The sequence below is a fragment of the Monodon monoceros genome, unplaced genomic scaffold, assembly GCF_005190385.1.
Source record: "Monodon monoceros isolate NGI ecotype Baffin Bay Population unplaced genomic scaffold, NGI_Narwhal_1 Super_Scaffold_16, whole genome shotgun sequence".
NCBI lineage: Eukaryota > Metazoa > Chordata > Mammalia > Artiodactyla > Monodontidae > Monodon > Monodon monoceros.
The window spans coordinates 85,289,385-85,361,473 of record NW_021703772.1 but is presented as its reverse complement, the minus strand read 5'-3'; the positions used below and the strand labels follow the sequence as shown (position 1 = coordinate 85,361,473).

The window sequence follows — 72,089 nt, the reverse complement described above, 5'->3', positions numbered from 1 at the left end:
GGGGAGTTTCTTGCCTTTTGGGAGGTCTGAGGTCTTCTGCCAGCGTTCAGTAGGTGTTCTGTAGGAGGTGTTCCACATGTAGATGTATTTCTGATGTATCTGTGGGGAGGAAGGTGATCTCCGCCGTCTTACTCTTACACCATCTTGAAGCTCCTCCACATGTGTTATTTTCAGTTGTTGCTGTTTGGTTGTAGCCTTTCTAGTGTGTGTTACGTGGCCTAATTTTTATTGTCGTTTTAAGACTTTTCAAGAAAGCTTTAGGCTTTTCTCGTTTGTGCTCTCAAGCAACGGTTTACACCTCCCTTAAATTATTTGCCACTACATCCTATAATCTCTTTCTTTGCCCCTTTACCCTCTTCTTGAAACCAGGATTGGCAGTCTTACTCCTTTTGTATTTGCAGGGCTCGGTAATGCTTGTGAATGAATGAATAAAGGAATGAGGGAATTGTGGGGACGAGAAATGTTGGGAAGTGATATTTCTTTATGATTACTGCTGTTGTGCCAGGTACTACTGCATAGTGCTAACATACTATCTCATTTAATTTTTATAAGATTAGTAAGAATAAGGTGTTATGGCCTTCATTTTACAGAAGGAGTAATTAAACAAGAGGAAATATCTTGTCACCCAGTCACAAAGCATAGAGCCTGGCTTTAAACCCAATGCTCTCTGAATCCAAAACCTGTGTTGATTTCACAACAACGTGCCACAATAGAAAAAACAAAACAAAACAATAGGGACCATTATTACTCTCATTACTACAACTATGACTACCTCCACTCATTGGATGCTTCCTGTGTGCCATATACCATGACGGCTATTTTTGAGCTACTATCTAATTTAATCATTTTAAGAATCTAGTGACTCAAACGTTATTATTGTTACAGACAAGTGAAATAGTCACTGAAAAGTTAAGTAATTTGTCCAAGATCAAACACCAGCTAATAAGCGATGAGCTCAAAACCAGGTCTAAGTGTAAAGTGTTTGTACTTCTATCAATGTAGGGAAAAATGCCTCAAAGATCTGAAAGTTTACCTGGTTATCTGACGGGATGGGAAGTCAGTCAGGTAACCAGGCAACCAGAATTCCCAACAAATTTTTCCAAGTATTCTTGGTTTTCTTAATTGCCTCCAATCATGATTTTAGTGGTGTCAATATTTGGCTAAATCTATGTATAATGAAAAAAGTACTCTGTAACCCTAAAAGAATCTTCTGTTCGCTGACTTACTGTGTTTTAAATCATCTTACCTATAATATATGTAAAGTATAGTACATCTGATTGACAATTTTTTTTAGATAGTAACTAATTGGCTACTCCTGCTTTTAACAATTTGGTCATCCATCCATCCATTCAATATTTATGCTACATAGTCATTTTTTCTTTTATTGCATAAATTCTACCTTAGAGCTATGTGAAATACTGGTAAGAATTCATGGTAAAGATAAATAAGAAACATTATAACAAGTATAACAATTAAAGGAATGTACTCTGATTTTATACTGATTTATATACTCTGATTTCAGAGTATCTTTCCAGGATTTATAGTAGGTTATTAAATATTGGAAATCCTCTACATGGTCATGTTTTGGAGGCAGGTATAAGTGGAAAAGAAGATGCATCATATGACTTTAAGCTTCAAATAATTTTAATCAATGTATTGATTAAAATTCTCAATATCCTATTTTGATGTTTCACCCATTCTTTTTGTGTCATGCTCATTTCTCTTCATGCCTTTTTCAAGGTTTTTTTGTTTGTTTGTTTGTTTGTTTTGTTTTAGTTCAATAGAGACCTGTGTTACCATTTGGCATATGTCTCCCTTGTCAGTGACATCTTGAAAATTAAAAAAAATAATACCTCCCTCGCCTGCATCCACTCAGGTTGGCTGCCTGTAACTGCCCCGTGCTTCAAAATATGTTACCTTATTAAATTCTGCAAATTGTTCTGAACATTGTCTCTATAAATGTTTTGGAAGGGCTTTACTGTCAGGTCAGCTTTCTAAGGGCTAGAAATATGTCAGACCTGGCAGCCTTACCTTTATTTAAGAGCCAAAATACAAATAAGTAGATTACAAAGCAATCAATCAATACAGCATTGCAGGATGTTGCGGTGCGGTTGGCATTGACCTCGAAGTTCGGCACCCTCATTTTACAGATGAGTAAGCTCATCCGTAAACCCTGCAGGAGCTGGGGTTTGCCTTGATTCCATTACAGCTGGCTGGGTAACCTTGGACATGCTGCTGTGCCTCAGTTTCCCCATGTACAAGAGAAGCGCTTTCCCCTTCTTAGATAATCCCCAGGCATTTCCCCACTTCAAGTATTTATGGTGCCATGACAAAGGTGATACATTGTATTTGATACATTTCTAGTTTTCAAAAAGCTTCTGACCTCACACAGAACATTCCTCTTATATTTTATGGGCTCTCCTTATATATTCTTTAAAAATTGGGCACACTATCAATCCATAGTTATTGGCAAAATCATAACTTTTATTCACTGTTGAAAGAGTAAACAGACAAAGATCTTTTCCCCATTCAGAGCATTTCTTCACTTTTTTCCCTTCCTGGTTTGTTGTTGTAGAGTTGCTTGGGGATATTAGGTTACTGACCTTTGTTTTTCTTTCTACAAGAAGCTTTCACTAAAGTATTTGGGGGAGGGGGTGGTCATATAAGAAACAATGACTCTCACATGCAAGTAATTAAATGGATGTAAGGCGAGAAAAAAGTGGCACAAATTTGAATTAATTTTCTTTCTGAAAACTTGTGGAGCCTAATCTGAAAGTTGTGTGCCAGAGTGCACAGGTTTTCTGAGAATATTACCTCTCTTTCGTTACATGGTTATATGGGTAAGTTTAGTAGCCTTGCGAGGCCTGGGCAGACAAGTTTGGCAATCTTGGCAAACAATCTAATCTGATGTTATGCACACTTTTCTACTCAAGTGTAAAAATCTATTTCATTCAGATACCACCTGCTATTCTTACGGCAAGTCTTTAGAATAGAGATCCTAAATGTGTCTAAAATATGTAATATGTCTGTGATCGAAATAAATAGAGACTGGGGTGACTTAACAAACTTGCTTTTACATGTGCTGACCAGCACGTGCAGAATTCTCAAGTAGGTTATGTTAGCCTTCCCACTTTCAATGCCTTTATGGATGTGGTGTTTATATATCCTAGATTTTCCAGGGCAACCCTGGGTTGTAAATATTCTGTCCTGTTGTTCCCATAAGTAAAATCATACTTGTCAAGCTATGTGTCATGAGTTTTGGTTTGGAAAATATGGATGCCGTATGTCCATCAGAGCCTGTTTTTTTCTGGCCTGATACCTTACGCTATTGCTCTACCATGCTCTACCGCTAGCCCACTTCCCATTCTCATCTGAGGCTTGTTTCTGCTTCAGTCCACTTGCTCTCTCTGCCTAGTGTCTAGGGGGCAATGTGAAGAGTAAACTAATCTGCGCTAACGGACAAGCAGGAGAAAACGGGGTCAGGAGAATCTACACATCTAGAGTGTTCTCCCTCCTCCCAGGTAACATAAGTGACACTCTGGAAATAGTGCCTTGGCTTCGCTTATCTGTAAGACAAAGTTGTTCTTTGGCTGGTTTGTGGGTGGAGCTTTCTTGGAGGAGACAGGACCCTCCTCATTTCACTGCAAGGTTGGCTTCCTACCCTGTCAATATCTACCCTGTCCGCCAACTTTGCATATGTGTCCCAGATATGATTAGATCCCTATAACGGAAGGAGAGGGCTAAAAGACCAGTGTGCCAACTTTACTTCTCTGCCCACAATTATTTCTTCTGGTATGTGTACACCGCTCACATGCTCTCTTTTATAAAGTTGGAAAGCAAAATTGTTTTATGACAATATTTGCTGAGACAGCAAGACAAATCTATGCCTCTCCATTGTTAAATCCCTTTCCCCACCCAACCCTGACTTCAAAGAAATTTTTTTTTCTTAAATGAGGAGGCTAAGTTTAACATTTATAGAAAGATGTTTAGGATTATTTGAAATATTTGTAGATTTCATGTTCATTGTCTGCCATTTTCCTTTTAGCATAACCTTGTTATTTCTGTTTATTTTATGTGATTTTATTATGTAAACATAAAGATTTCCACTAACTGTCCAAACAGCTTGCTTTTAAAATCTCTGCGCAACCACTTTTGTTTGTATCACCTTTTTTTTTCTTGTCTTGGTTTGGTACTTAACTGTGATAAATTTCATCTGCATTTCCTTTAACTCTTTAAAAACTAACTCCTCATTCCTCTCTGTTAAGCAGTTTACCTTTCAGAAATTCAATCAGCATTTTGGGGGCACTTTATATTATCTTAAAAAGCAACATCAGTACCTTGACTTTTCAATGCTGAGAGCATTTGCTGAACTAGATGCTTTCAATATGATCTATTATTTTTAATCATACATGGTTAAGTCTCAAGATCAGTTTCCTCAGTTTGCGGACTATTTAGGAAACTAGAAGAGCGAGCAAGCACACGATGCCTTTAGAAACAGGATACACATTTAGTGTCATTATTATCCTAATCAATATCTGAGTGATTAATCTGCTTTATTATCAAATCCAGGCTTTCCTTGCAGTGTGTTATCAGTTTGTTGTTCCTGTTCTTTTATATCCACATTCAGCTAATTTAGTGCTGATACTGTAGAGTCACCTGGTCTCTTTTGTTAACTGAAATCTTCTAATAATTGTATTTAACCGAGGCCTTGGTATGTATCAGATGTGTTAACTTCTAAAATCTTAACAACAAATCTGAAAGATTGGTATAATTATCCCCATTTTACAGATAGGAACATAAGTTTAGAGTGAGTAAATCATAATTTTTCAGTCTCACAGCTAGTGAGAATGAGGCTTAAATTCAAACCAAAGTGTGTCTGACTTAAAAACCCCCATTTCTAACCACTGTGCTGTAGTACTTCCTGTTAACGATGGATAAAGGTGTCTGTTATGTAAATCAACATAGTCACTGACGATGGACTTCCTTCTTTTATACTGAAATGTCCATATATGAAAGCATTTAATATTAGCCTTGTCCGGCTTTCTTTTTTTATTTGAAAAATGCCAAAAGCACATCATATATTCATAAAATTAAATAAAATAAGAGCTGAAAAGACTTCCTTATCCTTCCAAGTTCTTACACTCCTTGGTGTGTATACTTTCAAAGTTCTCCTAGGCATATCTAGAGGTGACTCCATAGATACTTCCTTTTTAATTTTTCACAGTCTTATCTTGAGGTTTATTACCAAAATTACTGTATCTTATTGCTTTCTGCTTGCATAGGGAACATATAAAAATTTATTCCTCAGGAAAATACTGTAAAATATCTTCATTTTTTTTCTTTTTTTATAAGGATTTTGAGAGTCAGAGTCTGTAAGCTGTGAATCAGTCAGGCAAATAGTTTTAAAATATTGACTTTTTTCTCCTTATATTTGCCCATTGTGAGACCATGGGGTGAGATATTTAGTCAAATACTTAATACTTCATACCATCTTTTTCTCTAAGTGGAGGGTTGGAGATTCTTACAGACCCTTCCCTCTTTTAGATCAGAAACTTCTTTTAAAAACATATTTAATATTGGCTCTTTGATGCTCCCATCCTCTACTGAAAATGGGGGTATTTTCATAATGACCAAGTCTGGGAGGCAAGGATGAAAGGGTAAAGGAAGGGCGGTCATCACTGCAGACATTCCAGGAGCACTTCTTTGGCTCCTTTGAATCCTTCAGAGTTGGTCTTGGGTAAAACTGCATAGAAGGTAGAGCTTGCCTTTGTCCTTTTCTTAACTAGGGCATTCTCCTTTCTGCCTTTGGGCTCCAACTGAAGGCTGTAAACCTATTACATTTCCGGTTACATGCCAGGGCCTTTGTTTTCATGTCTTGTTTCTCTCTGCTGGACTATGTAAACCATGCGAGGCAGGGACCTTGTCTTTGTAACCCAGCATCTAGTTAGTTCTGAATCAATGGGTGTTAAATGAAGACAAACCCACATATGAGTGATTGGATGATGACGAATGCTGTTTGGACTCCCTAGAATAAACCACAGGGATTTTCAGTGGGGTATTAACATTAGCCTGAGAAGCAGAATGTGCTCCTGGACAGAGCACAGGTTTGAAGTCATCACTCTCCCAAGCCCTCCACTTACCAGGAGTATGATCTTTGCTGAATTCTGAGGTTTTTGGTTTTAGCTGCTCTGTCCGTGACATGGGCATAACATCACCCATGGCCTGTGTTGCTGTCAAGATTCAATGATAAAATGATACAACCTGCCTGGTCCTGATTCAGACTACATTGACTTATTTATTTATTTACTTATTTCAATTTTTAAAAATACTTACTGATGGTAAAGTACCCATAACATAAAATCAACTATCTTAACAGTTTTTTTTGTTTGTTTGTTTGGTTTTTTTTGCGGTACGCGGGCCTCTCACTCTTCTGGCCTCTCCCGTTGCGGAGCACAGGCTCCGGACGCGCAGGCTCAGTGGCCATGGCTCACGGGCCCAGCCGCTCCGCGGCATGTGGGATCCTCCCGGACCGGGGCACGAACCCGTGTCCCCTGCATTGGCAGGTGGACTCTCAACCCCTGCGCCACCAGGGAAGCCCTTAACCGTTTTTAAGTACACAGTTCAAGAGTGTTAAATACATTCACATTGTTGTGCAACCAATCTACTGAACTCTTTTCTTCTTGCAAACCTGAAACTAGATACCCATTAAACTACAACTTCCCATTCTCCCCTACCCCTGGCCCTGGGAACTACCATTCTACTTTCTGTCTTTGTGAATTTGACTAGTCAAGGCACCTCATATAAGTGGGATCTTACAGTGTTTGTCTTTTTGTGACTGGCCTATTGCACTTGGAATAATGTCTTCAAGGTTCATCCATGTCATAGTATGTGTCAGAATCTCCTTCGTTTTTAAGGCTGACTAATATTCCATTGTAAGTACATATAGACCACATTTTGTTCATCATTCATTCATCCCTGAACACTTGGTTTGCCTCCACCATTTGGCTATTATAACTAATGCTGCTATGAACTTGGGTGTATAAATATCTCTTCAAGACCCTGCTTTCAATTCTTTTGGGCATACACACCCAGAAGTGAAATTGCTGGATCACATGGAAATTCTATTTTTAATGTTTTGAGGAACTGACATGCTGTTTTCCATAGTGACTGCACCATTTTACATTCCCACTAGTGGTGCACAAGTGTTCCAATCTCTCCACAACCTCTTCAACGCTTGTTATTTTCTCTTTTTTTGACAGTATCTAGCCTAAAGGGGTTGAAGTGGAATCTCATTGTGGTTTCACTTTGTATTCTCCTAATATTTAGTTATGTTGAGTATGTTTTTACGTGCTTTTTGGCCATTTGTATTTCTCCTGTGGCGAAATGTCTATTCAAATCTTTTGCAGACAATATAGAATTTAAATTGATAGCAATAACAATATGACTACTACTGCTATGGATGATCATTCATTAATCTGATAATTTTTATGTGGCCTCATCTGTGCCAGAGCCCACTCTAGGAATTAGAGATACAACAGAGGGAAAAATAGACAAAAATTCCTCCTCTCAAGGAGCTTACGTACAAAATAAATGAGTAAAATATAGAATATATTAGGAAATGATAAGAGTAATGGAAAAACCAAAGTGCAGAAGGAAGATAGGAATTGGGAAGGGATTGGGTTTTAGATAGGGTGGCTAGGAAAAGCTTCCCTAAGAAGGTGCAGACAGTTTTGAAGAAAGTGAGGTAGTGAGTGGTAGCAGTATCCAAGGAAAGAAATTTCTAGACAGGAAACAACCAGCACAAAACCCCAAGGCAGAAGTATGCCTGGTGTCAGTGTCAGTGCCATTGGGCTGGCGTCTAGGGAAAGGAAGGATAACAGGAGAGGAGGGCTGAGGTAGGGGTGTGTGTGTGTGTGCATGCGCACACATATGCCCAGTCAGGTAAATCCTTGTAAGATTTGCCAGATAAAATATAGATGCTCCATTAAATTTTAATTTAATTTAATTTCAGTTAAACAACAAATACTTTTTAAAAGTACAAGTATGTCCCAAATATTGTATGAAACATGCTTGTACTAAACATTATTCATTTAACTGGGCCCTTATATTTTTATTTGCTAAATCTGACAATGCTCCTCGTAGGCTATTGTAATGACTAGCTTTTACTCAGGGTCAGATGGGGAGTAACACCATCTGATTTAGCTTTAACAAGGTCACTTGCTGCTGTGTTGAGAATATACCCCAGGGAAGCAATAATAGAAACAGAGAGACCAGAGAGGAGGATGTTGCATTAATCTACACAAGAGATGATAGTAGCTTGGACCAGAGTAGTAGCAGTAGAGGTGGTGATAAGGGGTCAGATTTTGAAGGTCATTATCAATTTTATACATGTGCTTCTCCTTCTAGTAATTTTAAAAGAGAATATCCAAAGCAGGCAATGTTTTGTCTAAAGGAATGACTCTTCATTCATCCAAAAAACCATTTATTTAGCATTTGTACTGTACTAGCACTGACACCATACTAGCTGCACACAGTTAAATAAAAACCCAATCTCAGGACTCAAGGAATTTGTAGTGTAGCTGGCGGAATTCCGACTATGTGCTGTCTGGTTTAGGGGAAATACTCGAGGCAAACATGCTTGGTACCCAGAAGTCCTATCAAGTAGATGGCATCCATTATCTTATAAGAAGGGTGGCCATATAGTTTATCATCCAAACTGGGATACTTCTGAGACTGAAAAGTTGTGTTACTAATAATTACGCCAGGTAAAGAGCTGCAAATCAGCACTGCCCCAGGCGAACTCAGATCTAAGGTCTTTGTACTCTTGAGGTCCACTCCAATAGTGGTTTTGAGTACAGGTGGTGAGAAAGGGGCATAACATGTCGCCGACTTGTAAACTTTTAAATGAATTCCCATGGTTTACCTATCAACCACAAGAAATAAAATATTTATTATCTAAAAAATTAGGAATAACATGCAGGCAAAATAAAGGAATATTGGTCACAGGGCAAGATGTTTGTATGTTTATCAGTTGGTTTGCCATAGATTATCTGGATGTGAATCTGTAGTTATCCTTATAACAAATGTTCCGTTCACTGTGTAGGGAAAAAGCATGGTTAAGTGAAATTTGATCTGACTTATAAAGAGTATAGAGAAAGCTCCTTATGCCTTCCTTTCTTTGGATGGTATTATTTTGGCTCGTCATGTATTGCTTGTTGAAAAGTGCTTGTTATTCTTACTAAGTGACTTAAGGGTTTTTAGACATCACTATTATCCTTAGACCAATGAGGAAAAAGCATGTGAAGTATTTACAGCTTTATTGCAAGTTTTATGTGCTGGAAGTAAGGTATATATATCCTACCTTATGGAAGGAGTCTATTTTCTGCTACTGAATCAGGCCTGGGGGCTTTTTGGTCACTGCAGTGAGAGTGCTCGTGAGTAAATGCAGATGCATTTTAGTGCATGGTAATGTGATTTTTAAAATTGTTCAAACAATCAATTTACTGTTGTCATCACATCTCTTCAGATTTTCCAGTGCAAATTTGACACCATTGTTCTTATTAACAATTAAAAAAAAAGTTTTGGCCCTCAAGTTTCCATTATAAGGGATGCATTCTTGAAGTTATCGTTACATTAAAATTCTTACTACAAATGAAGCCAGCTAAAAATGTTTACCAACTTGAATTGAGCTCATCATGTTTTGTTTGCTGAATAGTGTTTTGTGATTTCACCAACATAAGAATGAGTCTCCAAACTATTTTTAAAAGTAGAGCTTTTACTCTAAAGAAGTGCTTGCCTCATTTTCTTCGTGCTACTCCAAACAAGATGTTGTTTATTACTTTGAAACACTATATGTAAACCCCAGGAATATGTTAAATATGATTGAAGTCTTGGCTGTCTTTAACAAATTGAAGTTTCCAGAAATTTAGCTGTGTTTAAAAACCAAAGCCATGTTTTCAGGAAAGATTTCTATTTCCAAATATGTGGTTGCCCAAACCTTTTATATTTTCATGTCAAATTCAGCTGCCAAATAACACACACTGTACCTTAGCTATAATAGCAAAACACACATAGACTTCAGATTTTAAGAAGCACTGCAAGAACAACTATGATCATATTTCTTGAACTTGTGCTATGCATATGCATAGAAGTGTGTTTTAGAGTAAGCTGTGTAAGGCACCGGTCACTTACACTGGTACAAATTGACATGCACAGCACAAGATTTGTACTGTGTGACAACTGATCTGGGAAAGTACAGGAATTCCTAGCCAGACCAAAATGAGGTCAAGGAAGTCGCTTTTATAATAATAGTGGTTATCTGTTGAATGTGTGATCTGGCAGTGATATGATATTGACCATAGGCGATTATGCATATTTCTAAACTGGTTGTGATCAAGCCCGGAGTAAGAGAAATCCCCTAGTTTGTGATAAAAGGCTATTTATTGCCCTTTTATTTCCTTCATATGCTTTGCTTAATCATTTATAAAAGACAAATTAAAAGTGAATACTAATTTCATTTTGTGTTTTATTCTGTATTCTTTCCTACACGTTAGGGATATCTATTAATACATGCTCTTAATAGTTTTGGCACAAGTTCAATGTCAACGAATGAATGAGGTACTCATTTTATAGTCTTCTTAAGGGACAATAATGTGGTTCAGTGACAATGTGTCTTTATTTCTTTGGGGGCAGGGTTCTCTGATATGAGTCATAAGGGATAGAGACCTATTAGTTATTTTTTTCTCAGCTAGTGCAATGATGCAAAATTTTTGTTCCACTATAATGCATTTTCTTAGAATGGCATTATCAGGAATAGTGTATAGATTAATGCCTGAGAAACTGGTTGATCACACGGGATTTTACTTTCCTTTATCCCTTCAATGTGACTGAAAACTCATATTCTATATTTTCATATCAATGACAATGTGATGACACAGCAAAGGAGTTATATTGGCTTGTTGCACACATCAACTGTAGTCTTCTTTTCTTTGTGGAAAAAATATGTTTATTTTGAACAAGAAAAAAGAAACTTGAGCGTTTTAAGTATCAGGAAGGCGACGTTAGAGAGGATGTTGGCTGTTGTTGGCTGTTGTTTACCTACTCCGTGGGCAAAACAAGGAGAAATGGGATTGAATTTTAGTAAGACAGGTTTCAATTAGTCATGCAGAAGCACTTACATAACACACCACAATGGGTTGCAATGGCTACCTTCTTTATTCCCAGGGACTCCTTCTGCTCTATTCACCAGGGCTCAGCACAGTGCCTGGCACAGAGGAGGTGCTCAACTAATATCAAATGAATAAAGAGAAAGAAGGAATTAGGGAGATGCTTATAAAAAACATAATAAGGTATTAATTTTAAGGTTTAACAGTGCCATTGTTTTAGAACATCTGCAAGGAAATCAAAATTGTAAATATTGAAGAATCTCCCTGGAATTTTAAAATGATAACAATATGCCATATTTACCTACACAGTTTCCATTTTTTCCTCAGACATTTTTCCTTTAAAGCAGTACAGTATAAAGGATATGGAGCTGTCATATTGACAGTAGTGGGCTGGGAGACTTCTGGCTCCAGCACAATTCACTACTTGTGGAGAGCCAGGGCTATTAGCTGCAGTGGTTGCCTTCAAGAAGCCTCTGAAGATGGAATATTCTGGAGATGTTAAGAGGTACGCATTTTGTCTATTTCTGAAGGGTTTTTCCACTGAGTGCTTTTATGTTTTTTGTGGGTGAGAGGGAATGTGGTCAGTTATATATTATTCTTTCTAACGTTCAGCTGGACCTCAAGAGAGGATCTTATTTGAAAGATGTAAAAAAAAGCTTCAAGCAAGGAGCCAAGTGTAGCCACCAGACATTGAGGAGTTCTGAGTGCTCAGAGAAGGTACCCCTTCCACCACATGTGGACTGCTTGTCAGAGGACCGGCCAGTGCCAGATGCCAACCAGAGAAGGCCAGTCAGCATTGCACAGTGCCCAACCCTTGGGTTGGGGTTTGGTGGCTCAGGCTCCAGGGACTTCTGTGCTAGGTTTCTGGTGCAGATGGTATCTGGGGCTGATATGGGTGGGGCCATCTCATTCATTAGGAACTGAAGGCACTCCAGAGCTTACAAGTTTCATGGGCCTAGGAAAATATTTAAGGCTTGATCACAATTATATTGGTTGCAAATTACAAGAAATACGAAATCCAGACTAATAAATACAAGCAAAATGCAGCGTTATGTCAGCTTTGAAAAGAGTATCGTAAAAATATCATTACACTTTTTTTTAAAAAATTAATTAATTAATTAATTTTTGGCTTCATTGGGTCTTCATTGCTGCGTGTGGGCTTTCTCTAGTTGCGTCGAGCAAGGGCTACTCTTTGTTGCAGTGTGTGGGCCTCTCACTGCGGTGGCCTCTCTCGCTGCAGAGCATGGGCTCTAGGCCCATGGGCTTCAGCAGTTGTGGCTCGTGGACTCCAGAGCGCAGGCTCAGCAGTTGTGGCGCATGGGCCCAGCTGCTCCATGGCATGTGGGATCTTCCTGGACCAGGGCTGGAACCCGGGTCCCCTGCATTGGCAGGCGGATTCTTAACCACTGCGCCACCAGGGAAGCCCAATATCATTACATTTGAAAACAGTTTTTAGGTTAAACATTTTCACTCTGCAAGCCTTCTTATGTGCTTGATGATGGGTTGAAAATAGTTGATTATAAATTTGGCGTATCACTTGAGAAACAAAATTATAAAGATTCCTTGAAATAAAATGATAAACATTGCTTCAAAATTTTTACAGCAAAATGATTTTACTTAATGTGGAACGTGAGTATATTTTAATCTGTTTGATATAATTGCTCTCTAGAAGTAATGGTACATGGGGTCTGCAGAGCGTTTAAGCTGCCTCAAATCTGGGAGACTGAATGGGAAAAAGTATGAGGTTAGGTATATTTTAAAGGGTGCTAAGAGAACATTACATAGATGCCTAGCAATATTTCCTTATAAAGTGAAGTATCCAATGAGCCCCTTGCTTTCAATGAAATATTTTATGGCATGCAGACAGATAACTTTGAAAGCGATGGATCTAATCCTTAAGTATATTCTACTTGATAGCCAACCTGGATGAGGAGAAGGTGATAATTTGACCTCATGTAAATAATGCTGTGCAGTGCATCTTGTGATGTGTGCTTTTATGTTAAAATGCTTAAAATTGGTTTAATCTGTACAGCCAGGACAAATGCTCATTGTTTTCTAGTTGACTATACTCCTTTGGCATAGCTTGTGTGTTGGGGAAGGGAGATGACACCTCCAGTTTCAGTAAGAGGAGTTGTCAGTGAATGTACAGCTCTCTCTGAAGTAGAGTTATTTCTTAGCATGCTCTGAGCTTTGCCTGATAATGTGAAATGACTATTTTAAAGTATGTTTTATTCCTTACATAACCACACTATTTGCACATCAACAGATAAGAGTGCCCGGGTGCTTCCATTCCAGACTGCTCTTAATTATGTTTTTAACATCCTAGAAGGGCTATATTTGTAATTCAGTGAGTCCTTCAGTGCAGGCCATTAAATTTTGTTAATTAATATAGTTGTCTAGTATTTAGATAGAATAAATTACTCATTTTTTATTTCAGTATCTTGTATTCTTAACACATGCTTCTAGCTGTGACAGACACTCAGGTGTACTTATGTAATAACAGCTTTAAGTTTCATTTTATCAATGTGCACACGTTTTGGATGTCATATTTCTACAGTGTTTTTAGCTTTCGCACCTTACTCTTTTTTCCTTTCACAGAACGCTATGAAGTATTTGTTGCAAGTATTAGTTTCATTCTTGATAGATGAGGCAACTGAAGGCATGGACTGTTGAAACTAGTTGCAAAGCCACAGTCTTTACTTAATCCCCAGGGAAGGGCTCTCTCCAGATTTCCAAAGGAATTCTCCCACAGCCTTTGATGAAAAAAGGCAGGATGTAGAGTTTTAGTGATTAATTCTCCAGCTCCATGCTCTTCCCTGGGTTAGCCCAATTCAAAGCATCTTTAGGTAGAAGCTAACCCACAAGCCCCATTAGGAAGGGGCCCCGAATGTCTTGTCCACCTGTGTTTCCTGGGCACAAGATCATAATAATGACTAATAAGCATTTGTTGACTCAGTGAATGAGTGAATAAATGAATGGGAGTAAAGGCTCCTAACAGAGGTTTGCCAATGGCACCTGGCGCCCTCTGCAAAGCTCAGGAACAGTGGGCCTCTATCTGACCAATGACATGGCACAACCTGTGAGGACACCACCGTCAAAATGGCTCTCTTGGCCTGGCTTTGTCCTCTCTGCCCGCTTCACTCGTTCCCCTCAGGGCATCTTGAGACCTGGGTCTGGTGCAGAGGCCACCAAGTTTTGATCTGTTCCTCTGCATCAGAAGAGGTTAGGAAGCATGAATCCTATTCAGATTGGATGAGGTAAGTGGAAGGGGGCTAAATGCCTCCCAGGTGGTGATGGGCTGGGCCTTACAGCAAAGGCATAGAGGGCGTTAGCCCTAGAACTGTGTCTGTGCAGCACTTCTGACCTGCATCTGCATGGTTCAGCATGCCTCTGCTTCGGCACCAACCTCTCCTTCCTTCTGACCTTTCCCGGAGACAGCTAGCATGCTGTCCCCGCAAAATGGCCTTGGCTGAATTCTGCTGGGTGCAATGCTGCTGCCCTAAGGAAGGTGCAATAAACAGCCCTATGCGGTGCCTCGCACTGCGTGCTGGGAGCACGTTGCTGAGGTAACTGTTCCTTGGTCTCTACCGAGCCTTCTAGAGGAGGGGCACAGGGACAAATTTCTCCATGGTCTCATAAACAGGAATAATTGCATCTCTCCTGAGCAAATGGCTTCTTCTTTGTTTTAGGGAGACTGCAATTCATGTAATGGGTCATGTTTCCCTCTTTATGTAGCCTGCCTAAAGGCTCAGGTTCAAATTCACAGCCTACCCCCGGCAAGTATGTAAGACTTCCTTGCAAGAATTTTGTCTCTCTTATTTTCACTGTGTTTTTCCTTAGACTCATTTTATTCACCTATTTTAAATTTAGTTTATCTTATTGTACTGAATGCATTTTTGTCTCTTTGTATTTTGTTTGTTTGCTTTTTTAATAAACCAACTTAAATTCTTTTAAGAAAAAAAAAACAGGGTATAAAGAAATAAAAATAAAGACCAGTGAGTTCATGTAACACCTTTCAGTTTTTTAAAAAATTCCCCAGGCCTTAATTTCATACCTTTTCCTCCTCTGATCTCAACATCAGTCCATCACTGTCTAGTGTCATAATCCCTTCTGGAATTTTTTTTTTAAGGAATTTGACCATTATATTAAAAGTAAGGTGTTAATAGCTGATCCCTACAGCTGCTACTTTCTAGAAATGTGAATTTAGCTAAATTATTTAATCTTTTTCATTTGTAAGAAGAGTCATAATATTTATTTTGTCTGAAGGTTGTGAAGATTATGTGAAATACTGTTTGTAAAGTATCTAGTACCTTATTTGACACATGGTAAGCCTTTTGTTTAAAACAGTCTCATAAGTGGAAAGTGCACTGGACTCGGAATATAACGTCTCTGCTTTTTCACTCATTAGCTTATGACTTTGGGCAAATAAATTTTACTTGGAACCACATTTTAATCATATGTAATTTTATGGCATGGCTTAGAGAATCCTTACGGTTCTGGCTTTACTGTTATTCTTGGAACCTAAGGCTGGCCCTAAGTAACCTGTGAGAGTGTGCCCCCATTCTGTCCTCCCTAGAAATGGCATGGATATATTCACCTGGGCAAAGAAATGTCTGGGGAAAAGGGATCCAGATCTGAAGCAGGGAAACAAAACGGTCCATTGGGCTGGTCTTTATATTCTTCACTGGTGCCGATTATGATATTTGCAAGTGTAGTAGGGTCTTCTGGTATACCATGAATTGCTAGTGATTATAGTCCTGAACTCAAGTGGATTTCAAAATACATGCCATTATGGTTGCTGCTCTCTGTAGTGAAATGGTGTGTAACCCAGTCGTTTGGTGAATACATGGAGAGGTAGCAGTGGAACAAAGGGAGCTACTGTTGCTGGTCAATGACCCTGTTGGCCAATGACCACATTTGGTTCAGTCATGGAGGCAATCAAAACAAGTGTCTGTGTCCAAGATATGGTTTCTATTCAGGAACTAATGGGCAATAGGAGATCTCCAAAGCAAGAGGGAACTCATTTATCAAGAAGATAAATAAGAGTTTGTAATAGATAATGTAGAAGAATAATCTACACTGAAATGAAGCTACACTCTTAACAATTCAAGGTGCAGGGGAGCTTTGTGGTTAAGAGCACAGAATTCTTTAGTGTGTGGTTTTGACCAAGTTACTTAATCTCTCAAAGCCTCAGTTTCCTCATATCTCAGAAGAATATTGATACCTCATATGGTTGTTCTAAAGAGATAATATAAGTGCCAAGATATGTTACTCATGGGTAACTATTATTATTAAAACTATAAGTACTATTACAAAACTCAAATTCACACTGGACTTCAAGGTTTTGCTACCCCTAATCTAATAAACTATACACACTACAAGAATAAATGTTAAAAACAAACCATTAGGTGATCCAGTGGTTTGTTGGAGTAGAGTGCATATGCAGAGAAAAAAATTCTAATAAATGTTTGAATCAGTGTACCATGTCCATTAGTTTTTGTCTCTGGGATCTCACTTTAAAAAGGTCGCCATCTACTTTTGCTTTTGGTTGATTTCATTCTGTGTGTATAAGTTGGGATTATAAAGTAAAGACACTAGTTTCCATGAACTTCCCCCACTACTCTATAATTCCGTTTTTTCTACTTCTTTTGAAGCTTTCATCTCCTACCTTTGTGTGGGGTAAATGTAAATTAGCTCAGCTTGTTTTAAGAAAGCATTATGACCCTGAATCCTGAAAACTCTTTATTTTGTAACATAACTTTAAAAATGGTAAAAAAACTAACCCAGAAGAAAGTGAGTGGTAAGAGACTGTGGTACTACTGTTACAAAAACAGAGAAACCACTGAAAACTAGTCTGGTTTGGGTTCAAGTATTTTTGTTTCCATGAGCTTTAACTTTTGCTTGGTCCACTGAAAATTCAGAGAAATTTTGAGATTCTAAGTGGTAACAATGTGTGGTAGTTACAGCCTCAGAACAGAGCACCTGGGAGTGGTGGTTTTCTTGTGTATCACTGTTTGAATCTTTCAGAAGAGAAGTGAAATTCTATAATCCAAGTTTCATTGATTTATTTAATTTTGACCTTCATTTTTATGTGCAATCTCTCCTATGTCAAGTCACATGCTGGTCCATTTGGATTTGAAAGTTTATAGATAATTTTGCAGGCAGTATTTTCATAGAAAAGAAATTAGAACTGAAAACTAGGATTCTGGCTGCCTGGCACTTAAAAATCATGCTACCCTTAATTCAGTTTTTAAAAGATGTTCCATATTTATTTATTGATTATTGAATTAATGCACTAGTTTTTACAAGTAATTTCTCTGCATTATTTTTTTATTTAAAAACTTTTTTGAGTTGTGGTTACAAAACAGAAGGTAAAATTTCCCATCTTAACCATTTTGAGTGTACAGTTCTGTAGTGTTAAGCACATTCACACTGTTGTCCAACAGAGTTCCAGAACTTTTTCATCTTGCAAAACCAAAACTCTAGACCCGTTAAATAACTACTCCCCATCTCCTCCTCCCCAACCCCGATCAGTTCAGTTTTGAAGTGGGGTATGTATATGTTTTGTGATTAGGTCATTTAGGTGAATTGCAAACTGTAGGGTACTGTGTGCTTACTTGAAAGTATGGACAAGAGGCAAGCATGAGTGTTCTTAGTGGGTACTGCTATCTCAGAGCCTTCATTTACTTAACTGAAAGTGTTTAAATAATGCTCAGGGTCCTGGCTGGGAAATGAACATCATGGAAGAGGTTTAAGTGAAAGAAAGAACGAGTGAGGTTCTGACACCCTGGTACAGATCTCCTCCACTTACTTAAAAAGTCAAGATGATGAGATCAAGTCATCTCATTGGCTATCTACCATCACTACCTTCATAGCTACCATGTACTAACATGATGGGTGAAATATGGCAAGATAATAATGACGATGATGGTGTTGATGTGACGGTGATCATGAGAATAGTGATCACTCAGACTCATGGATGTTCCATCTTCTATCAGATCTCTTGCCTGATAATGTTCCAAAGTTTGGAAACTGTGTTTGATGATACTCCTTTAGCCTCCACAAGGTTAAATTCATAGACCTCATGACCTAGAGTCACTTAAGACTTGGTTCTAGAGTGTTTCAGGTACGTTTTACATTAAACAAGTTTTTATGAGTCAATCTGGGAATTTAATTATCATTTATAAACTTGTTCCCTTGCTAAAAATGTATTTTGAGTCCAAAACAAATAAATTAAAAATTTTAAGGAAACGATCCTTTAAAGTAGGAAATTATCTCAACTTGTTCTTGTAATTCTATATCAGCATTTAATAAAATATTTTAATTTGGTTTTGGAATAAAAGCGATAGCTTAATTTTAATAATGGAGGAGAACAGTAGGATACCTAAAAAATGAACAGTATTGCATATAAGTTCTTTGAATTAATTAAATACAAAGTCATTTATATATAGTTATTTGACTTTGAAATATAGGGTAAGTTTTTAAACTTTGAATGTTTTAATGATGTTTTTCTTATTTTGATGTTAACGTGAATTTTTACATCTCTCAACTCACATATTTTGCCTACTCTTGGCTAATCCTGAGTGGTAGGGAGAGCTAACCTAAAATTAAAAGTGTGTTTCAAACAATCTACAGATTAGTTGATCCAAGCACAGATAACCAAGTACAGATGGTGTTAGTACTACTTAGGTAGTGATGGGCTACAGGAAAATAGAATGAGAGGAATATGCAGTTTGGGTGAGCTATTTAACTGAATCTGGGTGGCAATATGCTTCCGAGAGTTTTTTAAGATCTTTCCAGTGGTGGAGTATATAGAGATAACTCCAGTATTAATTATAACGTTGGCATACGAAAAAAACCCATATGCTAACATCTCTTACCTCATTCATTGCTTGTACTGATGAGCTGATTTGGTCTCTAATCCTGGGTTCTTTTCCTTTCTTGAAGCCCCATCTGATTCCCTCTCTCTTCGTTGATAGGGACACCCTTTCTGGTTGGAGGAAGACCATTTTTAAGACAAAAGAATATGGGTGGCTGCGCTCCTCTGCTAGGACCTACACCAGAGTTAATATGGTGAGTGCACTCTGACCAGACTGTCATCTACAACTTGGGGACATTAACCAATATGGAAAGTGTCCAGGGATATGTAGAAATGACACCGGATTAGAACCCTAGGGGCCTTGTGGATAGGTTTAAGGAAACAATAATAATTTCATCAGTATTTACCAACAGTTGAATGTTTTCCATGTGCCAGGTGCTGTATGTATCATCTTGTTTAACCTTTACAAAACCTTATAAGGTAAATCTTCTGACTAATCCCATTTTGAGATTAAAAAAACCCCAGAGATTTAGAGAAGTTAAATCATGTTCCTCAAGCTTATGCAGGTGATAAAAGATCTGGGATTCACCCAAAGATTGCCAGACCCAAACACAAATATGTCAGTTATCCTCCTAGTGTTGCTACAGTGGTGGTGGGGATTTGAGACTTGGTTGCTGTACTTTGGGTGACCATTTTGCCTAGTTATTGCCAATTAGTTAAGTTTAAAGTCCTTTACAAAGTTCTCCTTTGTTCTGCTTCCTTCCTCTTTTTTACGTCTGGTTATTTTCTTCGCTCTTCTCATATCACTCTCAGATTGGACACAAAGGTCATGATTCCTGCTCATTCTCTTCCCTCACTGCAAAACCTGGATTAATTAAGACAGAGGAGCCAGAAATATGGTGACCAGTCAGTTTCTCTTCCTGTGCACTTTAGCCCAGCTATCAGGATGAATTTAGATTAGGCATACTCAAGGATATACATGAGTAATAACTATAAGCTTTCTCATAGATAACTGTATTGGGTGTGTTTAAATGTACAACTCTGTTTTTCTATTATTATGTGATATTTCATGTTGACTTGTCAAACTGAAAAATACCCATATTGATTTTGCAGAAAGCTTCACGTGTGAGATAAATGCACTCAAAGACTCCTCACAAGTAGCTCTTTGGAGCTTCAGATGTGAAATGGATCATTCCTCAATCTGTAATAGACCCTTCTGTGAAGCTCTTCAATCAAACCTGAGAATTCAAGGTGAAATTGAGGGGAGGATGGGAAACCCCTACAGGGGGATTTGAGTAAAGTGGCTGAGCGAAAACCTGGGGTACTTGCTGAGTCTTTTCTTCATTTCTTTTCTTGAGCATAGGAAGACTGTCAATCACTGTGTGACCTTACATGCTGTATGTGTGTAATGCCTGGGTACAACGAGACAAGCTGTAGAGGACTCCCTCTACACATGCACCTTTGATTTCTTTCCATTTGTCGTTTTTTCCTGACAACCTTCAGGTTATTTTTAAAGTGGTTATTTTATACAGATTTATTATTTTATTATTAGAGTTTCTCTTTCCATGAAATTATTTATATTGTTATAGCTGATAGGATGAATTTTTTTATCTTTTGAGAAAAGCATTAATAATCTTTTAAGAAAGTTAGTGATGTATGATAACTAGTTAGAAAGAATTGTCGTATTTTGTTAAGTGATGATCCTGGTAAGTACATCTTATTTAGAACTCATGTTTGTAGATCATGTAATGACTTTTAATTAGTTTGTTCCCAGTAAAGCAATAAGACAGATTTACCCCTACTAAGGGAAACAGTATTCTTCTGAAATTAGTTTTTATGTCACATTTTTTATTTATTTGGGGGCACATTTTCAATTGGATATTTCTAGGTTAAGTAAAAGAAACTCTAGAATTTTCAATGGGCTATTTATTTAGTTTGGGGGAGCTGTGAATCCTGACACCAAACTGAGTAATAAGAATTATGTTTTGGAATTTATGCTCAAATGTAGAATATGTTTGATAATAGTTTTTTGTGCTGCAGCTGCGGTGAAATGATTGCTCTCCCATATCTGTGTCATAGCTTTTCTAAGCCACAGAGACGGTGTTGTTTGTAAAGCTCGAATATTAGTATAATCTTAAGAGCAGCATATTAATTGCCCGGGAGGTTTACATATTTGTTCTACACACGTGATTAAGGATCACGGCATCTTTTACAGCATAATTTTAGAGATGGAGAAAATGACTATTGTTAATACTTGCTACTCTCAGTTTCCTCTACAGCAATGCCCTTACACCTTTCTTTTTCAGGCATTTTGTAGCATCCTAAACAGAAGGATATTGAAGGGAGCTGATTCTGCTTTGATCCTTGTGCTTGTTGTCAAAGCGCTTGGGATTGAAGAGACTGTTGGCTACAATTGACTGTGACAATTAGGAGATGATCAGAGCCCTAGAGTGGAGCACTTAAAGGGTAATTTACATGTCAGTTTGTCGAATAAAAAAAAAAAGATATTCAGCTAAGATTTTTTTCCCTTCAGAGCCTTGTAAACTGCAATTTGTGCTCTGGTAAGAAAAACCTGGCAGAGGAGTTAGGATAGCCATTACCATTTGAAAAGAAGCAATCATAAGGCCGCTGCTGAGCCCTTTGTCCACTAAAAATGCTGATTTGCAGGCAGTGAGTGAAAAAGTGGAACCGTCACTAAATAAAACGTAGAGTTAGGTAACTACCTCCCCCCCCCCTTGGTGACTTTTTAATGTTGGTTAAAGGTGCTTTTTAAAAAACATATCTTAAGTCCTACACTTACTATCATTATAACATTGTTATTGGTCATGAATGTTCTTTCCTAAAAACATAATAAAAGGATGCATTGAGGAAGTGGTAGGTGGAACGCGTGCCAACAGTCATTTGAAAGGCTAGAGCTGGCTATCAGTTGAATCTTATTCTTTTCCCTTTTGTATACCATCACAATTTTCTAGTCATCCTTTGCGCTATTTTCCCCCTACTGTATCAGGGTGCTCCTAGGTTTTTACATTTTTTATTTATACTCCAATTTTAAAGTAGAACTGTACTTCTAACCTTTGCATATTTAGCCTATTTGGGTGTATTTGGCTAAAAAATAACGTAGTTTCAGTCCATGATTTGCTATCCACATGTGGTCATCTCTATACTTTTCTATTAGGTAATCCATATAAACAAGTAAACAAAAATAGCTAGAAAGCTAAAAAAAAAATAATTGACGGTAAATATATGCTGATCCATTTAATTGTCAAATAGAATTTAAAAAATTAGTTCAGAAGCATTTTTGTCTCCCCTCACCCACTGGAAATCATTAATAATAAAAAATAATAACATATAGTTGCAAGATTTTCATTTGGATAATTGTCTGAAGAAAAAAGTTAATCTATCAACATAAGCATCCTATCCAGACATTTAAATTTGGTGTGTGTATTTAATTCAGATACGTATTAACTTTCGATGGCGGATACATCTTATATTCCATTTTTTGGATACTCGGCTATGGTGAAGGCCATTCGCAGAAAGGCAGCAGAGGGTTAGGAATGAGTTTGTCTTTATTCTAAAACGTTAGCCTTTATTGATGAGAGCTAGGAACATGCATGTCCTTCAAAAGCCAGAGTTTCCAGCAGCCAACTGCTGTTCTGGACACTGTATGTTGAGTTTTAAGGCTGCCCTTCCATTAAAGACGTTCACTAACTTTCAAATAAGAGGGCTTTATTTCTCTTCATTTAGTCCAATACCTTAACAACAACACATTTTTTTTCCCCAAAAGATGCCTTACAAAAGGAGTCACATTATACTTTTCAGAGTTTATGAAAATCACAATAGTCAATGTGGAGACAGGTTGAAAGAAGTCAGTAATTCAGAGGCAGATGTGGGGTCTCCTGTCTGCTTTGCAAGGAAGACCCTGAGCTTTTTTGGAAAGTTTTTCAACTCTCTAGTTTTCCTGTGTGCATGGCTCCCCTTGCAAAGAAGAACACACAGCAAGAAAAAAAAAAAACAAAAGTGAATAAGTGCATAGGTTATTAAGTACAAAAAGGATAATGAGAGAGAGAGTCAGAGAAGGGCTGGGTTTCCTTAGCATGTGTCTGGAGAAGGCAGGCAATGGTAAATTTGTATCAAAAATCAGGCACAGCAGGAGGTGTTCATCTCCCAGGTAATGGGTAAATGATGAGCAGATGAGCCATCCTTATATTGATGTAAGTATTTTGTTCCAGCCAGTCACAATTAACTTTGATTTGTTTTTACTTTCCTCTTATAGGTTTGCATTTAAAACACTCTTGGAGCACTAATTGTATAAAATTCTGGTAACTGCACATTTTCTTTTTAGAGAGGTAATGAGTGAATGAATGAAAAGGCAGGGATTATTTGCCATTCTAAGCGGGGATTGTCAGAACATTTCTACTTCACTGAAATTGTTTTGGAAGGTGAGCTGGAACAAGAATCTTGCAACTAAAATGAAGTGACTCTGCATGTGGTTCTTGGGTGTTTCTCTTCATCAAAGAATTCTGCAGAACTGCTGAATTACAAGTTGATTTAAATTTTATTTATGAGAGAATATTTAGGTGAATCCAAAGAAAACATTTTAGAGTATGCATATTTGACTCTTAACAAGTAAATAGGAGTCTTTGAGAGCTCATTTGGAACTATTTGAAATGAGTTTTCCTAACACCAACATGGTGTTTTTTTCAATATACAAATTGCCATGTTCTGACAAAATAAATTATTGAAATGCTTTGAAAAGTTTTTGGAAATGTACCCAAGGAAACAATATGTAAATTGTTTGAGTTAATACACATGTCAATTTATCAAAATGCTGCCACTGATGTAGAGAATGTACTTGAGGACACGGGGAGGGGGAAGGGTAAACTGGGACGAAGCCAGAGAGTGTCATGGATTTATATATACTACCAAATGTAAAATAGATAGCTAGTGGGAAGCAGCCACATAGCACAGGGAGATCAGCTCAGTACTTTGTGACCACCTAGAGGGGTGGGATAGGGAGGGTGGGAGGGAGATGCAAGAGGGAGGAGATATGGGGATATGTGTATATGTATAGCTGATTCAGTTTGTTATAAAGCAGAAACTAACACACCATTGTAAAGCAATTATACTCCAATAAAGATGTTAAAAAAAAAAGCAGAAAAGAAAATGCTGCCACTGAAAAGTCCTAGGACCTTTAGCATAACATTCCGGAACATTTACTGTCTTGTTTAAAGGTGCAGCTCTTTCTTTGTACTTGTTTGAAGGTGGCAATAGAGTTACCAGGTTTAGCAAATAAAATTAAAGAATTCCTAGTTAAATTTGAATTTCTGATGAACAGTGAATCATTTTTCAGCATAAATAGGTCCCATCACTCTTTGCATTTTATTTGGCAACCCTAGATGGCACTCTGATTAGACAGACATTGCAACCATGCATTGAATAGACAATTTAATTATTTATAAAATATAAAATGTCATTTATAAATCATTTTACCTTTCACTATCAGAATAGGGCAACAAACTTGCCCCTTTAAATAGAAACCACAGGACTTTTAAACTCATCAATGCTGAGTTTAATATCCCCTGTCATTTTCCTAGGGCAAGCTGTGACTTGTCATTTCGAGCATATAGTCATTTCAAATGTCTGACTAATATCATGGAGACTTCAGAGAAGGTGGCTGAGGAGTCTGGCTTACCTACATTGATCAGCTCTACAGAGAACTGAATGATGCAGTGGGGACATTTTTGCGAAGCCACGTCTTTTCTTTTGTGGTAGGATTGTGACTGCATATACACGTACTTACGTTACTGACCCTCCCAAGTTGGTGCCCATCTAGATCCTTCTGCCTGGTGTCAAACAAGCCAATAGAATGAGACTAAGTTTGGTTCAGAAGCAAAGGAAAGCTTTATTCTTGGATCAGAGAATGGAGAGGCGTGAGCTCCCGCTCTAGAGCCTCAGGCTTTCCCTATCAGGTCGTGGGTGGGGCTGCTTTACAGGCTTCTCATCAGCGGGAGGGGAGGGGGTTGAGTTCTCCCGGGGCGCGCAGCTGTGCCGCTCACGCTCCAGATGGCAGTGCCGGGCGCAGCGTCTCTTCGCACGGCCCTCTGCCGCCATCTTGAATTGAGTGTTGGGCTCCGCGTCTGCACACAATCTTGAGCTGAGGCGTCCAGTGCGGCCATTTTGCTCTAGGAACAATGGTCAGAAGCGCCGGGCGCAAGGCCTCTGCACACAACCGCCTATGAGCAAGTGAAACGACCAAGGACAAAGAAAACAAAAAAGGTTAGGCTTTATTTTATTATCCTCTGTTTTTATTTCTGGGTGACACATATGTATGTAAATATGTATATATGACCAAGTTTGAAACTCTGGTAATTCTGATCCTGGTAGCATCTTCTGGGAAGGGAAAGATTCAATGCACTTTTTTTTTTTGCGGTACGCGGGCCTCTCACTGTTGTGGCCTCTCCCGCTGCGGAGCACAGGCTCCGGACGCGCAGGCTCAGCGGCCATGGCTTACGGGCTCAGCCGCTCCGCGGCATGTGGGATCTTCCCGGACCGGGGCACGAACCCGTGTCCCCTGCATCGGCAGGCGGACTCTCAACCACTGTGCCACCAGGGAAGCCCTCAATGCACTTTTATTTCATTTAACTTTGTTCACCGTGACGTAGTTGCCATGAAAATAGCCAGGCGGGAAGTTTACTCAGTGCTCTGTGGTGACCTAAATGGGAAGGAAATCTAAAACAGCATGGATATATGTATAACTGCTTCACTTTGCTGTACAGCAAGAAACTAACACAACATTGTAAAGCAACTATATTCCAATAAAAATTAATAATAAATTAAAAAAACGAAGCTAAAACTTCCAGAAAATGAGATATCTGATTTATCTTTGGGGCCAGCATTTATTTTTGCTAGTATCATTTCTGTCGTAGTTCAGGCTGCTGTGACAAACTTCCATAGACTGTGTGGTTTATAAACAACAGACATTTATTTCTCACAGTTCTGGAGGCTGGGGGTCTGAGATCAGAGCGCCAGCATTGCCAGATTTTGGTGACAACCCGCTTGCAGGCTGGCAAGGGGCCATCTTCTTCCTGTGTCTTTGCATTTTAGAAGGTGGAGAATTCTGGTCTCTTCAGTCCCTAATAAAGGCACTAATAATCCCATTCGTGAGGATGCCACCCTCAGGATACAATCACCTCCCAAAAGTTCTACCTCTTAATATCCTCACATCGGGGGTTAGTATTTCAACATACGAATTTTGGGGGGATGCAAACATTCAGTCCATAACAATTTCTCACTGTCTTGATGCTTTTTATGGTCTGTCCGAAAGACTATTTGTAGCAGAAAAGTTTGGAGCCCTGTTTCCTATCCTCCTAAGGCCCCTTCTAATTTCAATTATAGCTTCAGTGGACAGCTCCTCACAAGCCCAGGCCACCAGAACATTTTTTGAGTCTTCCCAGTTTCTGCCTCAGAGCCTTCTCCAGAACTGCAGAAGCATGCTGGATGCTTCCTCAAGCTTAGCGTGGAAACGTGAGGGAGTTAACACCCTCAAGGGCAGCTCACAGCCAATGGGAGGCAGAAGTCTGTGGAAAAAAGTTCCAGCTTCCTGTCTTTTAGACAGGCAGTTCTGAGAGGCGCTTAGCATGCTTCTCAGAGGTCCCATCTTCAATAGCAGGATCTTATATCCCCTCATGCACATTATTTGGCTTTTCCCTCAACCCTGCTTCATCCTCTCCATTTCCTCATCATTTCTAGGGATAACTAATATGCATCCATTCCTTGTCTCAAGGTCTGCTTTCAGAAGAACTCTAGCTAAGACACCTCTGATGCTCCTTTCCTCCCAGCCACCAGTTCTCTCCTTGCTCTAGGTTCAGATATTTTGCTTCCTTAGGTTACATCAAGGCTTCCTTTTCTTATTTTCAGAGGAAGAGAGTTCTGCCACTGTACCTACCTCGAAAACTGTCATATCGGTTACCAAGCACACATGCACATTTAACTCACCAGAGCTCTCCTTTATAATAAAAAACACTTTTTATCAAACACCCACTATATGTGAGGGCATATGCTAAGGGATTCTTGAATACTGTTTCATTTAGTCCTCAGCATGTTACTGAGAAAAAATCAGTATTTCTATTTTACAAATGAAGAAACTGAGGTACGGAAAAAAATTAAGGGATTTCTTTCAAGACCACAAAGAAGCTGGTAAGTGGTAGAATAAGCACTGTGTTCTGATCTGTCTGACTCCAAAGCCCATTCTTTTTTTTTTTTTTTTGGCCACGCCATGCGGCTTGTGGGATCTTAGTTCCCTGACCAGGGATTGAACCCGGGCCCTCGGCAGTGAAAGCACCGAGTCCTAACCACTGAACCACCAGGGAACTCCCCTTTTTTCTTTTTTTTTTTTAATAAGTTTATTTATTTATTTGTTTTTGGCTGTGTTGGGTCTTCGTTGCTGTGCACGGGCTTTCTCTAGTTGGTGGTGAGTGGGGGCTACTCTTCGTTGCAGTGCACAGGCTTCTCATTGCTGTGGCTTCTTTTGTTGCGGAGCATGGGCTCTAGGTGCACAGGCTTCAGTAGTTGTGGCACGTGGGCTCAGTAGTTGTGGCTCACAGGCTCTAGAGCTCAGGCTCAGTAGTTGTGGCGCACGGGCTTAGTTGCTCTGCGGCATGTGGGATCTTCCCAGGCCAGGGCTCGAAACCGTGTCCCCTGCATTGGCAGGCGGATTCTTAACCACTGCGCCACCAGGGAAGCTCCCCTTTTTTCTTTTAATTGAGGTTTAATTTACTTACAACATTCTATTAGTTTCATTTCATTAGATCATTTCAGGGAAATGATCACCATAAAAAATCTAGTCACTATCAGTCACCATATAAAGTTACAAAAAGTTTTTTTTATGATGAGAATTTTCAAGATCTACTCTCTCAGGAACCTTTCAATATGCAGTACAATACCATTGACTGTAGTCACCATGGTACACACCACATCTCCATGACTTACTCATTTCACAACTGGAAGTCTGTACCTCCCAACTTCCTTCACCCAGTTTTCCCGCCTCCAACAATCCTCCCACCTGGCAGTCTCTACTGTTTTCCATATCTTCAGGGTTTGTTTTGTTTTGTTTGTTCATTTGCTTTATATTTTATATTCCACATAAAAGTGAGACCATACAGTATTTGTCTTTCTCTGTTTGACTTATTTCACTTAGTATAATGCCCTCAAGTTCCATTCACATTATTGCAATGACAAGATTTCATTCTTTTTTTATGGCAGAGTAGTATTCCAGTGTGTGTGTGTGTGTCTGTGTGTGTCTGTGTCTGTGTGTGTGTACCCCACATCTTCTTTATCCATTCATCCTTTGAAGGATTCTTAGGTTGTTTCCATATCTTGGCTATTGTAAATAAAGCTGCAATGAGTGAATACACCTTTTCTACTTTAAGTAATGATTCAGTGACTATAGGGGTGCTTATGTCTTTTCCAATTAGTGTTTTTGCATTCTTTGGATAAATACCCAGAAGGGGAAATTGTTGTATTGTGTCATAATTCTATTTTTATATTTATATTCCCTTTATACCTACTTTATTGAGAGTTTTTATCATAAATGGATGTTGAATATTGCTGAATGCTTTTTTCTGCATCTATTGAGATGGTCATATAATTTTTATCCTTCATTTTGTTAATACGGTGTATCACTTTGATTTGCTAATATTGAGCCATCCTTGCATCCTGAAATAAATCCCACTTGATCATGGTGTATGATCCATTTAGTGTATTGTTGAATTTGGTTTGCTAATATTTTGTTGAGGATTTCTGCATCTATGTTCATCAGGGATATTGGCCTTTAATTTTCTTTTTTTTCCCTCTTTTTTTGTGGTGTTTTTGTCTGGTTTTTATGTCAGGGTAATGATAGCTTCATAAAATGAGTTTGGAAGTGTTCCCTCCTCTTCAGTTTCTTGGAAGAGTTTGAGAAGGATAGGTATTAAATCTTTAAGTGCTTTGTAGAATTCACCAGTGAAGGCATCTGGTCCTGGACTTTTGTTTTTTGGGAGGTTTTTAATTACTGATTCAACCTCCTTACTAGAAATTGGTCTATTCAGATTTACTATTTCTTCCTCATTCAGTTTTGGAATATTCTAGGAATTTATTCCTTTTTTTCTAGGTTGTCCAGTTTGTTGGTGTATAATTGTTCATAGTAGTCTCTTGTGGCCCTTTGTATTTCTGTGATATCAGTTGTAATTTCTCCTCTTTCTTTTCTGATTTTATTTGAGCCCTCTCTCTTTTTTCTTGGTGAGTTTAGCTAGAGTTTTGCCAATTTTGTTTACCTTTTCAAAGATCATTTCTATTGTCTTTTTAGTCTCGATCTCATTTATTTCAGCTCTGAGCTTTGTTTTTCCTTCCTTCTGCTAAATTTGTGCTTTGTTTATTCTTTTATTTCTAGTTCCTTTAGGTGGAAAATTAGATTGTTTATTTGAGATTTTTTTTGTGTGTGTCTTGAGGTAGGCCTGTATTGCTATGAACTTTCTTCTTTGAACTGCTTTTGCTGCATCCCATAGAATTTGGTAAGTTGTATTTCCATTTCCATTTGTCTCAAGTATTTTAAAAAAAGTTCTCAATTTCTTCATTGACCCATTGTTTTTATGGTAGCCTGTTGTTTAATCTCCACATATTTGTGATTTTTTTTCCAGTTTTCTTCTTGTAATTGATTTCTAGTTTTATATCATTGTGGTCAGAAAAGATGCTTGATGTGTTTTAATCTTCTTGAACTTATTGAGACCTGTTTTGTGGCCTGGAGAATGATCTACCCTGGAGAATGTTCCATGTGCATTTGAGAAGAATTTGTATTCTGCTGCTTTTGGATGGAATGTTCTGCATATATCTATTTCTGTGTATAACCAGGCCTGTCTGGTCTAATGTATTGTTTAAGGCTGATATTTCCTTATTGATTTTTTATTTGCATGATCAATTCATTGATTTAAGTAGGATATTAAAGTCCTCTGCTATTATTGTATTCCTGTCAGTTTCTCCCTTTAGGTCTCTTAATATTTGCTTTATATATTTAGGTGCTCCTATGTTGGGTGAATACATATTTACAATTGTTATATCCTCTTGTTGAATTGAACCTTTTATCATTATATAATGCCCTTCTTTGTCATTTATTACAGACTTTGTTTTAAGATCTATTTTATCTAAGTATAGCTACTGCAGCTTTCTTTTGGTTTCCATTTGCATTGAAAATCTTTGTCTATTTCTTCATTTTCAGTCTGTGTTCTTATATCTGAAATGAGTCTCTTGTGGGCAGCATATAGATGGGTCTTTTTAAAAATAATCCATTCAGCCACTCTATGTCTTTTGAATAGAGAATTTAGTCCATTTGCATTTAAAGTGATTATTGATAGGTATGTACTTATTGCCATTTTGTTAATTGTGTTCTGGCTGTTTTGTATTTCCTCTCTATTCCTTTCTTCTTCTCTTGCTGTTTTCCTTTGTGGTTTGATGACTTTCTTTAGTGTTATGCTTAGATATTTTTCTTAATATCTATTGTGTATCTATTTTAGTTTTCTGCTTTGTGGTTACCATGAGGTTCACGTATAACTGCTTATATATATAACAGTCCCTTTTAAGTTGGTAGCAACTTAAGTTTGAACGAATTCTAAAACTCTACACTTTTACCAACCCCCTCCACGTTTTGTTTTTGATGTTACATTTTACATCTTTTTATTTTGTGTATCCCTTAACTGATTATTTTAGTTATAGTTATTTTTAATCCTTTTGTTTTTAACCTTCATACTAGCTTTGTAAATGCTTAATCTACTACCTTTATGATATGTTTACCTTTGCTAGTGAGATTTACACTTTCATATGTTTTCTTATTAATAATTAATGCCCTCTATTTTCAGCTTAAAGAAGTCCCTTTAGCATTTCGTATAAGGGCAGTTTAGTGGTGATGAACTCCTTTAGCTTTTGCTTGTCTGGAAAACTCTTTATCTCTTCTTCAATTCTGCACGATAACCTTGACATATAGAGTGCTCCTGGTTGGAGTTTATTCCCTTTCAGTATTTTGAATATATCATGTCACTCCCTTTTGGCCTGCAGAGTTTCTGCTGAAAAATCTTGTGATAGTCTTATGGTGATTCCCTTATATGTAACATTCTTTTTCTCTTGTTGCTTTTAAGTTTCTCTTCTTATATTTAACTTTTGACATTTTAATTGTAATGTGTCTTGGTATGGATCTTTTTTTTTTTTTTTTTTTTTTTTTGCGGTACGCGGGCCTCTCACTGTTGTGGCCTCTCCCGTTGCGGAGCACAGGCTCCGGACGCGCAGGCCCAGCGGCCATGGCTCACGGGCCCAGCCGCTCTGCGGCATGTGGGATCTTCCCGGACCGGGGCACGAACTCGTGTCCCCTGCATCGGCAGGCGGACTCTCAACCACTGCGCCACCAGGGAAGCCCCCGGTATGGATCTTTTTAGGTTCATCTATTTTTAGAATTTTCTTGGATTCCTGGATCTGGATGTCAGTTTTCCTACCTAGGTTAGGGATGTTTTCAGTCATTATTTCTTCACAGTTTTCTGCCCCTTTTCCTCACTTCTCCTTCTGGAACTCCTATAACACAAATGTTATTTCACTTGATTTTGTCCCATAGGTCTCTTAAGATATCTTCACTTTGTAAAATTCTTTTTTTCTTTTTGTTGCTCTGTTGGGTGAGTTCCACTGCCTTGTGTTCTGGGTCACTGATTCTTTCTGTTGCTTCATCTAGTCTGCTGTTGGACCTCTCCAGTGTATTTTTCAGGTTAGTTATTATACTCTTCAGCTCTGTGACTTCTATTTGGTACTTTCTGTATCTTTGCTGAAGTTCTTACTGTGTTCATCCATTCTTCTCCCAAGTTTCATGAGCCTTTTTATGACCATTACTGTATACTTTTTAATATGTAAATTACTTATCTCCATTTCATTAAGGTTTTTTCCTTAGGTTTTATCTTGTTCTTTCATTTGGAAAATATTCCTCTGTTTCCTCATTTTGGTTGACTCTGGTTTGTTTCCATGTATTAGTTAAAACAGGCATCTCTCCCAGTCTTGAAGGAGTGGCCTTGTGGAGATGAAACTTATCTTTCAACCTTGCCCTAGCTCTTGGTTGTCTTTTGAATCTTTGTGATTGTCTGAGTAGCCTGATTTGTTTTTGATAGGTCCCAGTTGTTGAAGGTGTGCCAAGACCTGTCAGTGTTCCAAAAAGAGGAATCCCAGTCAGCACCTAGTTTCAGGCTGATTGGAAGCCAGCCTGCCAGGCAGCAGTACTTAAAGTATGCTAATATATGCACTCCTGTGGGACCACAATCGTAAATCCTGCTGGCCTCTAGTCCATGTGATCAGGTGTTCCCTGGGCAACACTTGCAAAAATTAGGGCTTCAGATGAGCATATAAGCTTTTTTCTGGGAGGTACCAGCAAGCTGTAGTGAGGCTGAGGGAAAGTACAAAGATGGTGTTCCCCAGCCTACATTTCCTGAGTGCACCTCTGTGGCCTCTAGATACATGGCAAATCTGAAGCCTGCGCCTCAGGCTGAAGCTCCAGGACAAGTAAATAAGCCCTTTTCACAGAAGGGATGGGGGTGTGTTTCAGTCTGCTGTCTGTGCAGTGCCCTGGGGGTGGTCGCCTGCCAAGAACTGTCTTCTCTGATTGTTACAGAGAGTCCAGTGGGACCCAGGAATGCAATCCCCCCTGGCCACCAAAGCTAGATGATCAAGGAGCATCTCTTGTGTGAACTGTGTGTGCCTGCCAGCTTTAGCAAGCTAGTGGGAGATCATAGGACCAGGGCATACCTGCTAGCTTTTGCAGGGCTGCTAGAGAGCACAGGGTCAGGATGTGTCTGCTGGCGCTACTCAAGGTAGAGGAAGAGCACAAAAATGGTACCTGCCAGCTCCTCCATCCCCAGAGAGAGAGTCCCAACAGGGCCCTGCTCTCCTAGAAGGTACTTTAGGTTTTTCCAATGAATCTCCTTCACGTATAGTCTAGGCGCTTTTCAAACTGTTGCTTTTGTGCTGGTCCCCAGGGCAAGCCCTTTAGGAGAAATATCTCCGTTTCCTACAGCTTTGGTTTTCAAATCCAGGCATTTTGGGGGCTCATCTCTCCGTTGCAGATACCAGTGGTTGGGGTACCTGGGGTGGGGCAGGAACCCCTTGCTCCTCAGAGAGAAGCTCCAGATTTGTGAGATCCCTCCTGACTGTGGGTCGCCAAGCTGGGCATGGGGTTTTTGGCGAGACTTCGTCTCTGCCTCTCCTACCCATCTCCACGTGGCCCTTTTACTGTTTGTTGTGAAGGAAGTGTTTAGCTAGTTTTCAAGTCTTTTCAGAGGGTATTTTTCCATATGTTATTGTAGATTCGTCATGTCCATGGGAAGAGGTGAGTTCAGGATCTTCCTACGCTGCCATCTTCAAAGCCCATTATTTTAACCATTACACTATAGAGCTCACCATATAAGGCTCTTAGAAGTTAAAATTTCTTTATCATATACCAATATGAGTGGCTAAAGAGATAATTGGTTAGGAAGTAGAGATGACAGAGTTGGTTTATATCAAATAAGGCAAAATCTTTTTAAAAGCTTCTGCTCTTTTCAGGCTTTTTGTGCTAGCAGGATGAGCAAGTGTCATGGTTTTTATACTGCCAGGAAGCTCTGGGGCCACGGATGAGATCAGAAGTGTCATGATAAACAGTACAAGAAAGCCCATTTGGGCATAACCCTGAAGGCCAACCCTTTCGGAGGTGCTTTTCATGCAAAGGAAATTGTCCTGGAAAAAGTAGGAGTTGAAACCAAACAGCCAAATGCTGCCATCAGAAAGTCTTTCAGGGTCCAGCTGATTAAGAACAGCAAGAAAAAAAAATCATCTTTTTACCCAATGATGGTTGCTTAAATTTTATTGAGGAAAGTGATTTCTGGTTGCTGGATTTGGTTGCAAAGGTCATGCTCTTCTTGGCGACATGGAGTTCGCATTGTCAAAGTTGCCAATTTCTCTCTTTTGGCCCTCTGTGAAGGCAGAAAGGAAAGACTAAGTTTTGATGGTGAAAACATGGTAGTAATAAATTTTCATATGCCAAAAAAACCCCCCAAAGCTTCATATATCAACATATAATTGAACAAAAATTTTGAAATACTGGTTCCACTGTGAGACCTGAGGCTCCATAAATGTATGTCTATTTTGATTTACAGTGCTTTGCACATGTTAGGACTTGGTAAATATGCATTAAATGAATTAATTGGAATATTGTAGAATATAGTTTAAATTGACTTCAGTGAACTCAAATTCTTAGTGATCCACTTTATTAAACAATTGACTTTAGTATCTTTTAAGATGATTTGTTGCTTGAAAAAAAGTAAAATTCTAGTAGTATATAATTTAAGACAAATTGTTTAGAACAATGTTATAACATGGTTCTCAATGAAATATAGTGACTCCAGTTAATTTAAAACTCTTGGAGGCAAAAGGAAGTGAAAAGATTCCATCTGATGTTACAATAGGCACATAATTAGAGGTCTGGGAGTGTTAGAGTGCAAAGGTCATATGTAGTAAACATGACTTTCTGTGGAGACAGGAGAGGCCACAGAAAAGCCACACAACATCTATTCTCCACTTGGATAAGGGTGGGAGAGTTAGTAACCCTTTTGTACAACTTAGCTGGAGGGGAATGAGGACCCATGGCAGGTCTTCTGTGTCTGACTACCTATTTGACAAAATAATGTATTTTATAAATATTAGAATTTTGAACTCCTTAGGAGCTGACTACATTTTGGGATCAATTCTGTAAACCCCACATATTAATCCTGTTGTGTCCTTTGAGGTGGAGGTGGGAGCTTAACCATGCAAATTTTCCCTGACTTTTTATTGATAGAACTCCAAATTCTTTTCCAATTTCCATGCAGTTAGGGGTCCAACTATATGACAGTTTCTAAAACCTTCATGACGTTGTTAGTTTCATAGAATGAGAAAGCTGAGCATATGCAAAAGATGAGATTGTGCTTTGCTGGTTACTGTTGGTTTCTTAAGGTAACTATAAAAACTGGTAGCCCCTGAAGAGTGGAAGTAGAAACTACTGCAGTCCTAGTGTTATCACCACTGGCAGAATTAGCTACACCAATGAAAAATAACAACATCAGATGTAACTCCATCTTTCCTTGGTCAGCAGTGGGAGCTAGGTAATAAGCAAAAGTAAGTTTTGTCTATTGGATTTCAAGACTGTAAAAAGAAGTCTAATATTCTGCCATTCAATATGCTGGATGGGAATACTGTAAGACAAATTCAATACAAACTAAAGGAACTTCAACATGAGTATAAATGTCTAAAATTCTACCCAAAAGATATTTTTAAAGTTCTTTTTACATGAGAACCAAACTTCTCCTTGCCTACAGGTTATGTTACTTTGATTGGCTGAATTTTTTTTTTTCTGCCATGCCCCCCAGCTTGTGGGATCCTAGTTCCCCAACTAGGGATTGAACCCGGGCCCTCAGCAGTGAAAGCGCAGAGTACTAACCTCTGGACCGCCAGGGAATTTCTCTGATTGGCTGAATTTTAATGGATAATTATAATGTATATAACAGAAAAGAACATGATTATTACATATTTAGTTATATACCAATTACTATGTCTGAATCCTAATTAGGATTAGGATATATGAATCACTACAGCTAATATATGGATAAACATAAACTAGCCAACTGACCCAGTTAGAAAAATTAGACTCACATACACCTTTACATAACTAATGCTAACAGTGGGAACAGACTCCATCCAGAACATTTCTTAGAACAAATTTAGGAAAGTCCAGGGCATCTTACTTCAAAATGCCTAAAGCCATATCTGATACTCAGTGTCCCTATATTTAAGCTGTTCTTTGGTTAACAACACTCAGCCAGCTTGGAGGTGTTGGATAAATATCTTAAGTTGTAAAGATGTACATGTGAACTAAGAAGTATTCAGTATCATCATTAGGCAGACATCTGTGACTTTTAACTTTCATTGGTGGAAGAATTCCCTTCTTTGTACTAAAGACAGTCTGATGAATGCATACCCTTTCATAGCAGAGAGAAACATATTGTCTTCTTACACATATATCACCTGTAATTGTTGGCAGAGTTGTGACTACTGCCAGAAATTAGGGATAGAGGTGACAAGCCATGGATTCCCACCAGCTACTATTCAGATACCCATGATCCCTTTGGGAATTAGTCCAACATGCTTGTGAGATAGCCATGCTTTCTCACATTTAAATCTGGGGCTCAGGAAAACTGCTTCAGCTCTGTGAAGTAAGGATGACTTAACTTGGGAATATTCACTGTTCTCCCCATTTGGAAGCATATCCGGAAGATAATAGTGGATAATAAACTTCAAGCTTTAAAAGGTTGCCCTTTGGACTACCTTGCGTATCAATATTGACTTTGATGTAGAAAAGCTCTCTGGTTCTTCCGTATATGAATGTTAAGTGGCATGATCAGGATTACAGTGAGTGTTCTGTCCCTGGATCTCTCTGCTAAAGAGACAGGCAGGGACCAGAGTAACATACAAGGTCCCTATATTTAAGCTGTTCTTTGGTTAAGTAGCACCCTTACATAACTTCTGCTTGGCAGTGGGGACCTGATTGTATTATCACATAATTAACTTATTGACTAATAGTCTAGTGATCTTAAACAGGTGTTGAATTTATATGCAGGCAACAATTTAGGCATTGGAAGAATCTGTTTTATTAATTTTATTTTATTATTCACTTATTCTCTAAGTGTGATCTCTAAACACTGTATTATTGTATAATATGCTACTTAATATAGTACTTAGTGAATAAATGACTAATAACATAAAATTAGTCCACTATAATTAAATATTACAAAATTTGCAAACAGAATGGTTTGGTAGAATAAAGCAAGCCTCAGAAAACATGATTTCCAGGAATACTCTAGTTACGCGAACTTGAATAGTGATAATGCCTCTCGGACCTCCTTTTCCTAATATTTTAAATAAAGAAATTGAAACAAATGATTTTAATTTTTTCCATAGATCTTTATGGTCTATGCATTTGTTGAATGATGATTAGAACATAACTATGTAATAAGTGCTAAAATTGGGAGGATATACTTTCATTTTTCTTGACTGTTCCAAAGTTCAATGAGTTTAATTTAGATAGAGTACTAAATAAAATTTTCTGTGGAAATCTAAGAATACATTAAGCCTTTGACTAAAACTTTTTTTTGTGGGTAGGCAAAAAATTATTAAGAATTTATAAAATGTTTTGGCCTTATTCACATGTGTCAAAAATCCAGCAATAAAAATGAAAACTTGCTTTATTTAGAGAAGAGTACACAGGCTTTTGTTAGTTCCAGGATAACAAGGTGTTAGAATCACAGAATGTAGAACTGCAGATTTATGTTTGGTACACTGCCAGAAACAACAGGGTTGAAAGAACATGTCGATTTATATATATTCTCAAGATTTTATTATCCAGTCTCAGGCTGTTTGACTGTTTTCTGGGATTCATATTCTATTTCTAATTCTTAACCTCAAACTAATTCTTAGAAGAAAAACATGATTGACTAAAGGTTAGCTGTGGAATTGAGTAGGTTCTGAATATAGATGGTAAGAAAGGTAAAAAAATCAGGAAAAGTTAATTTGTCTGACCAAAACTAAGAAAAAATTAATTTCAGTATGTTATATGTTTTTTGGAACACTTAAAAAAACATACTCATTCAAGTCTGAAAACAGAATTTATTTTAAATGATCAAACTATTAGGTTTTATATTTCACATCCATATCTTCTTCATTGTTTTACAGTCTCTACATCTTTGAGGTGAGTCACTTTTATCAATATTTCATACCTGAAATGGCAAGTTAATATTATTGATGGTGGCAATAAGTTGAGTTGATTATCCTGATATCTCCTACTGAGCAGATTTACAATGCCATTAATAATGTTCTTGGGTAGTTAAATGTTTTAGATTATCTTCTTATAAATACATTTTCTATACATATTGTGCATTTCCAGGTTATCATAATTTATAACTATAAACTATCACTATAATGTATCAGTAATAAGGCAACAACTAGTGTTTATACTATGCTAAGTGTTTGCATTTTCCAGAGGTTCAAATACCTAAGGGATCCAAGGTGGGACCAAAAGAAGGAATAAAGGAGACAATTCTAGACTCTAAGTAGAAAATGTTCAAAAATTGCTCTGATATCACATTTAAGGAGAAAATATGCCAATAAGAAGATGCATTTTTTCAGGATTAAATCGGCATTTGTTACTTAATAGCATTTGTCATTTTCTAATTTTTTCATATGTAGCAAATTAATTTCAAATCATTTTGCTCTTCCAAATGCCTTTGTGTATTGTGTTTCTTTTTTCATATTCTTTTGGATAACATTTGAGAAAAAATAAGACTACAACAGTCATTGATTACAGTCAGGATGGAAGACATTTGTAAGACCAATGAACAGGTGGAGTATGTATGATGGGAATATTCACTTTTTGTGCCACCATTTTGTAGCTGTTTAAAAAAAATTAGCAAATGGTGGATATTGTTTCTTTACAAAAAATGGTTCTGTACTGGATCCATCTGCGAAGTATAAACATGTCATCAGCACTCATTTTCCATCTCCAAAAAACATTCCCCATGTCCATATTTGATTTTCAAGTGCATCTGTGCACTGATGGAAACCCTCCCAACATGCTGCCACACAATTGCAAAACCCACACGTTTCTGTCTTTGAATCAAGCTTTCATGAGAGCCTGGCCTCCCCTGGGTATAAGCTTGTTTTGAAGTTGCAAAGGTCCCCTGGGTGACCCCAATGAAAGAAACTTCAATGTCCATGGTAAGGTTAAGTTATTCCTTTTAGGAAGATAATCTTGTCCATGAAGTTTTTTTCAACTTTGTTCCAAAATTTTTTTTGTATCTTAGAATCTCTCTTTTTGTGCCCACACTATACTTACCTAATGATTAGCACTTGCACGAATGAGTTTCTCAATGACTAAATTCACATTTAAGAAAGTAAGTGAAGATCTCAATATTAGTTTGATTATTCAGAAACTTTAAGCAGAACAAGCAGGGAGTTCATCTCAGAAAGTTGAAGGACAAGCATCCTGAATTCTATGAGCCCCTAATGTTATTGATAATCACATAATCTGAAAGAATTTAAAACTTCACTGGAAAAATTTAATCTCTTCATAAACACACATTCAGAAGTGAACTCCTTGATAAAGAAGGAAATTTTATTTTACCTCGTTATTTTCCCAGTGCAGGACCAGAGTTACCTTCGCTATAGAGCAATGGAGTAAGCCTTGCCTGTCATTTTTAATCAGGTTGTTTTAGGTAATTTTTGTTATGCTCCTCATTACTGAATTGTTTATCAATAGGTGCAGCAAGTGTCACTAGCTTTTCTCATCAAACCAGGTCTGACAAAGCAGCACAGTGCATGGGAAAGAGGCAGCTAGGTGAAACTAATGCCATAGATGTTTGATTCATTAGGAGCTTATTGTTAACGGGGATGTCTGATTGTAAAGGCTCAGTCAAGCAAAAGAGTGCAGAGTAATCAGTCGGATTTATAGTTTGCAGGGCTCAGAAAAAAATCAACATAAACCTTGGATATAGTAGAAACAGAAAAATCCCCTTTGGGCAGCCCTAACCTGGAACCAGCCAAATAAGGTCATGCTACATGAAGGTTTCCTGTTAGGTGATGGGAGATAGAGGCGGATTAGAGCCATATGGCATGGCCTATCATACCTTCTGACTTAAGATAACAAAGCCAAGCTTTGTGCTTAGCTGTTTTTGACTGACATCATCAATTTTATTTTATGTTGGTCACCTCCGGTAACAGGAAAAAATGGCCTAGGGTTGATAACACATGCTTTTTTTTTCCCTTTTAGTATTAAGATGCCTAGAAGCTAGTTTTGTGCTGTTAAAAATTTCAAAGAATTAGTAGCTTACTCTTCTATCACCCATCCTCCAGCAACTGTCAGCCCCCCTCCCCCTTGTTTTCAGTTTGTACCTTGCAAATGAGAGGCAGCCTTATTCAGAACCAGATGTAAGGCTCCTAGAGAATGAGCATAAGCTGGTGTACTTTAAGCCTAATGGGAAGTTTTATATGCAAGGGCCTTGAACTGATTAGTATAATTCCCTCTTTAATACAGCTGTCCCTCCAGATTAAGGTAAACCAAATGTTGCAATCAGAGATTAGTGTACCTTGCCAGTTATTAACATCCCCGGTGCTCAGCAAGCACGTCAGACGCTAATACTGTGTATTTATTTGCCGCTTCCCCACTGTAACTTGAACTTCTGCACCTGTCAGAGCATTCCAGTGAAGAGAGGGGCATTATTGGAAAGCAAAAGTTTTATACCTGTACACCTGTTTTGTTTTGTCACAGCTTAGATTTTCTTTTGGCTTGCCAAGACTGCCAGGTGCTTTAATCTGCTACTCTTCTGGTTTTGTAAAGAAAGACTTTGTGTGCTAAATCGCATTTGTTACTTTCATATGCTTGCTTTTATGCCACTGGAGAGCTGCTCACCTAAAGTGGGGGCATGCGTGTGTCTGTGCATGTGCCTGTGTATATGTGTGTGTGTGTGTGTGTGTGTATGCTGTCTTTTACAAAAGAGTAAATGGGTGAGGTTTCTTTCCCAGAAACACACACCTGTGTTTTCTGTGCTCCTCAGCTTCTTCAGTGTCTTAAGTCACAAGGTGGGTCTCACGGCTGTAATATATTTGGCAGGATATCCTGCCTTCTTGCAACCCAGATATCAAGAAAGACAAAGTCCTGCTGTCTCAGAAAGATCTCGCTGTGTTTCTTTTTCTCTTCAGCCCCCACCCGGAGCTTGCTTGGACTCTAGGGCCAAGCGTGTACAGTGAAAGCACTAGAGAAGGTTAGGACAGTACCCAGCTTGTGTTTTTGGTAAGGTTGGTCCGGGCACAGTGCTCCCTGATCCTTTTTCATCAGTGTGGTAGATGGGCCAGCAAGTAAGGGAAAATCACGGACAACTTGAGGAAGAGCCCTCACACTTGTCAAATAAAAGTGATTTTTATCAGCATTGCTTATTACTCAGAGATTGAGAATCAGAAAGTGCTTTCTGTGAAAAAAAGCATAGTTTGCTAAGGAAACACTAGGGTCAGCCCGGGTCTGATTTTTTTTTTTCATCTGTGGGTTTAAAGCACATAGCTGTGCTCTAACAAAGCAATCACCTGATGCCATCAGCAGGGCAGCCCCAGTCCTCCCCCCCACCCCCAAATTTGTCACAGACAGGAAGGAGCCACAGTTTTCTAGCTAACCCATGACACTGGAAGCAGTTACTGGTTCAGGGTGTTATCAGCACTGGGGGAACATTTCTCTCGCTTGCCCTCCTCTCCCCCAGCTCCATCTTGGTGTTTGCACGTTGATTGCCGGGTGCAGAGTTTCTACATATTATAGCTTAATTGCAGATTTTTTAAAAAGACAAAAATATGTTCATGTCTTAGGAATTATGTCTTGCAGGCTACTAAATATGCTAATGCAGCACTAAGCAGGGATAAAGTTCTTGCCATACCTCCCAACAGTTGTGTGGAACCCGCTGCCAAGCGATTGTTAATTGTGAAGCACAAGCAGGCTTTGCAATCCATCTTAATTGTCATACTTACTTCAGGTTTCGTGATAAGGCTCGATGTTCTGTTTAAAGTGACAATGTTGACAGGGGGAAAGGGTGTGGGCCTGAGCCTGCGGTTCTGAAGGGGTTGTGTGCTCTGACCTGCCGAAGGTTGATATGGACGGTCTGCGAGGGGATTTTAGTTGTCATGGGGTCCCCAGGCGGCTGAATGGAGAGACTGTCTGTCCTGCTTTTTCCTGTTAGGATCCTGACACGTGGAGCATTGATGAACTCAGCACAACGTTGAATGGGAGCTTTTTGGCAGCTGAGACACTGGGGCTAAGCTGCAGGTCAGAGATAACACCAGTGCGGATCTCCTCCAGCACGCAGTTACTGCGCGCTTTCTTCCCTCCTGAGTGCAGGAAATGGCTCACGTTAAATACGCTCACTTTTCAGTTTTCCTTTCTTCTAAAACGGAGCTTGACAGATTGGACTTTTCAGCTCTCCCTTTTTTCACCACCTCTGCTTTCTACCTCAGAAATACTCTTCAGGAAGCAGGAGTTAATCTTGGTGAGGAAACGATAAGGTGATGCTTGATTTTCAGGGGAAAGCAGAAGGATATGGCTGCCTTGTTGCTGCACATAAACTTATAACTTCCCACCTTTGAGGCTTTTCCCTTTACATCTCTTCAGTACAGACCAGAAGAGGAACAGAGCGAAGAGCCTACTACTCAGATGGAAGTAAGAGAGCCCTATGTGGCTTTAAATAGCATTAGAGAATAGGAAGGACACATTTGGGAGGGAATGCTGACTTTTAAAGAGGGACCTCTCCAGTGCCCATGTGGCCCTCTGCCTGACGGGTGCATCGCTGCTGGCACCAAAATGCTTCTGCATCGTTTTACATGCAGCTGAGTTGTGCAGGTTTCTGAGATGTGGATAACAAAGGGAAATTGGCAACAAGAGTTATTTAATAATCTTTTGCCAACATGCTGTATTCACAAAAGTGATATAAAAACATGCTATCTAGTTTTAGCCTCTGCCCTAAACTAGGACCCAAAACTCCGTTTCAAGGAAGGGTATTCGAAATTGATTCTTGTATGGCATTGACTAGTGACTGTGAAACTAACAAAACTAATAAATTGAAACCACCCCCAAACCAAGTCAGAATTTGACTTGGGGTACATGTGAGGTCTGAATGTTTCCTTTTCTCTCTCTCTGATGAGTACTCAGAGCCCTTTAAAGCAAAAAGGAGGTGTGTAAGAATGTGTGTGTGTGTGTGTGTGTGTGTGTGTGTACGTGTAGGTAGAGGGAATAGGATGTGGAAAGGGAGATGAGATAGAGAGTAGGGCATGGGAATGGAGAAAGCTTTCTGGTCAGTGTTCAATATACATCAGAAAATAAACGGGTTGTGGGTGGAAGTGAGAGTAACAGTAGAGTCCCAGGGCTAACACCTTGGAACAAGCAGGGTGATGCTGCCCTTTGATCTTTGTCACCTCTCACCAACTCTGTGCACCCTTTTTGTCTCATGAGGGCATAGAAACTGAGAGAGAGAAAGAGAGAATGAGTGAGTGAGGTATATAAGAGCCAAATAGGGTGAGTTAATAACCCTAAGGAGAATAATTCAGGTTTGGAACTCCTTCAGAATTTGCTCTGATGCAAGGTAGTGGCATCAGGTCTTCCATAATACAACAATTTTCCACTCCTCTCCATCCAGTTATACTATGTAGCCTTCTTTGAGTGACTGGGACTAGGTTAGTCTTGGACTTATTCTAAACACCTCTTTGGCTACTACTGATGGGGGCCTTCCAGGGACCTTAGAATTTCCCCAAATTTAACTTTAGAGAGAGTAGCAAGAACTGGACAGTCTCAGGAACCCAAAGAAATAGTGGATGTAAAATGTTCAGTACAGTTGCCAACACATAGTAGGTGCTGGGTAAATCCTCACTACTCCTCTTTGAAGAATGAAGCCAGTTGAATTTCTTGTAGAATGCTTCCTTTGACTGTGTTTTCAGTTGTAGCAGTGCCTGAGGAATTGGAGAGCCTAGAAGGGGCTCCTATCCTGAATGGATGGTTTAGGTTGGATTGTGTTTTCTATCTGCTTTGTCCAGATCTGGTGTGAAAGTTTGAATTGCCCCAAACCATTTTAATCCTAGATATACCTGGTGATTGTCATTGTTGTGAGGTCAAAGGGAAATAGATACCTATACAATGTGATTTCAAGAGCCTGGAAAACCCTGTATCCTCCAAGTGTCTCTCCAATTAACCATGGCATTTGATAACATTCCTGATATTTCTGCCAGTAGACCAATTCCTTTGAGAGCATATTTTCTTGATATCTCTCTTTATGGTACAATTATGACACTTGAGAGAGGCCACCTTCTGTTATGTGAATACTGTTCATTTCTTATTTACTATCTCTGTGACAACTGGAAAGAAACTGGTTACAAATGACAGCTTTGTTAAGAATAATACAACTCCGTGACCACAGAATGGGTCAAGGAAGTTACTAGGTTTTGGGTTGTATTCTACCAGATAATTTCGGATCAAGATATACAGATATCAGGAAAGCTTCCAGTCAGCTTTGTGAGACAAACTGAGCTTAATTTTGGGTCCTTTCTTTTTGACAAGACCTTTCATTTCTAATGACCCTGCAAGTGAAACTTCCCGTTCCCATGTTGTCTTGGGCTCTCCAGAATCCTTCACCTTGCAGATGGTAGGTTAGGAATTCTCAAACATTTTTCTACTCCAGAATGTATGTTCACACATTGGACACTTCCAAGGGTATGCCTTGATTGCAGCACAATGGGCATTCTATTTCAACCTTTACTTTAAACATGTCTCCTTTTTCTGACATTCTTCAGTGTCCCCTTGGGAAGGCATACTCCTTTACCTTTGTTCATGTTCTCCATCTTCACATCTCATCACTGTATAAGAGTTGCTGCCTTAAATGATATCCTAATTATATAGATGCTTTTTCTTTTTTCACATAGTTTATGTGCCTTTGCCCTTTCTCTAAGAATCTTACTCCCTGTCAGTATGTATGTGTGTGTGTATATGTTGTGTATGTGTGTGTATTTATGCATACACATATGTGTGTGTATATATATATAATAATTTTAACAAGAAATAAGCCCATTCTATATGCTTTGCAGTAGGTTTAGGTTAATGGCTGCTTTAAACAGCGAAGACTGTTAAAATCACCAATGTGCTTTCTCTTAGTTGGCTATATACAGTTGTCCCTTGGGTTCTGCAAGGGATTGGTTCTAGGACACCCTCCCCCCCCAAAAAAAAACAAAAAACAAAACTACAAGGATGCTCTTGTTCCTTATACGAAACACTCAGTACAAAGCATAGAGTAGGCCCTCCTAATCCATGGATGCAGAACCCACGGATATGGAGGGCCAACTATAATCTCAATCCTTTAATTTTTCTTCATGTATCACATGATTTTACCCTTGGTTTTTTTCTTGGTTTAAGAAGTATGTGTATTATTTTCTTTCTGATTCTGCTAGTCTTACATACTTATTGTAGAATGTTTGGAAAATTATGGGTCAGAGTAAACTCACTCAAAATCCCACCAACCTAGAGTTAACCATTATTACAATTTAGTTTGTATTTTTCTACCTCTTGGCTTATAGTTTTAGGTATTGAGAATGTATGGGTCACTCTATAATAAATTGTTTTCTTCTTTCCTTTTCAGACTTTAAACTCTTCAAGTTCTCTTCATTCCTTTTATGTTGATGGGTCCCAAGTGAGACCAATATAGTACTTTAGTATCTAAAGCTAGATCTGACTTGTATTCTGGGAAGGTTAGCTCACAGCTTCCACATACTGTAATTTGAACTTCTTAATATGCATTTTCCTGCTCTGAATCAGTGATTTATTTTTTGATCTTTGTTAATACTTCTTTTCAAGCTTGAAACAAAAGAAATTATCTAAAAATAACCAAAGACTATTATCCAGGACTTTAAAGGAGCATGAGCCAATAGGTTGACACCTTTGATCCTTAGGTAAAAAGTTACAGTTCTTTTGTTGGCTTTCTGCAAAAGGAGGAAGTAGGGGCAAATTATACAGTTGATGCTATTTTATGCATGAAGGAACCTACTTTTGACAGCTAGTAAACAAGTTTCACCATTTTTTTGGTAAAGTAGCTCATTCATTTAACTTCTATTGAGCTAACCCCTACCATGTGGCAGGCACCTGTTCTAGACATGGGGATTCAGCAGTAAATAAAAAGAGCAAAATCCACCCTGTGGGAGCTTACTACTTAAAAATAAAGTAGTTAAACTGTTTAACTTCCTACTTAAATTCCCACTTAAAAAAGTAATTGCATTCCATTTCCTAAATTCTGAGCCAGTTTTGAAGCGTGTGGGGAAAGAGCTCTATTATTATGATGTTATTATATCAAATAATGTCTTTTCCTTCCAGAGCCCTCTCTCACTCATTACTCTCTAAGTCCCAATTTTTCAGTGGCAAAAAGGCAAACAATGCAGTGGCAAAGACCAATTTCGATGAATTAAAATAAATGTCCTCAATTTTAACATAGGTTGTTTTGTTGAGGCTGGAGATTAAAAACAAACAAACAGGAAAGGTAAGAGTGGTTTTCTTACAATGATTTTGAGGTGTAAATGTGGGGTACAAAATTAGGAGATGTCCTTTACTTTCAGTTAGAGCTGAACAGTTTTGTATTTGAGATCATGGATTTTGCCACTAAGTTAACTTGAATGCTAATGGAAAATACCTATTAGTAGCTGAGCAGAGAAAAAATGTAGGAGGCAGAAAGACATAGGTCAAAATTTTATTTAATTCAAATGTGTAATCCATGGAGGCTCTACTAGATACGAATAAAGAAGTATATAGAAATTAAGAATCCAAGCAGAGAATGGTTATCTCAGTGGTTTTATTACCCACTTGTTTCAGTTTGAGTGTACTTTAGGTAGTTTGTCAGTCAGACATCAAGAGAGATGAATTTTACAGATAGAATTGGAGAAGTTTTTATCAGAATTCAGGATGTGCCATAGGCAGTTAGATTGTAATATGGAAATACTGAGAGTTTAAATGGATGCTACATGAGAAATTATCCTGGATTCTTGAGTTTGTGTGTAAGAATGGAGTCTTTGTTACTTTTTTTTAGAGGTTGATGAAAAAAGTATGTTTTATAACTCAGCCGAGAAAAGAAGAGTGTGTATTGGAGACAAGAACTTGTGCAGTTAAATAACTCAGTCTGTGGAATAGAATATAGCTGCTGACTAGTGGCTGAAGACACAGACTGTTAGCTGGAAGGTTGACCAGATTATTCACAAATGCTGAAAAACTCAAAAGAAGAAAGGAAAGAAAAGAAGGAAGAAATGAAGGACAGAAAGGTGAAGAAAGAAAAAAGCAAATGAACCAGAGAAAACTACAATGGATTATATTAAAGCATAATTATTCTGGAGTTTTGAAACCAGCTCATCACCGGAGAAAAATGACATTGTTTAGGCAGGGTTGGGTAATTCACATCTATAATTATTGGGATATAAGATAATCTAGGAACAAAGAATATAATAACATTATGTTTACTAGAAACTATGGGAAATCCTTTCTAGCTTAAGTGGTACTTTGTGAAGAAAGATGCAAAGACTCCAAGTTTATCTTTTAATCTAGTTTTTATCCCTATTTTAGCATGTCGTACTTAGTTAAAAAGAAAGTAAACTACAACTGACCCTTGATTGAGTTTCAAATCCACATTCTTTCCCTTTATTTCTCCACTAGACACTGTCCTTTTCATATTTCAAAGCCTGTCAAGACCTACCTGCTTATTGAAGGTTTTCCTTCTTCTATGAGATGAGATACCTATAGAGATATGTATGTTTTTTATTATTTATTATGGTCATGAGTATTGTCTTTCTTGACACGTAAGAGAGCAGAGATAGTGTGTTCATATTTCGAAAATGTGTACAAAGCACACAGCATGGTATGCTGCATCCATGCTTTGTCCAATAAATATTAGTTGATTGTTGATGAGAAGGCACATGTCGCTAATAAGAACCTCCTGCTAACGCTGGGTCTTCAGAAGCCTGAAGAGCTTTGTGAGTTGGAATGATGCCCCATTGGGATAATTCCTTATGTTTAGGATAAATGAAGAGATAGTATTCCGTTTTAAAATCAGCATCACTGGTGGATTTAGTATGATATATGCATTACTAGTGTTGATTATTTTGGAGTTTCTTAATTCAGAAAATTCAAAACAAATGAAAATATAGACTGTATAATATATATACACAGCATATATAGTGTGTGTATATACATATATATACACACAGTATATGTGCATACTGGCCAATATGCAATTTTAAAATAAGCGAAAAGATAGTATTTCTACTTTAAGAAGAATCAATCTATTTGGGCAAAAGAAATGAAAATCTTTAAAATTGTTTACTTTATGTTCAGCCTTTATTTATCACTAGATATTCATAAAATATCTACTAAATACAAAGATGAAAAAGGCACCATTATATCCTCAGAGAGCTTTTAATCTGATGGGTTAAAGACAACCACACACAAAGTAGACTGTTATTTTTACAGGAGAGCCGAAGAATGCTGAAATGAAAATAGCAAAAGTATCTAACACTGAAGAGTCCTTATTATGTGTCAGACTTTATGATATGTTTTAGGTGTGTCATCTCAATCCTCAGGCCAATTTTATGAGTTATAGGTACTCTTACTTCCTCCCTCCCCACCCTATAACTTTCCAGATGAAATAGTAGAGAACTATACATATTAATAAATTACCCAAAGGAACACAGCTAGGACAAGGCCGAGGTGGGCCTGTGAGCTGAGAGCCTGACTCCAGAGCTGGAAATGTTAGCCATTATACTCCACTGCCTCCTAGGGGATGGGGGGAGAGGAATCACCTCTGACTGGGGAGGGGTCAAAAATGGTTTTTGAAAAGAGGTCTCTTGATCTGAGTCTTAAAGGATTGGCTGGATTGTGAGGCAGGTAGAAATATGAGGAGGGAATGCCAGTTAGAGAACAGTTGTGGAGGGAGCAGAGCTCAGGCTTGGGTAGCACAGAGTTCGGTGGGGCACTGGGGATACGCAAAGGATGCAGTTGGGAGGTGGGGCAGTTGGAGGCTGAAAAAGAAAAGAAGGCCAAGGAATCTGGTCTAAATCCAACAGCAAAAATAGAGCAACAGATTTATAATAAAAATGGAAAGAATGGATATTAATAAGGAGTAATCATCATGTGGAGAGTTTCAATCAGCAAAGTTTTCTTAGAGGAGTTGGATTTTAAACTAGGATTTGAAGTTGATGGGAGTGGAGTAGAAAAGCATGCCAGCAACCTAGAATATTGTGATTTAAATAGAACTCTAGAACATAAGAAAAATGAGGAAAGCTGATAAAAGTCCGTTTTTCATGCTTTCAAGGACTGCTGCTGGACAAAGCTGAATAGGTGAATTTCTACCTCTCGCACCTAAGAGAGAAGGAATAGAAGTACTCCTCCCAATCATCTCCATCTCAGTTAATGGCTTACCATACACTCAGCTGTTCAAGTAAAAACATGACAGTTATTTCTGATCCCTTTTCTTCCTCTGACTCTAAAATATATCCTGAATCTTCTGTGCTTTGATTCTTCATTAGACTCCCCAGAGAGCTGACACTCTGCTGTTGGAAAGCTTCAATCAGATCAAGTCACTTCCTTGTTTAATATTCTCCAAGGGCTGCCTATTGCATTTAGAACAGATTCCAGCCTCCAAGTCCCTTAAATTTCCAGGCGTACCTTATTTTGTTTTTCATTATGCTTCAGCCTTCCTGCCTCCTTTCTGTCTCTTGACTGACCAAGCTCATTCTCACCGTAGGACATTTTTACTTTTTTTTTTTGACTGGCTTTTTCTTCGAGCAGAAAATTAGCTCAAATAAACATCCTAGCCTTAGAGAGCTCTTCCCGGGACAACCAACCTGAAATATTATGTCCACGACTATTTTCTTCCTGCACTTGTTAGGAAGCAGGCCACTCTCTCCAGGAGAATTTTGGCTCCAGAGGACAGGACTTGCTTTGTCTTATCCAGTGCTGCAAACTCAGTGCTCAGCAAAGTGCTTTGAATGTAGTTGCTTAATAAATATTTGTTAAATGGATGAAGAATGAATGAAAAGAGTGGGAGAGAGGATGGCTTGAGTAATGGGTAGAGCTTATGTTTTACCCAATAAATGAATTAAATTGTGTAATAAATCATGTGGATTTAAAAAAAGTATATTCTGTTTCAACAGTTAACCAAGTTGTTTTCTTCTTTGCATGTCAGCTTATTGATGTTGGGTAGGTGGACTAAAAGCCTCTTGTGTTGCAGGGGGAAAACAATCTTGAGATTTAAAGGGGAAAAAAAAAGGTCTTAGTTAATCCATAGGGTGGGTGAGAGCTCAGCCAGAACGCTCTTTGGAATCCAGACAATTCAGTGACAGTAACACTCACAGTACAAGTGTTGGGGAGGTCAGATGAGATGAGTTTGTGACATGTGCAATCACTCCTGATGTGTCTGATTTTTTGATACTATTTCATGGTGACATTTAAATTTGAATGGGAAATGACCTCCTTGTTCCCAGTTCCTTTCCTAGCCAGTATAGGATCGCTCCTTCAACAAATACTGGTAGGTTTTGTTCAGTATAGTTCTCCAGTATCTTAACAGATGAAGTTTACGAATTTATTTTCTACTAGAAATAGTGATTTCAAAACAGGGAAGAGGTTGTAGGAGCTATTTATTTTTACTTTTAAAAAAAGGAATACCTTCCTGGCAAATAAGCAAGTAAATAAGCAAGCAATCTCAACAACTTTCTTGGAAGGAGTCAGCCGCTGCAGGTATGGTAGAATTCCTTTGGCCAGCCTTAGCTTCCCCGGGGTTTTCTTACACTTGTGTTGGCACAGTTGGTGGAGTTTATTATTAGTGGTCTGTCCTACAAGCCATTCATTCATGGAATATGGCCCTGGGAGAGGGATCTTCATGTGAAAATAAAATTGTCATTGTTTCTCATTGGCTTAGGAGGCATCTCACATAATGAAAGAACATCCCTAAATAGAAAGACCCCAATTCAGAAGAAAAGAAAGAAAGGTGAGGAGAGAGAGAGATGTCCTCCGTGGAATCGAAGAACTGAGGAATTCAGATTTTGTTTTGTGCAGTGCTAGTTGCCTTGCCAGTCTCAAGCTGGCACTGTGGGCTTGCTGTAGCTGCTTGCTGTAGAGCCTGAGCTGAGGAAAGGAGACAGTTTGCTTTGGTTTTATTGCTCAGCCTCACCATGCGTCTCAATATGTTTTTGATTTTTGTATTTTAAAAATAAGGTGAATGATCTCAAAAGGAAATCATTACAGGCGATTTTATACTTTGCTTTTTCTAATGGACAATTAAAAAGCAACTCTGGTCCTATTCCAGAGATTTTCTCATTTCTTAGTATAAATGTAATTTAGGCACATATAATAGTTCAATGGTATTATTAGATATTATCGTATTTATTTTATTCAAGAAAATGTTTGACACACCTTATTTGTATTCTTTTGGAGGAAATGTCCTGGAATGGGTTTTGTCCTAGTTCCTTTCTGTGCCTCTCATAAGGTGTGTGTTAGAATTCAAGTTCCTAAGAGTAAGAATAGCATTTCTTTTTTTTTTGTGTGTGGGGGGGAAGGCATAATGATTTTGAGCTTTGAGGAGTTTCAATGGGCTATTGTTGCTTGCTTTTTTTTTTTTTTTTAACAATATTCCAGCCTATCAAGTCCCCCTGTGACACACTCTGTCTCCAATGGCAGATATTTATATTTCAAATTAAATAAAACAATAATTAATTTTCTTTTGAAAAATTTTTGGAATTTTGCTTTTTCAAGATCTTTGAGGTAATTGGAGATAACCCCAGGCTATCACAAAACCAGGGCTGGGAATCACTGCTTTAATGATTAGCACTTTGTAAGCCTTCAAAAAATATTAAAACAGGATAGACTGTCTAATTTCTGGTGGGTGGATTCACTTTAGTATAATGTAATGTGTTAACAAATGCTCAGAGAGGAGGTTGTGGATCCAGAAAGATGGCTTTTGCAGAAGGCTTTTATACAAATTAATTCAAAGAATAACAGGAACAGTTGTGTAATGGGGCAGAAGGAATAAGGTGACTCAATTAAATGATAGAGAAATCTCCAGGAAAATATTTGTCTCACATCAACCCAATACTAACAGCAAAATTCTCATTGTGGAAATCGATAATCTTGCAATAAATGCATAATAACTTCAAAAAGGGATTTTTTAATTAATATTTTTATATGATTGGCTGTGCACCAAATATTGAAATCAAGTACTGCTTTTCTTTACTTTAAGAATGATAAAGTTCTCTCCTATGTCTCTAAAGAGAATCTTAAAGGAGAAGGATCAAAAGAGTAATTTGCAAATAAATTCACCTGTTGAATTTGTGCCTGAACTTACTATATTTACCTAATTCATTTTTGGCTTTTGCTTAACTTGAGCCATGGTGACACACTGAGAAATTAATGCCAAGTTCTCCTGGGTTGCTAGAACATTTGTACAAGGCAGTGGTGAATAAGTAAGGGTAGTGTAAGCCCTAGGGTTTGGGTCCCACTCAGTAGGGGGTCTTAGTCATTGCCCGAAGAACTATTGTGTGGTCTAGGTAATTGGTACTGCTAGCCTATTGTTATTTCATGGATCCAGGAAAGCAGTTTGGTTCCTTTCCACATTCAGAGCTGGACCCAGCATACTAGTAGTTCTGGACAGAGAGAGTTCAGGATCCATCAATTTGATGCTAAAACCTAGATCAGCTTTGTGGCTTTCAGAGATGGATTAAGGACATTTTTGCAGTGTTCACAGATACACGATTCACAGACCTACAATGGTATAGGCAGTTTGAAAAGAGATTTGAGTAAGTAAACAGGTAGACTGAGAGAGGATAAACAGCCCTGAAAACACTTCTGTTTTGTCTTTTGGCAGGGATTTCTGCTTTAGGCTTCCTGAGTTTTTTTACCTGGTGTTCTGCAGGGAAATTTGCATTCCAAAAGATAGGTTAGGCTGCCTTCCTGCTTCTGAAACTTCTAGAAGGTGTTCTGATATAATAGATGTTTTCCCAGCTTTTTTTCCTGGAGATAATCCTCCATTATCTGGTTAATACAGGCTCTATCTGGTTAACACTCCAGTAGTCTTGCATATAAGCGTCCTTACTTTCTTTTAAAGAGGGTATCTATTATACCTAAATAAAGCAGAGAGAGAGAGAGAGAGAGAGAGAGAGAGAGAGAGAAATGTGTAACATTATTTTGAAAAGTATCCCTTTCATTTGAACCTTTCCTTAGCTTTACCATCTAGACCTACAGATACAAATACAGGTGAAGAACCACTCAACAATGATGATGAGTTCCTGAAGGTCCCAGACTCTGCACACTTTTCCCTTTTTCATTTTTTTCTTACCGTATTTAAATTTTCATTCATGTAGTTTACCTCTTAGCTATCTCTTATTCTTTAATTTATATTTCACATTTTAGAACTTGCTTGGAGTGTACAATATGTTTCAAACTTGAGAGAACAGAACTAGATAAGTTCATGAAAAATAGCCCCTTCTTTCTTATTCCAGAATTATTTAGAAGGGGAGCAATGGAACTTTTTGGATCAGTCCCGTTCTGCTTTGGGCTACTTAGGCTTTCAGTCTGTGGCTCAGTTCATTGGCACCAGATGCCAATAGTTACAAGGTCAAAGGTTTGATCCTCACTTGGGCTCGTTTGCTACCAATTTTTCCAACAGGTTGTATGGAGATTGAGTACAGTCACTATAGAAACAGTGGTCTTAAAGGAGATAGGTGAACACATGAGTGACTAGATGAAAATTCAGCCCCATTCCTGGAAAAACAAAGCCTGGGCCCTACTGTCATTTTTGCATTTGGACAGAATGTGCCACTTAAATGTGCCACTGGTGAGCTTGTTACTCAACCTCCCTGAATCTCTGTTTCCTCATCTGTAGCATGGAGATAAGATTTGCTCCCTTTCTACCTCACCAGGATCTGTGAAGATTAGATAATGGCTGTAAAGTCCTTATACAAAGGTATAAACATTATTATAAACAAGGAGATTAGTCAACAAGTATAAAAAATATTTTAAGGACCCCCCCGAAAGTGTATTGCCTAATAATTTTTGAATCAATATCAGTAGTTTGCAGTTTAATCCATTCTGAACTTGGCTTAGCTGCAAAAAGTTAGGTGTGAATGTTTGACCTTTTTATTTATTTATAACGTAAAAAAATTGATAGTGAACATTTATATTAATAAAAACAAAGTGGGCTTTGAATCTGAAACAGGTCTTATTTGAAAAGGAAGGTGAAGGCGAAGGTCTCTAGCAACATATGTGCCACTGAGGAATATTTGCATATATTTGATGCTTCAGTGATTTTCACAGTATACCTTGGAGTTTAAGCTGTAGCAAAGAGCCAGTGCCATTGCTCAGCACCATAGTTCGCTCTCTCCAGCTTTATTATGGCACACAGCGACAACTTCATTTTTAGCATTAAAAAAATCCTCTTCACTTAATTCAGACAGTGACCTGCAGGCCTCATTCTGACTGAAGGAGCCATTCAGAATACTTCCAGACAAAAGCAGGGCTTTTTCCTAGCAACCAGATCAAAGCCAAATCTCCCAGAATAGCTCCCTCCCAGGTTTCCTTTGGCGCATAGGTTCACAAGGATTCTAAGGCTTGTGGTATCCAGTTCAAACTACTCTTTCAAACTGAAATGGAAAGGAAAACTCCTGAGGAATTTTCGCAGACTCTGAGAACTGGCGAGCATTGCAAGAGCACTTAATCTTGGGAGAACACGGTGGTCATTTGGAGCATCCCTAACTTTGTTATTGCCTGCATCTGCATGTACATTCTGTCGGACTCCCACAGAATGAAGTCTCTGTTTCCTTTCTGCCAGTACCTAATATCAGCTATGCCCAGGAGCCGGCTGATGAAGACTTCCTGTTTGTTTTGAGTCACTGTTAGAGTGATAAATATACTTTAGCTTTCTGCTTAGAGAGGAAAGAAACCAGCTGCCCTGAACTAAAGAGAAAAATGCAGAAATTCCACTGAATGGCCCTGTTATCATGCAGTTTCAAGGGCAGCATCAAAATGAAAACTATAAGCTTGAGCAAAGTAAATAATTTCCATATTAAAGCATCTTGCTGCATTCATAGACCTAAGTTGTTTGTCTTTAATCATTTAGGCGAACGATGAATTTTTCACTCTTCTAAGACTAACTCAGCAATGTTTAGAAGTTTAAAAAAAATGTAAACTTACACTACAGAGTAATGGTGAGCTATATAAATAAACAATTACAGTTGTGGTTTTTTGATCTGACCACAAGCTTTTAATGCCATTTTTACATGAACATATAATGCTTCTGGATAAACAGTAATGTTTACATTGTCCGTGGCATCCACTGTTGTATTGAGTCATTTACATACATGATTATTTGGACATAGAGTAACCCAAGAACAAAAAGAATACTATAAAATTATTTAAAACAAGAACAACAGGAAATCCTTTATAGCTTAAATAGCACTTCTTAAATAAAGCTGTGGAGTTTTTATGTTTTGATTTCATTTTTGTCCTTTTATTTTAAACAGGCTTTAGATTTGATAATTAGAGTGTCCTTTGAGTGGAATTTGTATTTTAACAGTGAATTAAGGAAGCCTTGCTGATCTGAATGCATTGACCACTAAATTCTGGCTTTTGTCTTTTTTTAAAGCTCAGTTTAGACTTGACTTCCAGTAGTTATGAATTGGAAAAGATGACAGCCACTTGTGTGTACCTGAAGGGTGTATGACTTACTTATTTCTTCCCAATAGCTATGGTCTCTTAAAACAATTTCTAATTGTAAAAGAAGAATTTGCTAATAATCTACAGTTAGTTTCTTTGTCCAGGATAAAGAAAATGTTTAATAAAAAATTCAAATTAAAGTTAGCATTAACACTTTTATGCTGTCAAATTAATGATGCATATGTGGAGGCAGGAGGGTGTGCATTGGTCTTATCACAATGCATCTGGTCATATTTGTAATTTGAGACACGAAAATGCACCAAAATATTGTATATAAAAAAGGTTCCCTAACATGTTGGAGTCAGTGGCTGGAACATCAACACAGTGGCTTCCTGGGTGCGAGAATTACAGTGCTGAAGGCTTGATAGAGACTGGGTCCTTATCCTTTAAAAGCTCACATTAAGAAAAAATTCATGCGATGTTGGCAGCTTGTAAAGGAAGACAGACATTTAGAAATGTCCAGAATATTAGTTAAAACAAAGCCAGATATACTAAATATTGTTTTTACTTTATAAATACGTTGTAATGTGTGTTTTTTAAAAAATATTCTCACTTTACTGACCCAAGGAAGTTGAGAAGAAAGCATTTTTAAATATGATGGAGGATGGGAGGCTTAAAATACTGAATCATATGACATATTTTCTGTCATAATGGAGACCTGTATGTATATGAACTTAGAAAGAATAGAATCAGAGAGTGGATGGTATTAGGAGAAGAGGGGAAAAAAATAACGAAGCCAGGATTTTTTGTGGGTAGGAAAGAAGGGTATAAAACAAATTTATCAGATAAATGTATTTGCAAAGGTAAGTATGCCAGGGGATAGTTTCAGTGGGTATATCAGCCTCTGTACTTTTTAAAAAAAGAGGTTAAAATTAGATAGAAATACATGAGATAGTGGTTTAGGTGAGGTTTTTTTATTGTAAAATCTATTATTTAAAATAAATCGGAACTCAAACGGGTGGGACCTATCACTTACCAAGTATAAAAAGGCGTGAATAAAACGCCTTTTACCTTTTCCAGTGCTATTGAATGTCAAATATCTAGTGCTGAAGTGAAACTATTATGGTCAAGTTGGTGTTGCCCATGTCAAGTCACCATTCTTCTCAGCAATAGTAATTGCTTAGATTGTTCAAAACTAGCTTTAGTTGTGATGGCACATTTGTGATCCAGCCTTAAGGAATGGATCTGTAGGTATTCCACTCACTGATAACCAGCATCATTTCCTCATGATTCAATAAGAACATACGAATCACATCTTGTATTACATATTACACAACCATTTAGAAAATGCTTTCTTTTGCAATGTCTTGCATGATGCTTGGTTGTATCTGGTTCTGGTTGTAAGTGGGAACAGTAACAGTGTGTCATCTGTCCTGGGCCAGAGGTGATGACTCCAGCACTGTGGTTCCTTTTAAGGGGGCAGAAATATTCCTTATGCTGCCTAACAGCATTTCAGGAGCATATGCTTATGAAAGAGATGCTTCAAACCTGTATTTTCAAGTATAGTAACTCGCACCAAAGTGAAATGAAACTGTTCCATAGTTAACCCTGTATCTCTCTGAAATTATGACACCACATTCCTGATCCTAGGAGTTTGGGACAATTCTATTGAAGAAGGTGAAGAATAGGCATGGAGAATAAGGGCTATGGGAATCATTTGTTATCTGAATAAAGGGTTTTTAAAAAGAATGCACTTATTAGAAGAAATGGGGTTGGGAAGGGGGTATGTTTTTCACACGTGTTTTCTCACTTCTGAGGTGATAAGTCCAGCCCTCACAAAATAAAATGGCAGGTTTCACACTAAACCCACCCAAGCATATTCCTATAGTCTCCTAACCCATTTATTGTTTGAGAATATAGAGGCAACAAGATCTCTTGCATAAACCAGTGGTTGAAAGAGGTCAAAGCAAAGAGAGAGATCTTTGCTTTGCCTGCCTGTCTTCCAGATGTATGTCATCTTCTGTATAACATGTGTGGATCTCCAGGGCAATGTACGAGGTCTCCAGTAACTTTGGCTGTAAGTCAACAATCATCTTCTTTGTCCTATTCTTTTTTTTTTTTTTTAATATTTATTTATTTATTTAGGCTGCATTGGGTCTTCGTTGCTGCGTGTGGGCTTTCTTTAGTTGCGGTGAGCGGGGCTACTCTTCGTTGCGATGCGCGGGCTTCTCACTGCAGTGGCCTCCCTTGTTGTGAAGCACGGGCTCTAGGTGAATGGGCTTCAGTAGTTGTGGCACGTGTGCTCAGTAGTTATGGCCTGCAGGCTCTAGAGCGCAGGCTCAGTAGCCGTGGCGCACGGACCTAGTTGCTCAGTGGCATGTGGGATCCTCCCGGACCAGCGCTCGAATCCGTGTCCCCTGCATCGGCAGGCAGACTCCCAACCACTGTGCCACCAGGGAAGCCCTTCTTTGTCCTATTCTTGATCTTAATACTCAGTGAATTAAATGCCTGAGTTCATGATTTTACCAGCCGAGCTCTTACACAGTTTATATATGTCTTAGATTCTCTTGGCTACCACTTCTATTTTACCTCAGTCATTCATTGACATGAAGAACATTTTTTTCTCATCATCTCCCATCTCTCAAAATGGCCTATCTGATCACAGCCTGGAGTCACAGAATTTTATAAATGGAATTAACCTCAGAGATCATGTAGGGCACCATCTAATAACCAACTAACAGAACTCTTGATTTACCAACCCTCAACCCTGATCTTCACCATTTTTCTCCAGCTCAGTAAACCTCATCTATGTAGGTGTTGAAAAGAAAAACTTCTGGGACTTATCTTTGATTCCTTATTACCTTTACTACCCTATATACAACCCATTAGTAGATCTCATCTTTTTGCTATCCTGACTATATCCAATATTTTTCCAAGAGCCACCATCACCTTTTGCTTTGATATAGTAAGAGCCTGAAATTTATCTCCTTGTTGCATATTCTCTCACATTTCCCTGTATTTTCTACATATTGCTTTCTCAGACCTTCTTTACTGATTTGCTCTTTTTGTGATTTTTTGGCCCTGCTACCCCTTACGAGGATGTAAGTTTCAGGAGAGTGGAGACATTGGGTACACAGTGAGCTCTGTAGAGCATATAATTGTGCCTGCTACATCATGTGCTTTCAATGCATATTTGTTGAATAAATTAATTCCCTTCTACACAGATTGGAAATACGGGTCACAATCAAGTTAAGCAAATTTCTTAGGCTCACAAGATTAGTTAGTAAATCTACAACTAAAAGTCAGGTCTCTTGACTCAGTCTAAAGCTCTTGTCATTGGACCATATTGTGGTTACTGTAGTTCTTACTGTGTAAGACTGTATAATATAGACTTAAGGAGTGCAATCTTCCTTGCTCCTGGCTTGTAATGTGGGGCTGTCTGGAAAGTTAGTGAAACTAATTATAAGATTAGCAACTAAGTGCCCTGGCTAATGTCCAACACAGACCTGTTGCACCAAAATCTACTCTTCAACAAAGTTTAAGCATACCATCTAGTGAAGGTAATTAGCTTTAAAGACCTGTACAAACTTTAACTTTCTGGATGATCATTCAATATCACTTTATTGTAATGTCACCTTCAAATATAGAACCATTTAATTTTTAATGTACTTCATTTTGTCTCCAAGAAGTATGTTTCCACCTTCCAAAGGATGCTTTTCCTCCTATACTTCTGTTTTGAATCCAATTTTTCTAGCTTCTCCTGAAGGCTTGTTTATTCAAACAATTGCAGGCTCTTTCCCACACCCCTAGCTTTTCCCTCTTCATTGCCTTTATTTGAGTGGTAGTATACAAGCTTTAGAATCTGTAGACCTCAGTTTGAACAAGACTCTCTCATTTACTAGCTGTTTGACAGTAGACAAATTACTTAATTTCTCTGAACCTTGATTTCCTTACCCTAAAAACGGGGATAAAGAAGGGCAATTGTGTAGATGAAGTTAGAAAATGTATGGAGAGAACTCCCTGAAACAGAGTATTTGCTAAATGGTAGCTACCAATATTATTACAGAGATAATCACACTTCCCTTATCTGAAAAAAAGCCTTAACATAAATGAAAATACCACCCCAAAGTCTCTCAGCTCTACTATCCCTAAATAACCCATCTTTGCTCATCATTTATATTCATAGCCAAAATTCTTGCAAAATACACTCTATATTTATTCCTTTTCCTTTTTCATAATATTGTTGTATCTGAACAGACTGAGAAGTGTGTGTTATGTAGTGTCAAATGTTACACTTTTGATTTTTCTGTGCCAACCATGTTATTATTAGAGATTTTCTATTTCTCACATATCTGTGCTCTTTTATTGTGTTAGGACGGCCGGTCTTTCAGAGAATGAACCAAAGTTCACTAAACTAGGGTTAGTGGCACCAGAGAACTGGGATTTTCTCCTAAATGTCTCACAATCTTCCAAATATTATTGGAAGAACCATGGAGGTGATGAGAGGTGTTGAGTACCCTAACTGGGAGATGGGTTAGTGGACAGAGTTCTAGTCGAGATTCACATAGTTAAGAATAAATGGGGGTGTGCAATTACTTGAGGTAGACCCACATAGAGATTTAGAAAGAGCTAAATTGTTGATATAGGGAATATGTCTCAAGAGGAGATACTCCCAAGGGTGATGTGCCATTTTCTAGAGCTAAGGGTAGTAGTACTGGATGGTGAGTCTGAAGGAGGAGCTTAATAGGAAGTTATTGGACAATAGTGAGCTAGCCACCATCACGAAGTTACTTCTAGGAAAAGTGACAAGTGAGCTGTCCTCTCCACACTGCCAGAAAACCTTATCATAGATTGGGCAGGTCTGTCTATGGAGAGCAGCTTTATCCAAGGACCATGAGGAACACTGGACAGCTGACTCAGAGGGATAGTAATGATAACTTACTAGGTTTATTTATTTTCTTTCTTTTTTTTTTTGGCTGCACCACGTGGCATGCTGGATCTTAGTTCCCCGACCAGGGATTGGACCTGAGAACCCTGGTATTGGAAGCGCAGAGTCCTAACCACTGGACCTCCAGGGAAGTCCCTATTTTCTTTCTTTTAATTAAAAGAACAAAGTAGCCCAAATTCCTGCAATTGTAGTTTCCAAGTATCTGCTTTTGGGCTGAAAACCAAAGACATGAAAAGCTTCTACAAATTCACCTGGGTTCTCAGTGCCACAGTTGTCTCTGGAAAAAGGGAGGCTACTCAAAAATAAACTCAAGCAACATCCCAGGCTGTGCTCCAACCTACTCCTCTACCCCCAAATGCTTAATACTCTACCTGGTCAAGGAAAAACCATCAGTTCCATGTTTACTCAACCCATACTTGGTGAATGAAATATCTACCACATCTTTTCCCCTAAAAACAAATACATTTTTTTGAGAAAAGAGTTTTAAATATTTTATTTCAGTTGGAATACTACAAGAGGCCAGTTACCGAAAATTAAATTGGCTCAATCTTAAATCAGACTAGGTTATATCCAAGACTTATGTGAAGTGCCATAGACATTTTGAGGCCTCTGAGGTGCCTTGGTATGTATTCCCTCAAGGGTTTCACTTACAACTAGGATGAGTTTGCTTGAATGGAGAATCTATCTCCTTTTATTGTTTTGTATTATATTTATCATCTTCTTATCTTCACTATGTGCCAAGCAGTTTTCCATGGAATGATTTATTCTAATAAATAGAAGAAGGCAATATTCTTTTGGTGGATGACTGTTTTGTCTGAGTTATAAAAATACAATTTGCCTTTTTCTTTGTACCATTGTTCCAGAAGAGATTCATATTTAATTAGTTTGAGGTGTACTGTGGCTTACTTTTGTCTCCAAGTAAAAGATTTTTCTTGTTCAAAATCAGATGGATTCTGAGTTGACAAGGTAAAAAATCTGCAGTAAGATTAAAAATGCTAAGATTTTCCATTAAGAAGTTGCTTCTAAGATGCTATAATTTAGCCCTTCAGATACTGAACACCTATTAAGAAATGCTTGCTTGCATTATGTTAGATGTAAATTAGGTGACTCACTTTCTCCATCTCTTTCTCTATATTTGTTTTTAGTTCTGTTCTAAAGCAGGAACTAGGACCAAATGAAGTTAAAGTATCTTTTTAGTTTGATTGGACTAATATTCTTCAATGAGCTGAGTATGACTCACAGCCTGTCCCCTTTTTATTAGTAATTAAACTGAGACACTGAAAGATTATGTAAACCCATAACAGCAGATTAAATATCAAGGCTGTAGTCCACTGAACAACATTGCTATGTTTAAACTGATACCTTCAATATTGTCCTTAGATAATTTAAATATTTGACATTATAGGATAGTCCCCCAAAAGTGGGGTAATTAAAAACAACTGTTGTATTTTACTTTCATTTTTGTTGGAAAGGGGTTTTCACTTTGAATGGAAAAGAACTTAAATAATGTGCCTATAACATTTTTTGTTTTTGCTTCATTGACAATTGCTTCTGTACCATGGTGGTAGCTATTCCTTCCTTATTAAAAAAAAAAATCTGTTTTTTCTCTTAACCAAAATAATTCATGTCCATTATAAAAAGTTTAGGAGGTATAGAGAATATAAAATGAAGAAAATTGGAAACCGCAAACAATCCCACAAATTAAAAATAACCATTGTTAATGGTGCACATTCGTCCAAACATTTCTTTTATGTATGTTATGTTATAGGCACATTTTAAAAATGTAAATCCTACTGTAATTAAAAAAAAAAGTCTTTTCATGTAAGAGTACACATTGACTATATTTGTGTCATTAAATATTCTTTCACAACACCTTTTATCTTTGCTGCACCATTATTTAGTTAATTACTCCCCTTTTATTGAGCAATTAGGTTGCTTCCCATCTTTTAAAGACTACAAATATGGTTGGCACAAATATTCCATGTAGCTAAATATTTGTTCATACTCTTGATTATTCTTTTAGAACATACTTCCAGAAGTGGAATTGCCAAGTCAAAATATATATGGATTTTAGGCTTTTAGTTCATGTTAGTGCCCTTTTCTTCAGAAAGATTGTACTAATTTGCATGCTAATTTGGTTGTAGCTTATCACTTTGGTATTTTTAAATCTTACAGCTATTTGTCTGGTGGCAGCCAAACATACTGACTGTGTGGTGCTCCAAATTGGTAAAAAGAGGGGTCAAAAATAATTGACTAAATTCTACCATGTCCTGATTATTTCAGTTATATTAATTTGGCATAATCCTTTCCCTTGTCTGTTCTTGGCTAGTTTATGCATCTGGATCCATGATATGTTTTACTATTCTGCAAGAAGCCTCAAATAAATTGAAGAAGGGAGCCTGTCAGTTGCAGTCTAATATGGTATATTAATACTCAACCCAAATTCAGGCAAATGACATCCATTAATCATTGGCCAATATAAGAAGCAAGAATTGTGATGATATTAACCAGAAAAAGGATCCAGAATAACTCTGAAGCAGACCATGTAACCTATTCCCCCAGCTAACATACAAATAAATTAATGTGCTCACCATTGAAACTGACAAAGCTTCCAAAGCTCAACCAGGTTTGCTGCTCAGATGACATTGGTAGGAAGAAGGCCCAGACATAATTTCATCTTTTAATTTTCTCATCTCTTCCAAGCTTATTTTTTTTTATCTGCAAATTTTATAGGTGGAGTGTGGTAGAGATTATGAATCATTTACATGTTTTAGCTTCTAAATTTGTCAAAAAACAAAAATTGATAGTGGTATTTTCTTTAGTGTCTATTAACCTCTCTATAAGGCATAAAGTCTACTCATGACTCGTGTACCAGCAGAGAAAAACAATTCAAATATCAGCTGTTCCCCCACTTCCACCCCTAAAAATGTTTCTAGCCTCAAAAAGGAACTTAGTTCTCGGCAATTTTAGCCTAAAATGCTTCTTCAGCTTTTCTTAGACTTTGGCCATCTCAAAATGCAAGTGAAGACAAAATTGTCCCATAAGATTAATTTTTGGTGATTGAACTTACATCTTAAAAACTAAGCTGTTTCACTTCCTTATGAAAGAACAAATTTCTTTTTTTTTTTTTGCGGTACGCAGGCCTCTCACCGCTGTGGCCTCTCCCGTTGTGGAGCACAGGCTCCGGATGCGCAGGCTCAGTGGCCATGGCTCACGGGCCCAGCCTCTCTGCGGCATGTGGGATCCTCCCGGATCGGGGCACGAACCCGTGTCCCCTGCATCAGCAGGCGGACTCCCAACCACCACGCCACCAGGGAAGCCCCAAGAACAGATTTCTTGAAGATAGCTTTCCATTCCATGTTTGTAATCTGTAAAGTGCCTAATCTTTTTACTAAATTTTTTACTAAATGTTTTTTTTTTTTGGCCACGCTGTGCAGCTTATGGGGGATCCTAGTTCCCTGATCAGGTATTGAACCCAGGCCCTCGGCAGTGAAAGCTTGGAGTCCTAACCGCTGGACCGCCAGGGAATGCCCATAAAGTGCCTAAACTTTGATATGAATTTGTGTGGTGTGAGAATGTCCTATGTTCCCACAAAAGCAAAATATTATTACTACTGGTAACACACTGTAGTGGAGAGAATACCTAGCTATGCAGAGATCAAAATACCCAGATTCTCCTTCAGGCTGTACCAGCCTACTAGCTGTGTCACCTTCGGCAAGTTAATAAATCTCTGTGAACTTCAGTTTTCATAGTTATAAATGATGATACAAATAAATTTTCTCCTTATAGAACAGGTTGTTTAAAGATCAATGGAAATGAGAGAATAGAATATTGTGTAACCTGACTAGTGCATTCCAAATAAAAATTATTATTAATATTAACATTATTTTGAAGACATATGTTATTGCTTACCTTATTACAATTCTTATTTCCCAGCGTTTGGGTTGAATTGATAGCCTAACTTACGTCAGCCCTCTTTGTATGTAGTACTTTATCTTAAAATTTTGTATCTAGAGATTTTTTAAATTGGAAATGATATGTATATATATTTTTACTGTATTATTTTTCTTTCTTTCTTTTTGAATTGCAAGATACTTGCAGAAAAGTGCCCAAATCATAGGTGAAGAAGCACATGTAAGCAGCATCCTAATTTAGGGTCGCCTCACACAGTTTTCAATCTGCTATGCAACTCTCCCTGTCCTAAGGGGACCAGGACCCTGGCTTCCAACACTGTTATTTAGTTTCCCATGATGTCATGCTGAAATGGAGTGGAATCAGGGCACCTACTAAGCTGTGTGACATAGCAAATTGCTCAGTCTCTTGGCTTCAGTTCTCATCTTTGAAAATAAGGAGGTTGAATTTTGAAGGTTTTTTTTCCATCTTAACATTTAATGATTCTTTTAAAGGGCACTCTATTTATCTAGGTTAGTACTGTTTTTGTACAACATCATCTGTGGTTTGTTAGCTCAGGTGGAGCTTCACAGAAGCCATGTTCTAAATGAGAGGGGGCCAGTTAACTTTTTCCTCTACCGTGAATGTAAGCAAACCCGTGACCTAACCCGAAATGGTCCCAGAGGAGTCAGTGAAAGGGAATGATGAACCAAAGGAACTGAGGGAACTCCACCTCTCCTACAGCACTGGAAGAGTTACCTCAAAGCACTCTCCTCTACTTGGTGCTTTGGGCACCATCACAACACATGAAGAGCAGAAAATTCTCTATAATTTGATTGTCTTGGACCCACCATTCAGTTGTGGGATGATTATAGACTTCTGCCACTTAGCAATTAAAATATTGTTTGGGTGGCAGTATTTACTACTTAAGTAATAGGATTAACATTTTTTTGCCTTAGTAGTATATCTAGCAGGAACCTGTAGTTCCATGACTTCTGTCCTCAGAAGCTGAGTGAGATGAGGAAGAATGAATTAAAATAACTTCCTTCAAAAGTCAAAACAGTAAGCATTACCACCTTCCTCCACAGTCTTGTGACATGTGCTGTCCCGTGGGTTGAGTGTTCTGTAGTTCTAAGTCTCCTAGCATGAAGGATTTATTTAGTTGCTTTTATTTTATAATCTTTCCTGAATGATTTCTTCAAAGGGAAAGATTCATTTTTACAGTAACCAAACAGATGAATGAATGAGAACCTACTTTCCAATAGGCCCAGAACCCCAGGACACTATGCCCTTGATGGAAAGTGCACAGATCTCCAGGACTCAGGGGTGTCTTATCCCAGTACTTCCTGTTCCAGGCTTCAACAGGACCCATGTCTTTACCTGTGACCCACAGTACTCTCTTCCCAAGATGTGTATGTGGTAAAGTGAGAACTCAAATTTCTTGTTTTCTTTTTTTTTTTTTTTTGAGAAACACCAGATAGAACCACATGGCCCAAAGGGACCGTAATAACTTAATTGCTCCCAATCACAGTGCTTCCAAATACATTTGCAGTTCATGGTCATGGCTTTCCAGGATAGGGGGCATGGTGAGCCACAGGTTCATGATATATTTTGTGCCACATCTTGATCCAACTTTAGGAAAAGTGGGAGACACTGTTCCTCCTGTGGACTGTTGCCGACTGTGACTTTCAGCTCCTCCTGCAGGGGAAACCCATACTGAAGGGGGAAGGGCATTGTCTTCTCTGCAGCCTTGTAGGATGAGAATACTTTCTGCTTACCTTTGTGAAAATTGCTTAAATACAGTTACACTCCCAACATGCATTTCCCCTGCCTCCTCCAATGTTAAACAAGAAACCCAACCCCCAAATCCAAACACCAGACAAGTAGCTTGAAAAATGAAAATAAATTTTCCAATCCAAAAGCCGTGTGCTTCTGTGATTGAAAATCTTTCTCTTAGCGAGTGGGAGTTGCTTTCATCATTGCTGGTCATATGTTTTTGTTTTTCATTTCTGGTGGAGAAGTTTTCTAGGGTATTTTTCAAACTTTCCAGCTTAGCAAAGCATTGGCTAAAATTGAAAAGAGAACTAGGCGTTGGGTCGGAGGCAGCATTAGATTTGTTCTTGGGGGGGGCAGGTTGCTGACACAGCGAAAATAAGACAAAACATTTGAAACTTCTGGCTTTGTACTTCTCAAATGCCTCTTTTAGAAATCGCTTAAGTCGTTATTAACATCCACCACCCACCTTCCCTTTTTGGTCCTGACATTGGGTAATAATAGATAATGTTGACATATGTTCCCTGCTGGTCAGAAATACTATACTTCTGTGAAAGGTAACATTTTCAAGCTATGACAAAATGTATTTTACTTGGACAGAACATTAGTTATTGGACTAATCTCAGAATGTGGGCTGTGGGGTAAAAGTTTTAACATTTTAGTTGTGGAAGAAAGTTTGTTGGGAGAGTAAAAGCATCAGTATGGGGTGTGTTTAGCTTTCACCATTTCTAGAGGTATTGGCTTGATGTCAAACTCTTATGTCCTTAGGAATGTAAAGGAAACATTCCCAGTATGTATGAAGAACAGCTGTCCATGGACACAGCAACTTTTCAAAATGATTAGACCCAATTTTACTGCAGTATGGATTATGGAATCAAAAAATATTTTTCACTGTGTACCAAAGAATTCTGTTTTATGGGCCAGTTTTAAAGCTTTTAACTGCGTGAGACATATGCTGTGGTTCTGTTGTTTGTTCTCCATGTGATGTACTCTGAAATATGTAAAAAGAAAAAAAAGGGGAGAGAGAGAGAGAGAAAGCATGCAAATTCTTCTGATCAAATGTGGTCCTCAAAACTACTTTTGAAACTAATTTAGGGGATGAGTAAGGAAATGCCCCAGCTGGCTTCCATGCTACTGAAGTCTGAACAGCCCTTTGCAAAACTGGAAAAATTGATTTTGTTTTGAAGGCTCACACAGACTTTAGTGTTGTGGAAGTTGGAGAGAGTTTTTATTGAATCTGGTCCTTTGTGTTTTATGACAGTCTGAATGGGTGTTAAGATCCATGAATAAATCTCTTGCCATTTCTGAAATTTCTGATATAAACATGGGCTCCGTCAATTTGTTCTCTGCACAAATGTCTTTCAGAATGTTAACAAACATGGCGCATTGATGGATGGGCTGGCCAATGGGAAAGCAGTCTGCTTTACTTGGTAGGGCATATTGGTACGATTTCTTTTGTTTCTCAATGCTATGGCCATTAAAACAGTAGGGGCTGCTGGGAGGTGAGGTGGTGGTGGTTGAGAGTGAGGACTTCATGACAAAGAAGAGTCAGTTCAGGCTGTTGGGGAAGTGGTGTTAATGACCTTCAATTGAAAGTCTGGCCAAGACACCACATCAAGGGGATTGTGAGATGGCCCTTAGGACATGAATTAGTTATCTTCTTTAGTGCCCCAGGTGAATCACTGGGAGGAACATAGGTAGTGAAGACAAGAAGATATTTTTAAAATATTGTTTTCCTATATTGTGTCAGTTTGTGATTTTTGATTGTCCTTTAAACTCAAATGTTAAGTTGATAATTCCCTAAAATTAGTTTCCAAATAAATACTATAATTTAAAACAAGCAAGTAAAAAAAAAGTCTCCACTTTTATGATAAAAATTAGGTCATGCACTATATAAACACTTTTGAAGAAACAATCAGGATTGAGTTTCAGGAAATGTTACGTTCCACAATTAATGGTAGTGAAAAATTGCATATTGTATAAAGTTTTCTAATATATAACTGTCATTATAGCTATGATTCTGAGCCTAGTGTTGGGTTTTCATTTTGAAACACAAGTCCAAATCTTAGGCCTAAATCTTATTCTTCAGATATTTAATGCCCAGACTAGTGCTGTGATGGCTCCTATTTCTTGCATCAACAAGAATTTATTATGTGGTTACACTGCCAAACAGCATCTAGCCTTTACTTAGTTTGTACATAATTGCCCTTCTAGGGTGGTTATTGGGTATATGGAGCCATTCCCTAGCCATATTCTCCCCTACACACTGCCCTTCATGGAGACTTGGTAAAGGATCTGAGTAGTCATTTTGGTTGAATTTATATTTATGATGAAATCAACAAGCTAATGGGGATGCTTCATGGGAGATTTTAATACACTCTGTTATTGGCATTATAAATTGGGCCAGTTACTTGATGTGCTTCTCTTTGTGGGCCAAATTCTGCCCTCTGTTTTTTACTTGAGATTCCCACTGAAGTAGTAATTACCAAGTGGAAGAATACTAAAAATGTTCGGCCAAATTCTGTTCTAAGTTGCTATCATGTAACTCCCAATGAAGTTAATTACGACTTAGTAAGAACTAGTGCTACAGAGTCTTAAGGGCTTTGGAACTCTGTGATCTGCCATCCAAGACACCAAGCCAACAATCTGCCTTTAAATATCTCATTTTAAGAGGCGAATTGACTCTGTTGAAGGTAAGAAACGGCTATGCCAGTAACTACATATGTAATGGGCTTTAAATAGTAGAATTTAGCATCTTTGAACTTCAAGAAGTTTGGTCTTCTTTCAGTTTCCCTCTTTGAGGGAGAGTCTGTTTTATAGAACCTTTAATTCTCTCTTGCTTTAGAGTCCATTTGTATGAGTTACCTCCTGTCCCATTCTCTGAGCATCCCTTAACTGTAATAATATGTAATTTTTATTTCCATTAATTGTAAAACATTTGCTTAACTCATCACTGCTTAGCTATTATTTCCTGGAGCTAAACATTATCTTCCTTAAATACAGATATTTATATTATGCATAATATAATTCCTGTCATAAGAATTCATTATAACTTTTCAAACTACTTTGGCTCTCATTTAGCATGTGTCTCAGTTTAGCCTTTTATTATTTTTTTAATGGAAAAAAGGGCCCTGCGACCTCTTGTATTTGTAGGCTTTTGTCATTGTGCAAATAGGGTAGAAGGGGTAGGCCATTGCCCATGGTTCGGTGTGAGCAGAACATACCACACTTTGGACCATCTACTGGATTGTCTCAGGTTAAGATTTATATGAAAGTTGATATGTAAAGTTGCCTAGCCTCTGGGATCCTCTAGTTTGTACCTGAGACCCTGGTAGCCCAGAGAGTATCTTGAGGTATGTATAAAGAACCAGGCAGGTCAGGGAAGATGGTGGATAGTGACTAGTTATGTATCCTGTGGGAGCTCAAAATTGAGATTGGATTTGCATTAAAAGCCTCTTTAGGTTAGAGCCAGGGAAAAATCAACTTATGCTTAGAGTAGTATGGTTTTGATAAGGACTGATTTTAGCCTCCTTCAGGATTATCTACGTTCAAAGCTGTCTTTCTGTATGTTGCTATCAGCACTCTCTGGGCAAAAAGGGACATTGAGAATTCAGTTTCAAAATTAGAAGCATAGGATATTAGGGCTAGAAGGAACTTCCTTTTTCCTCCCTCTTTGTTCTTTTTCTCCCTTCCTTTCTTCCATCCTCCCTTACTCCCTCCTTTTTCCTTCTCTATTTATTGAACGCCTAGTGTTTGGCAGGCATCGTAATGACCACTGGGTATAAACAAGGAAAGCCACAGTTCCTGTTCAGAAAAAATTCACATTCCAGTTGGGGTGATGTTCAAGAAAAGCAACAATTATAGAGGGTATCTTACATATGGGAGCACTAAGGAAGCGTACCCAGGGTGTGCCACTGAAAAGATTATGTTGTACTGCTTTGTAATTAAACATAAAAATAATGTTAAACTATAAAACCAGTACAATAAAGACCAGCAAAGTTTTGATTTTACCCAGTGTACGTATTTTATTGTTTTCAAAAAAATCAAATGGTTTCAAATTAATTTTTTTTCTCAGTTTTTTGGTGCCCATCCTACTTAGTGCCATTAGCATATGATGGGCCTATTAGGTCGTTTAGCAATGGAGACTCCTGATCTAGGTTGGGCTTTCATGAAAAGACTCCCAATTGTAGGAAAAACATGAGTTGAATCTTGAAGAACATGTAGTTACATTGTGATGGAGTTGGTGAGGTGCCCTGGCTGGGAGTAGGAGAGAGTTTAGGATTTTGGGGATGGTATGTGTTATGGGTAGGTAAATTCTCTGTGAAAATGCATTGAGAAAAAAAAAAAAAATGGTGCCCACGGTTTGGTGTGGGTGGAGCATAGAGTAGACATTTGTGGGAATTAAGACCTATTATAACATGTTGGTGAGTTTGGAACAATCTGGAAGAAATGAGAGAACACTGAAGATTTTGACTAAGAGAACACTAGATTCATACTTTAAAATGAAGAACTCATTTGACAGTATTGAGAAGAGCCTTGGAGAAGGGGTTAAGGCTGGTGATAGAGAGATCAGTTAGGAGGCTATTGTAACATTCCTGGCAAATAATGGAAGACCTAAAATGATATTTCAATGGTTGAATCCCCAGGACATATGAAAATTTAAATAACGAGAATGAGAGAGGGGAAAGCTCTCAGAATGACATTCATGTTTCTGTTTTTTTGACTGGATGGGCAGAGATTTCATTCATTAAGATTTTAAAATTAGGAGGACCTTCTGTATAGCAGAAGGAACTATGTAAATATCTTGTAATAACCTATAATGGAAAAGAATCTGAAAAAGAATATATATATATTCAGATATATGTATATGTATACATATATATATAGCTGAATCACTTTGCTATACACATGAAACTAACACAACTTTATAAATCAAATATACTTCAATTTTAAAAAAGATTTAAATATTAGGATTAGAAACATACTGATAAAGGGAAATGATGTATTCTGTTCTACACACCTTGAACCTGATTTCTTTCTGGGACCTTGAGAGGAGAGCTCTGCTGATTTGGCCTAAGAGAAAGACCCCATACTTCAGAGCCAGAAAGTTGGGGCTGAAAGGGCTTATGAAGGCTCCACCTGTGCCATATTAAGGGATTTGGACTTTATTTTTGTCGTTGTTTCATTTATTCATGTTTAACTCAATTTATTCAGAGTTTTCAAATATATGTGGTTTGTGAGTTAGCGTTGATTACGAAGTACTCTTATCAGACATCAACACTGAGACTTAACGTTGAGCTGACCCAGCAATTTTTTGTTTCTGTGGCAATGATCCAAGTCCTCTGCTCTCAGGTAAATATAGAGAAACCCTGTTGTTGCCCATCACCTATAGCCTGATAGATGGTGGGACCGATAGGGCGGTGGGGTGGGGTCCATTGTGGAAATTGGATCAGTAGCAAATGATTACCTTCTATTCTAATGTAGGTCCAGCTCTGTATAATCTCCACATACTGGTCCTAGATAAATATTTTATTGAAAGAATAGGAGCTTAGGAACAGGCAAACAGACCCATTGTTAGATGAAGGGTGTTTAGTTGGGGTCCATGATCTGCCTGAGCCAGGGAATGGTTAAGAATATGCTCCTTGGGATCACTTAGATTTGGAGTCCCAGCTTGAACACACAGCAGCTGTTAAACAAACAAAAAACCAAAACCAAAAAACAAAACTTTGTGCAATTAAATCTCCTTATAAGCAAACAGGGATGAAAGTATCTACCTTATAAGGTTGTTGCTGGGATGAAATGTGATAGAGCATAATACAGTGCTTAACAAAGTGTTTGGTACTTATTAGCATGCAATAAAATTAGTTAGTATTAGTTAGTATTAGTTTTGTGGATGGATTTCAGGGAATTTGTGGAAACCTGAAATTGTGTGCACTGTTTTGTGATAACATGTGGAAGTACTATTTTTTTTACGGGGAGAGAATATAGTATGGCTGTCATTGGAGTCTCAAAGAAGTCCATAACTTAACAACAATAATAACCAAGATTAAAAACAAAAAACAAAGTAAAGATAAAGAAAGGCCATCCTAGACAAAGTTGTTAAACAGTTGCTTTTTAAAAACATAGAGTTATATTTTAGGGCAGTTTTAGGTTTACAGCAAAATTGAGTGGAGAGTACAAAGAGTTCCC

The 72,089-nt window shown here is 38.1% G+C and overlaps 1 long non-coding RNA gene and 1 pseudogene across 2 annotated transcripts; both read left to right on the top strand.

Annotated features, from left to right (window-relative positions):
* The first annotated feature begins 11,557 nt into the window (after nt 1-11,557).
* LOC114897023 lies at nt 11,558-24,758 on the top strand. 2 transcript variants are annotated; one of them, XR_003793985.1, is made up of 6 exons: nt 11,558-11,670; nt 19,145-19,238; nt 20,098-20,235; nt 21,291-21,450; nt 23,327-23,423; nt 24,579-24,758. It is a non-coding gene; the product is annotated as an uncharacterized LOC114897023 (long non-coding RNA). The 2 variants fall into 2 exon arrangements; XR_003793983.1 differs by having other exon boundaries at nt 23,258-23,423.
* An 8,839-nt stretch (nt 24,759-33,597) lies between these two features.
* Nucleotides 33,598-34,092, top strand: LOC114896589 (annotated as a pseudogene).
* Nucleotides 34,093-72,089: the final 37,997 nt, after the last annotated feature.